The sequence below is a fragment of the Zingiber officinale genome, chromosome 3A (genome assembly GCF_018446385.1).
Source record: "Zingiber officinale cultivar Zhangliang chromosome 3A, Zo_v1.1, whole genome shotgun sequence".
In the NCBI taxonomy this organism is placed as follows: domain Eukaryota; kingdom Viridiplantae; phylum Streptophyta; class Magnoliopsida; order Zingiberales; family Zingiberaceae; genus Zingiber; species Zingiber officinale.
The window spans coordinates 11,661,669-11,733,757 of record NC_055990.1 but is presented as its reverse complement, the minus strand read 5'-3'; the positions used below and the strand labels follow the sequence as shown (position 1 = coordinate 11,733,757).

Genomic DNA, 72,089 nt, shown 5'->3' with positions numbered 1-72,089 from the left:
GAAATAATCGGTGACTTCTTACAAATACATTACAATTGAGGATAAGGATTGGTAGATTATATTACATTGATGAGTATCACAAAGAAACCAAAACTCCTAAAACTTTCACAAAACTAAGTTTCTGCATTTAACCTTTTGCTTCTATTCTTTAGTTGTTTCTTAGATCATATAATCTCTTGTTTGATTGTTTAGCTAATTCACTTTGAGACATCTTTAGTGGTTATAACCAGTCCCTGTGGATTCGATATTCTTTTATTACTAACGACGTAACCGTACACTTACGGTGCGTAACAAGTTTTTGGCACCACTGTCGGAGACTGCGTCTATAACATTAGAGATAATCATTTGAGTTAAACTAAACTTTTCTTTTCTATTCTTTTCGTACATCTAACTTGTAACTAGTTTTCTAGTTCTGTTATGAAATTCTTTCTTTGCATTCGTTATTCTTTAATTCTTTTTGTAAATCAAATTCTTTCCATTCTTTATTTTTCTTTGAGAATCAAATCCTTTAATCTGATTCTTATATGCGAAGATCTAACCTTGCAGGATATTTACTTCCTCTTGATCCTGAAATAGATAGAACATTTCATAAAACGAAAATCTTGCAAAGACATCAAGAAGAACAAGAGCATTCAAATATAACGAATAGACGACTTAAGGATTATGCAACACCTTATGCCAGAGGGTTCCATTCAAGCATTACAAGACCCTCTATTAAAGCAAATAATTTTGAGATCAAGCCTACAATAATCAATATGGTTCAACCAAATCAATTTGGAGGTGGACCGCATGAAGATCCTAATCAGCATTTGGAAGTCTTTTATGAAATCTACGGTACCATAAAAATGAATGGTGTTCCTTCAGAAGTAGTAAGACTATTATTGTTTGAGTTTTCTTTACGAGATAGAGCTAAACAATGGCTGAATTCTTTACCTCCTAATAGCATTACCACTTGGGTGATTTGTTCCTTCAGAAGCAGTAATCCTATTTGTTTAGTACTTAGTTTCCATGGTGATTTTTCAAACTTCATTTTGGTTACTGGATGAGGCTCGAATCTTGTAAGCTCATTTGGAAAAATCAAAATATCTCAACTTTTGTGCTTATGAACTTATGTGTTTAAGTGTTGCACAATGCAATCACTTAATGTAAAAAAAAGTGAATGAAAAAAAAATGGAATAAAAAAAGGTGTTGAAAAAGGATATAAAAAATAGTTGTAGTGAGTGGAAACTAGCAAGTCACCCCTTTGAGACCGAGTTAGGTTACTGAGGAAATGACTGCTATGGTTCTCTTGATATCGAGCACGCCTTGGAGACCTTGGGTTGATTGAGAAATATGAGCCAAGTGTGTGGCAGGTAAGCGCCTATCACCGGAAACATTAGGAACTCAATTAGATGACGGCTTGACTAGGACGAAGATTGAAACTTGAAGGGTTTGGGTCACTCGTTTGCACTATGCACAAGAGACTTATGCTTAAGCTATACTTGGGTTATTTCTATGATCGTGCTTATTAATGAAACTTGTAGATAGAGTTAAGAAGGTGCATTAAGGATTATGATGCATTATTAAATACATGAATCTAGATCGCGACATTTTGCTTGAGGACAAGCAAAAGTTTAAGTTTGGGGGGTGTGACATGCGTAGATTTTATACACTTATTTAGCATGTTTTGACGCACATTCTTATATTTTATACATGCTTTATCTATGCACTTTCATGCTTCTTGCTTTACTTTTAGCATAATTACTCTTCTTTGTTCAGAGATATGCTCTTGTTCATTTTCTACTTTCAGGAGTCAAATTTGGAGAAGAATTGATGCTCGTAGCCAATTCTACAATCAAACGAAGGAAAATGGCCTGGCCGTGTGGAGATGACAGGGTCGTGCAGCATTAGCAGTAAAGGAGAATGCCTTGGCCGTGTGGAGATGACACGACCGTGCCACTTTTTAAGCCAGCCAGTACATGGCCGTGTAGGGTTACATGGTCATGCAACCTTTCCAGAGCCAAAGAATGACATGGTTGTGTGTTACACACAGCCATGTGACACTTCCAGAGATGAAGACTGGCTAGGACGTGTGGATCTTCATGGCCGTGCAAGCTAGCCAAGGATAAAGCATGACACAACCGTGTGAGAGTCACACGGCTGTGTGACCTTGGCCGAGAAGGAAATTGGCAAGGTCGTGTGAGATTCACACAGCTGTGCCCTAGGTCGTGTGGTGCCCAAATACCCTCTTCTATATAAAGGACTTCTTCCTCTTTGAAAGGGGGAGGCTCTCCCTTTGGGGAGATCCATTCTTGAGGCTTCTTTCTACATCTTGGGCGTGGTTTCCAGGGATCAAGATGTGTTTCCGTCCAAGATTCGACTCTGATATCATTGGATTGGCTCCAAAGATCACTCGTCAAATTTAGATAAGCATTCCCATTCTATCTTCTTGATTTAGATCAGAGTGTTTACGATCTTCTTGTCTTCGGTTATTTTCTTGTGTTCTATGGAGTAGATCTTATTGTTCTAGGATGGAGGGAGTATTTGTGATATAAATTGATGTAAGATTCAAGGATTTGCCATCTTCTTGATTCAATGATGTTGTTATGTTTTGTATCAATTCAATTTTATATGGATTGTTGTGTTTTGTAAGTAATTACCATTCTTGATTGGTTGTTTGTATTTCTTGTAGAATCCATACAAGATTACAATTCTCTAAATTGTATGACCGAGGGGCGTTGTGATAGGGCTGCCCCGCTAATGGACATTTAGGGGATCACCTTGAGGGATAAAGCAAGAACCTACAAAGAAGTAGGATGAATTAATGTGCTAAATTCTATATCTTAATGTGAATTGATTAGTGATACGTTTCTATGTTGTATGACTGAGGGACGTCGTGACAGGGATACTCTGCAAACGAACTTCATAGGGATCATAACTATTTGATTGTTTAAGATTTAGATGAGAGTCCTTAACCGGTGTTTTCTGCAGGAAATAACCGGTGACTTCTTACAAATACATTATAATTGAGGATAAGGATTGGTAGATTGTATTACATTAATGAGTATCACAAAGAAACCAAAACTTCTAGAACCTTCACAAAACTAAGTTTTTGCATTTAACCTTTTACTTCTATTCTTTAGTTGTTTTTTAAATCATATAATCTCTTATTTGATTGTTTAGCTAATTCGCTTTGAGGCATCTTTAGTGGTTATAACCAGTCCCTGTGGATTCGATATTCTTTTATACTGATGACGTAATTGTACACTTGCGGTGCGTAACATTATATCGCATGGTTACCAATTTTGTAAGAAGTGTGGTAGTCTCGACCTTTTCATTTGAGGTGAATTGGTCTACTAATTGGTCCACGAAACTCCTAGCATCTCCTCCCTCTGTTATTGAGCCTTTTATTGGTGCTGGTATGGAAAGCTTCATAATACTTAAACACATGCGATTTGATTTCTCCTACAGCTGAAATTCAGCCCTTTGCTCTCTATAGTGCTAGCACTAATCAGAGGTGTGGAACGATTATTTCTTAATGCATAGTCTAAGTCCATGCAACCTAAGACTACGGTCACGTATTCTTTCCATTCAGTAAAATTCAAACCAGTTAGTGTTGGAATGTTATTAATGTTGGCAGTTACAGATTGCACTGAAATTAAAGAGAGAAATTTATTTAAGCTCACAATTTAACTAAAGCTAAGAACATATAAGTAATATAAAATTATGCAAATAAAATAAAATTTTTAATGCATATAAATGAGCTCTTTATGAGATACCAAGTACAACATAATGTACTTTCCTTTGGACCGACACATTTGTTAGTGATATTCTCTAATATAACTTAAACTTTAATTGACCATAAAATGTACTTTCCTTTGGGCTGACCCATTGTGCACATAATATGATACTTTATATGAGTTATATTTTGATCCATAGCTCACAACAACCTTAATCGGCCACATAATATGTCGTCCTTTGTGCTGATATATTTTGTGCTTGATTTAAATAAAATAATATTTTGTTTCATAGTTGTAAGCTACTTTATGTATATATCTCGCATAAAAGTAACCTTCCTTTGGACCGATTACTTTTAGCATAGATATGCGCCTACCCACACAACATGTACTAAACCTACCTAAGATGTCTTCCTTTGGGCCGACATATTAGTTCAATTTAGTAGCAAGTTGTATGGATAGACTTAAGAAAATTTTTGGAACTTAATTCGAACATATTACATAATCAATCTTAACAATATAAAATTAGGCTTATTAATCGATTGATACCTTATGGTAGTCGATTGGTATGATCCAATCGATTATCCTAATCAATTCGAAAATCTACTATATGCGACTACATAATTATATATAAAATTCTATAAAATATCCTTTGAATTCTAATAATTATAATTAAATAATATTAAATTATTTAATACTATTTAATTTCTTAGTTATTCGTGCATTAAAAAATTTAATGCATTTGTTTTTTTATAACTTAAACTTTCGTTTTTTTCTTTTCTTTATTTTTTCTCTATAGTATTTCAACGAAACAGAGTATATATATAATTTTTTTTAATGTATTACACTGTTTCAACAAAAACAATATATAGAAAAAAAATTATAAAACACTAATCTTAATCGATTAAAAATTAAACTTAATCGATTAAAATGACATAGTCACGAGTTTAAGGCGGGAAATTATTTTTAAAAAATTCTTAGGGGGTGTTTAGTTTAGGGGAATAAGAGAGGGGAATGGGAATAGAAATCAGTGATTGTCATTGTTAATGTTTGGATTATAGGAATAGAATGCAAATAAGGGAATGAATCCTTGAAATTGGGTAATAACTCATTCCCATGTACCTCCCCTTCAATGAGCCATTATCCTATTTTCATCAATCAAAATATTCTCTTATTCTAAAAATACCCTAAAAATACCCTTGACCTAAAATTAACATTTTCTCCCTTAATACCAAATATCAAAATATATTTATTTATTTTTTCATATCACTTCTCTCTCCTTGTTCTCTCTCATCATATTTTCTCTCTCATCATTTTATCACACACTTTCTCTCTCCTTAATCTCTCCTATCACACTCTCTTTCCTCTTTTTCCTCATTACACTCTCTCTCCTCAATCTCTTCCATCGCACTCTCTTCCTTCTTTTTCTCTCATCATACTTTATTTCTCATCATACTTTCTCTCTCCTCAATCTCTCTCATCACACTCTTTTTTCTCTTTTTTTCTTATCACACTTTCTCTATCATCACACTTTCGCTCTCCTCAATCTCTCTTGTCACACTCCCTCATTTTTTTTCCTCAACACACTTTCTCTCTCATCATATTTTCTCTTTCATCATACTTTCTCTCTCCTCAATCTCTCCCATCACACTCACTGCTCTCTTTTTTTCATCACACTTTCTCTCTCATCATACTTTCTCTCTCATCCTACTTTCTCTCTCCTCAATCTCTCTCATCACATTCTCTCCCCTCATTTTTCTCATTACATTTTCTCTCTCTTCATCCTCTCCCATCATACTTTCTCTCACATCATATTTTCTCTCTCATCTTCTCTCATCATGCTTTCTCCTATCACACTCTCTTTTCTCATTTTCTCTCATCACACTTTCTCTCTGTTCATTCTTTCTCTTCACACTTTCTCTCTCATCAAACTTTCTCTCTCATCATTCTCTTTCATCATATTTTTCTCCCACATTCATCTTTATCTCACATCTAATTTTTTCTCTTATTTTCCTTTAAGGGTAAAAATGGAAATTTTGATTTATTCCGATAGAAAATATGTAACTAACCAAACATTACGTTTAAGAGTGATATCCATGCTCATACTCATTCTCATTCCACAATATAATGATTCTCATTCTGATTCCTATTCCTAGGAAAGAACCAAACACCCCCTTAATCGATTTCTATCGATTCTATTCAATATTTTAGTCTTGATAATCTATTAGTCGACCAAACTAATCTATTAAACCATTGCTACATAGAAGATCGAGCCTTTCCTAGAATTTCTATACAAAAGATTTTGACGATCAAATAATTGTATTATACTAGGAAACTTAATCTAGCATACAAACAATAAATCGACGAAAAAACTTAAAATTTTAATTTAAACCATGAAATCGATGAAAATAGAGTCATGGCTCTTATACCAATTGACGATTCTTGTAAAACCTAAGCTGCATGAATTCTAAAATATAAAGAACTCACATATAGGAAACACAAGAATAAGAAGATCTAGTTTCATCGAGAACATGACATAAGAAAATAAATATATAAACATAATAGACAAGGAATCTAATTGAAGAGTCGTATCCTTGTCTTTAGCGTCGTCAGTTTGATCTTGTGGAAGAAGATGCAGTGGAAAGGAAGGTCTTCCAAGGGACATAGGGGATAATGGCGTCGTAAAGCTTCTTATCAATGGGGAACAAGAAACTATGTCAAGATTATTCCCTAAGCCCATTGGAGACCAACCCTATATATAGTGAACATCTATTATCAGTCCATCGATAATAATAGATATGGGACTATAAGTCCATATATATACTGAATATCTATTATCAACAAATAGATGATAATAGATGCGGGACTATAGGTTCTACACATATGAGATCCACATTCAATTACCCGAAATCCACTAGACATAAGTTAGATCATTTTAAAGAGTTCGGATCGTATTCACATGTATAACTTACAAATAAACTCACCTAATAGGGATAATTATAGCCAGCAGAGATCTAAAGCAACCAGTAGGATGCAAACTAGATCTAAAGCAAACAAAGGGGAGGAGGCCATAGCAAGGAAGAACAGAGATATGCATAAGCAGATTGCAATTCAAGAGTATCAGTATCTACAACAAGAAAGTATGTGCAAACCAATTATTGTAGGCCTCCCAGCTGCACATTGGCCCTATGGCATGGTTTCAAATGAATTCCACCAGGAGGACCAGGAGGGCAATTAGGCTATGGATATAAAAATGACTGAGAGAAGATCTGATGTAGAAATAGGTACAGACAGAGGATGAAACAATCAATACAAAAAAAAGAAGCTATAGGACCGGTTTATTTGACTTGTAGGAGCGGCTTTCCACCGCTGCTATAAATATTGCAATGGTTTGGCAAGCGCAGTGTTGCCACCGTTTCTAGGCCTAGTTAGAGCGGAAGATAAAAGTGGTGGTAAATGTTGTCCCAACCGCTCTAAAATGTTAGTTTTTCCACCGGTTAAAAACCACTCTAATATATCCTCAATTAAAGTGGTTTCTGAAACCGATCTGAAATCTATATTTAGGTACGATTGTTAACCGATTTTGCAAGTGAGGATGTTGAATCAGTTGACCAACCGATTGTGAAACATGGATATTGCCGTGGTTTTTAAACCGTTGTAGAAGGTGAAAACTAGGAGTAGTTTACGAAACCGCTTTTGTTTGCACATATCAGGAGCACATAATAACCGCTCCTAAATGTGGGTTGTAAGAGCACTTCTATTCACTGCTTATATATGTGTTCATGTGGAACGATTTCGTAACTGCTCTTGAAAGTCATATTTCGAAATGGTTTTTTGTAATTTTGGAATGATTTAACATCAATTTTTTTTACTTTTTTGAACGGTCTTTTGTAGATGGCAGATTTTTTTAATTTTTAAAAAAACCATTTATGTTTCTTTATAAATCATTCCATAACTCAACATAATAAATAGATGAAAAAAATAATGGCATTACATATGAAAAATCAGTACATAATCCTTACGAGCAATCATTGTCAATCAAAATAGCATATTATTCATCTAAAAATATATTATTTATTTCCAACCCTAATATAAATCAAAATATCTTTTTCTCAAATTCTAGCTACTACCATTTGATTTCTCTCATGGAGGAGGTCTACGGATATTTTCTTAAGCGTTTGATGGAATACTCAAATATTGTTGCATGATTTCTACCATCACACTTGCCATCTACAAAAGAAAGCGGATTTTGCATTTATACAAGTAATTGTTAATAACTCATTTGTTAACATCAAACATGCTAATACCTATCCCGGTAACGTTTCGGGTCCTTGAGATCCCCCAGCAGTTCCAACCATCATACTTTGCATAATACGGATAAAATTTTGGAATTGTTGTTCCTGCATCGCCTCATCGATTGCTCCATCTCGGTTTTCCTTTGTGCTTCACGTGCTTCCATTTCTGCTTGTAGTCGTGCTTCTCGCTTTGCCTCCCTAGCTTCCATTTCCTTTATTTTTTCTTTCATTTCCTTGAAGTTTTCTATGGCATCCGAAGTAGTGTCATATCCTTGGCAATGGCTACGCTTATATGGGTTAGGAAAAACTTGGCTAGGCAGTGCATCAACTCCTAAACATCGAACTCGCCCAGAATGCTCAGGCCCGAACACCTCACTGCATAAAAAATAATTAGTATCATAAAAGTTATAACTTTAGCAAAAATTAAATGTGCTCATTACCGACATGCTTGTTCATGCATTTGTCTTGGATTTGTTCCCTCTGGCATGTCTTGGAGATGGCGTTTCACAGCCTCATTCATTAAAGCCTGACATAAAAATTGTGAATAACATTACAAAAATATTGACAAGTCATTTTAAAAAATTGAAATAGAATTCTTACCACATGTTGTATAGCTTCATCAGCAATAGGAGACCTTCCTTTCTTTTTACTATGACAACTTAATTCTAATATCTCAATACGAGTATGTTTTGCACCATTTTCCTGAAACTAATCAACAAATTGCGCCATCAAACTTAACTAACACCAACTATATTCTATTCACTTTAATCAATACCTTAAATCCTGGTCCTAAAAATATAGAATTTGTGAATTAAAAATCATATAGAACTTATAAAAACAATCATTATATATAATTCTTACAATTTATCTTCCAATGTTGGAATATTTATGCGTCCTTGTGCATGAATTCTTCATTTTTTTATGAGCATTTTCTCTATAAATTTTTGACATTCTCTGCAATAGGTTAACAAAAATGCATGATACACCCATCTATATGTACAAAATAATAAATTTATTATTACTACCTCATTCTTCTTCCAATAGTCACATAAAGTTTCCCAAACCTCGAGTGTCAACTTATGAGGGATAGGACGAATTTGCAAGAGCTCATCTAAAGGAATATTTGGGTCATAAGACGTTGCCTTGACTTCGGCCCTCCATCGCTTCCATGCAACTCCTATCATTTGCATCACAATTTTTTTGTGGCAAGTAGGGGTACCAAAATGTTCTTACGAATATTAAACAAATTATATTAATTTCTAATTGAAATTTGGAACTAAAAGATTCTCAACTTACAGTTACATATCCCCATGCAAGATCCAAATGATTTTTAGGTATCTTCCTCCAGAAAACTAAGGGGTAACAAGTTTCCATTTCGAGCAATCGTTCCCACAAATTTTGAAAGCGTGGGTTGCATTTCTCCATAAGGTTGACCCCTTTCATTAAATCTTACAACTAGTAAGTCATTGGGACCTAATGAATGAACATCCCTCATCACTGTCCTGCCCCGTGTACTTTGGCTCCTTTAGATGAACCTAAAAAAGTATTTAAAGCATAATATTAATTCATTAAAAAACATAATGTTACTTCATTGTAAATTCAATTAGCTATTCATATCCCCCAAAAAAATTCTAACCTTCCTTGTTATGCTCAACATTGTGTTGTAAGTCCAATTCAGCATTTTGTGTTTCTGATGGAGAGTGCGGCAGTGGTACATCTTGTGGTTCATTTTCACCATTTAATCCTCTATTATTTGATTCTTCTCTTCTAGATCATCCTTTGGTATTTTGAAGCAACTTTTGAATTCTTTTGTTCACCATTTTCAAAGTGAAGTAATTCCTACAAGAAATAGACAACAAGTGTGTGACATTTTTCAAAAGATGATTACATACTCATATTTACGATGCAAATTCAAACTCTTATCTAGAATTTATATCTTTAAATTTTGACAATTCCAAAAAAGCCAGAAAATTAAGATCAGACAATTTTATCTGCAAAATGGTGACAATAAATAAAAGCTAACAAAAGGTAGTCAAAAGCATAATGACATATCAACATCTTTAAACCATGAAAATAAAAATTAATCACGCCTAAAATGATATGATAGTCTGGGACAGTCACCCAAAATTCTAGAAACTAGATTCTATATATATATATATATATATATATATAGCATGATTTATGATTTTTATTTTATTAAGCTTAAAATTCTATTAAGCTTAAAATGTAAATATTAGCATGATTTATTAGCATGATAAATTTATTTATTTATGTTTGAAATTTTATTAGCATGATTTATTATTTTTATTCACGAATATTCATGAATATGTTTATAGATATTATTTATAAATATTAATGAGTCAAATAGATATATATATTGAAGTTTTTAACGAGTTATTTGAATTTATATATTTAATCTATTTATTCAAGTTTATTTATTTAATTTAATGAATTATTTGAATTTATTTATTTAATTGATTAAGTGCAAACTTAAATAAATTTTAACTAAATTAAATACTAACATTAGGGGTGAGAATTCGGTTAATTCAATTATTTTGATTTTAATTTTATATTAAATTTTTGTATTATTATTTTAAACAAATTTAGTTAATTCAGTATTAATATAAATAATTAATTTGGTTAATTCGATTTCAGTAAAATTTTAATTTGATTCGGTTAGTGAATACTAAATCGATTTTTGATTAATTCGGTTAATTTATCGACCGAATTAATTAAATACTCACCCCTATCTAACATAAAAATTATTTTAAATTAATTTATATATAAAAATAATATAAGTCAGAATATTACAGATGTGTCACGGTTAAGAATTAATAATTATAATTAATAAAAATTTATGAAATTAATACATGTGAATGAAATAGAAAATAATATTTTTAAAAGATTAATTTAAACTTACTAGAGCTTTGATTATCACTTCAAACACTTGTGATAACACCACTAATGCTCCAGCAAGTGATCCGTATATCTGCCACATTTTAGCATTTCTGCAAGCAAAAGTGCTAAAATAACATAGTAGAATATTGCGTTTCAAAGTATCCTTCACAGCGCGTTTGACACTTGAAAAAAATAATTATAATATATTTATAAAAAAAATATAAATAAACTAAAATTAATTAACTTAACCTGTCATAGGAGTTTCCTTCCGAGCATTTTCATCCCTGAGGAGAATCTGTTGCCCAAGTTATTCTATTCTAGTGAGATGTTGCACTTGTCGTGCCATGGCCGACTCTATGCGGACAAAAATCTCTGGATTCCCTTCTGTGCGGATGATGTGTCGTCTATGTTAGTCAATGTGTTGAGCATGTTGCTCCTCAGGGCCTCTATGTGGAGTAAAATTTCTCCGATAATTTGTTGAATCCGAGGAGCCTCTGTTCTCTGTGTCAATTCCGCCTCCATATGAATAAGAATTTCTTCGATCGGTGCAGTGGCAATGGCAAACAAACTCCTACTCGATATTCAAGACAACCATGGGGATAGGCCATCCAAGCCTTCTCCATTCATACCTATTAAATTATTTTTACTAATTCAAATATATATATATATATATATATATATATATATATATATATATATATATATATAAAATAATGAATGCAGCAAACATTAAATGATATAACAAAGTAAAATCATACAAAGAATTTTAAATATCGAGACTAAACTAATAGAGTACAATAATATTTAAACTTTATTGAATGCAATATAATTCTACTCAAATCAATTAATATCACATTATATATTCTTTCTAAACTAATGAAACTTTTCCCAACATTGTCCATAAAAATCTATTTCTCGTTTAATAAATATGTTTGAGGTCTACAATAAGTTTTAAATAGAACATAGATACTCTACTATATATGTTCTATAAAATAGATTTCTCAACCTCGACTAATTTTATACGTTTAATTTCATAAACTTGGAAACTATCAATTAGGGATTAACTTACGATCTCGGCGCAAGGCGGCCTAATTCAGTGGAAGAAAAAGAACAAAGAGAAGAAGTAGAGGAGGAAGGCTTACGATGAGGAATCGCTGGTCGACTGTCGCTTGCTCTGCTCTCTTTTGAATTGTGTTGCCCGCATAAAGGCTGCAGTCGCACATAACTTTGCCCACTTGCAAGAGAATAGCCAACCTATTTCATAAAAAAAAAAAAAAGAGAATAATGTATCTCGATCGAAATGTTGGATTTTTAAGGAGTAAGGAGAATGATTCACGATTTGTTGTGTGTATGTGGAGCGTAGAGTTAAAAATTGAGGAAATTTAAAAAGTCTAATAAACCGCTGTCAAACAAAAAATTGAATCGGTTTATATATAAAACCGCTCTTAAATTTCATGACATTCAAAACGATTTTAAATAACTGATGTTGTAATTAATCGGCTGAATCGATTTTCCAACCGCTCCTATTACTCTTACCTTTTACAAGCGGTTTCATTTAACCACTCTTGTTGCTACACATATTTAGAGTGGTTAATCAAACGCTCTTAGAAGACCGGTCCTAAAACATTGGTTTTTTTGTAGTGAATGCAAACGGATCAAGATCAGTTATAGGAGGAGAAATGGTAGCAAGAAAGGAGGAAAAGGAAAACCAATGTTAGACAACATTTGCCGCCTAAATCCACTGAAACAAAAGTTAAGTGCCCTATGCATTTTGGAAACCAAGCTGACAATGCAACAATATTTGAAAACAAGAAGATTCCAATAATTGGACTTAGAACATCAGTTAGGTGCCAACTCCAGAAGCAGAATGTTATTGTTATGGGATCCCCCACTCATCACACATCACACTAGAAATTAATACAACCAAGGAGGATTATATATATATATATATAATTGCCTAGGCGATCGAGGCGGGTGGTCACTGACTATCCTGCCACCGTCTAATGTTATTTATAACACTGATTGCATCTAGGATTGTAAAAGAGCCAAGTCAGAGTCAAATTTTGTAATGTTTAAGTTTATTTGATAATATAATCATCAAGTTAAATCTAAAATTAACTAAGCCATTAAAATGACCATTCAAGTTTGCTTTCTTCTTTTTGTAGTGTTGTTCAAGTTTGAGATTGGTTTTAGAATATTATCGAGGTCTTAATTCAAGTTTATTTGATTGTTTGAAATATTTACATTTTAAGCTTAATAAAATAAATTTATTTATTTATTTTGAAAGTTTATTTATTTAATATGATTTATTAAAATGTGAATAAAATAAATTTATTTATTTATGTTTGAAATTTTATTAGCATGATTTATGATTTTTATTCACGAATATTTATGAATATGTTTATAGATATTATTTATAAATATTAATGAGTCAAATAGATATATATTCAAGTTTTTAATGAGTTATTTGAATTTATTTAATCTATTTATTCAAGTTTATTTATTTAATTTAATGAATTATTTGAATTTATTTATTTAATTGATTAAGTGCGAACTTAAATAAATTTTAACTAAATTAAATACTTAACATTAGGGGTGAGAATTCGGTTATTTTGATTTTAATTTTGTATTAAATTTTATTATTATTATTTTAAACAAATTTAGTTAATTCAGTGTTAATATAAATAATTAATTTGGTTTCAGTAAAATTTTGATTTGATTCGGTTAGCTAATACTAAATCGATTTTCGATTAATTCGATTAATTTATGGACCGAATTAACTAAATACTCACCCCTACCTAACATAAAAATTATTTTAAATTAATTTATATATAAAAATAATATAAGTCAGAATAATACAGATGTGTGCTCAATTTCTTACTTCTGTTAAGAATTAATAATTATAATTAATAAAAATTTATGAAATTAATACATGTGAATGAAATAGAAAATAATATTTTTAAAATATTAATTTAAACTTACTAGAGCTTTGATTATCACTTCAAACACTTGTGAGAACACCACTAATGCTACAGCAAGTGATCCATATATCTGCCACATTTTAGCATTTCCACAAGCAAAAGTGCTAAAATAACATAGTAGAATATTGCATTTCAAAGTATCATTCACATCGCGTTTGACACTTGAAAAAAAATAATTATAATATATTTATAAAAAAATTATAAATAAACTAAAATTAATTAACTTAACCTGTCATAGGAGTTTCCTTCCGAGCATTTTCATCCCTGAGGAGAATCTGCTGCCCAAGTTATTATATTCTGGTGAGATGTTGCGCTTGTCGTGCCATGGCCGACTCTATGCGGATAAAAATCTCTGGATTCCCTTCTGTGCGGATGATGTATCGCCTATGTTACTCAATGTGTTGAGCATGTTGCTCCTCAAGGCCTCTATGTGGAGTAAAATTTCTCCGACAATTTGTTGAATCCGAGAAGCCTCTGTTCTCCGTGCCAATTCCGTCTCCATACGAATAAGAATTTCTTCGATCAGTGCAGTGGCAGTGGCAGATGAACTGTCAATGGAAACAATAACGGCTCTTTCTTTGGCGCTGGAAGTGACAGATGGAGCCAGCTCCTGATGAGTCAGCATTGACCGATCCTCCTCCTCCGGTATTGACGTCTGCTCCTTCAACATTGATTGAGGAGTCGGCAATGAAGGAGGAGTTGTACTCATCTCCTCCTGCATTGAAGGAGGAGTCGGCAGTGAAGGAGGAGCGTTACGAGATGGAAGTAAACCCTTTGGCAGTGACCGAGTCTTCAGATGACGTTCCTCCACCCGCGCCGAAAGCAACGATCAGAGTCCCTCCATCAACAATATATGATGAATCTGATGAGTCGGCGGCACCATTGGGGAATAGAGGTTCTTCGCTTTTGCTCCATTGTCGCCACAATAAAAATAGGTTAAAAGTTTTGTAGTTAACCTCTATCTATATATAATGTATTATATTTTTTTTTAGAATTTAAAATAAATTTAGAGATATTTTAATAAATTGAATCGGATTTAAAAAGTCTTTTTCTAAAATATGTTTATCAAAGTCTAAGTTTTGATTAAACATCATATTTCCTTCACCCAAGCACCGCCGCCTCCTCTCTAGTGAATATGTCAAGACATATCCATATATATGTTATTTTTTGTTGTCCAACTTTAAACATCCTCTATAATAGAGAAGTTGCAAATTTATTTAGCTTATTGCCTAACTTTATCTACAATTATAAACTTAGTCTTTATAGTATGATGAGCTAGTAAAGTCTATTTCAAGGACTTTATCTGATGTACCATTCATAATTTGAAGTCTTTTATGTAACATATCTATTTGTCATTGTTGTATCCCTCTAATATAGCAAAATATTTTAAATAGTTAATCTATTGCACACTATATATTTGAGATACTCTCATTAATATTTTTCAATGATCAATATTATTGATACGGTGAGTAAGGTGGATCCCTCAACAATGGCGGAACCAGGATTTGTAGCCCGCCCGGACTACAAATGTCCTCCAAATGGATACCCGGGCTGAGACCCCCTTGCTCTATTTAGGAATGGAAAAAACAAGGCAATCAAAGGGTAAAATTAACACAACTTTAGCAAGGTCCCCCGGGCTATAGCCCGGGTAGCCTAAAGCCTAGCTCCGCCATTGTCCCTCAAAGCTAGATTTGAGATTAAGAAAGTTGATTAATATGACGGTTAAAATTAAGAAGAGATCAACTCTCAAGTTGTATCGATGTCATGTCAAAATAAGTCAAGTATCATCACCATGTATTCTGGTCGATCGAACAAAGGGTTGATCAAACACGCTAGACACATCGCTCGACTGGACCGGACTATATTTAAATGTAGCAGTCAAGTGTAAGATGAATCCTCAACATAAAGTCTGATTGGACATCTTGTCCGATTAGATGCTGAATCCCCAATATAAATCCGGACAGACTTAGCTCCGGTCAAACCTACGGGGTTTAGCTCTCCACTACGCAATGGTATGACCCCCAATTTACATCTGGTCAACCCAAGAGCCGATGGACTTACGGGGCCCGACTCCCTACTTCTCCAAATGCAAAGCTCTCAACTTATATCCGTTCGGTCCTAGAGTCGGTTGGACCTCCAGGACTCAGCTCCTCATTCATGGGCCTAACTCCCAGGTTACATCCGTCCGTCCCTAGATTCGATCTAACTTACAGGGCTTAGTTCCCTACACATGAGCATGACTCCTAGTATTGCTGGTCGATCCTAGAACCGGGCGGACTCCTTCTAGGAGAAAATATTGTCACAGAATCGTAACAACCTGTCAGAGACATATATATGCAATGAAACCTTCCTTCGCCTAGAGAAAGGTTGTCGTACATTCTCTATTATCCGACATATTCTGATACCAGACATTCTCTGCTACCTCATTTTTATAGAGGTCATAAGAGACAGTATAAAAAGGAGTTACTCCGTTGGCCAGGTACACGCATGAAGATATACATATCCGCATACTTACATATTCACACTATTGTTCTACTATTTATCTTATTCATTTTGCTCGGCTACTATTTTGACTTGAATGTTGGAATGTCTATGTCAGAGACCCCTTTCTTGACCTGGTGAGTAACATTTCCTTCTCTTAATTCCTATTATTATTGCACGGAACTTCCTTCTCTTAATTCCTATTATTATTGCACAGATCTACTCAGTATTATTTACTTTAGCTCATAATCTTCACACGGCCAGCATCTAAACCATCTTGATACCACCTCATAGCCAACGTATCATCTCTCTGCTTTCCCAGATGATCAATTATGATTACTCATATTACCTTTCTTAGATTATAAGTTCTTCTATTTAAACTTGTCTCTATGTTTTTCAACGATCAATATTAGCATTTTTGTTAAAGAACTATTTGAAAAATATCTCATTTCTTTACTTGATAATTGTATCTTCATAGTGGTAAAAGATGAATACATTCGCCCCCAGCGCCTCCGTTAATCCATCCCAAGACCAACACGGAGGAGGTAAATCACGGACAGTTACTAACCTTTAGAATAGTGACTAGCACATAAGGGAGACATTTTATCTCGGTTTTGCCGAGATTTAAACCCCAGACCTCATGATGATAACACCTCATGTGCTAGCTACTAGACCGTCCTAAAGGGACGATAATTGTACCTTCATGCCAGTACTTATGATGTGTTACTAATATTAATTTGTGCAAAAGAACCATTTGAAAAAATTGAAAATGATACTACATCCTATTATTTATTTTTTTTTTTTTGATAAATATGCAAGTAAATGTTCCAAGGACAAATTTTAATCCGTTTGATTTAGGCACTTTTACCTTAATCAATCATCAAAAAGTGTGGGGATGTAGGTCTATTCACCCCTACTTAAATAGTTTACCAAAGATAAAAAAAAAGAGAAATTATTGGTACAATTACGTTTCTGCATATACTTAATATAACAATGCTCATAATTGATTAGATTTGCATACGGAGATTTATTTGCATTGAGTTTACGAAGATGTGATAAGTTTCACATAGATTTTAAAAAAATATTAATGAGGTGAATCACTCTTTTGAAAATGATATTCTCTCTTAAGAAAAGGTAATAACTTTTACTTATCTTTTTAAAATAATAATAATTAAAGAGTTAAAAGGTAGATTCATATTAAAACAAAAACACACCTAAATCCAAACAAAAAATTAAGTTGTCTAAAATCTAAATAAGTTAAAAAATAGAAAATACATTATAATTTATTTTTCAAAAAAATGTCATATCATCGTACAACCTGTATCCGGTTTTTTAAAACCAGAATTTCTTCCCAATGTTATAATTTTTAAATTTGTTATTATAAATGGAAAATCCAGTTTATAATTTATTTTGTATTTTTCTCAACTAAATTTATTAGATTTAGTTAGGAGGATTAATCAAACTATAACAAACTTACCCAAATTTTGCATTAATAATTTATAATAAAAAAACTATATCGCTATTAAGTCCAAGAAGACTTTGAAATAAATTGATTTACCACTTCATAATCAAAGATTAAATTTATAATGAATTTTTTCTCCGCAATCATCCGTGCGATCTTTCACTGAAAAAGGAAAAAGAAAACAAACAATTAAAATTGCGCATACGAGGATTTACATTACATCCAAAATTATTAATTTCAAACCTGTTTTGTGTCATAGATCAATTGCAGACACAGGATTACACAGAAAATTAAACGAAACTCAACTAGCTACAAGTTAAGAATTTGAGGTTCAAACCTCAAATTAGGTGGGACAGTGCAACAGCAGTAATCAAGCTGCAATTTTCATATTATTATTTTTTTTTTTTTTTGCAAGAGAAAGAAAGTTAAGAAGAAAGAGTTCCATGAAAGGGCTAAAGTCTCATCCAACAATTGTACTCAAAATATATCATCCGAATTTAACTGAGATAAAGAGAGGCATCTCAATAAATTATGAAGCTCTATCATTAACTCATTATCATCCTCACAGAAGAGATCTCTGCTCAAGCCCTGCAGAAGAGCATCAAAACAAGCTCAGTAATGAATGAATCAAAGGGTGAACCGAGCAATAAAGATAGAAACACGACACAAAAGTTGATTAGGATACGTGCACCTCTTTCAAGAGCACCATTCGCGAGCATTCTGAAACATCTGTAGCCATGGACTAGGCCCTCTCTTGTCGACATCCCATTCCTTCGGATACCATGGGAACTGCCACATCATAAAGCACCTTTCAGGATGCGGCATCATGGCAAGGTGCCTTCCGTCAGGAGAACAAATCGCAGCAATTCCGAGTGGAGATCCATTTGGATTGAAAGGATAAGCCTCTGATATGCTGCCGTCGTCATCGCAATAACGTAGAGGAGCCAGGTCAGACTTCAGAACGTGATCTAGAACACCGTCATCAGGGAAGTATGCTCTTCCCTCACCATGAGCTGCCCAGACACCCAATGTACCACCCTCCATACCTTCAAACATCATGGCGGGGGACTTTCCAATCCGGACACTTGTAAAGCGACATTCAAAGCGGCCGGATTCATTGTGAATGAACCTTGGTTGCAATATGTCTCCACCATAACCAAGGGATCCTCCCACATCAGCGCCCGGCACCCATCCAAGAAGGGCCATGAGCTGACACCCATTGCATACACCTAGGCTAAACGTGTCTGGACGGTGGTAAAAATCTTGAAATTGTTGCAGTAGAGGCTGGTTAAATCTAATTGATGCAGACCAACCTTTTGCTGAATCAAGTACATCAGCATAACTAAAGCCACCAACAAATGCGACACCACGAAACTTGTTCAGAGAGACTTGTCCAAGCAGAAGGTCTGACATTGTTACATCCCAAGGTTCAAATCCAGCAGCATGGAATGCTGCCGACATTTCTCTATCACCGTTGCTACCTTCCTCTCGAATGATAGCAACTCTGGGTTTTGAAGTAGCAAGGATCAGCTTTTCATCAGTGAACTTTGGAGTGAACGACAATGACCAGAAAGGTGCATGTCTATGCTTTAGACCTTCCTTCTCCAATTCAACACAAGAAGCTAGCCTTTGCAATCCTTCGAGTTGAAAACTTGTCTCCTCCCACAAGTCCCTAAGGAAAGTTGTTTCTTCTTTCAGTAGTTTGATTCCATCGACAGACAATTCTACAGTTGGCGTAGTAGTAACATTTCCAATAATCTCACCAGAAACTCCAACCGCTTTGAGTTTTTGCATAACCTTGTCAGCATTTAGTGAATTGACCTCAAGAACAAGACCGAGCTCTTCAGCAAATAACACTTGAAGAAGGCCATGGCCTTTGGAAGTCAAGTTCAATTGCACACCACAATTACCAGCAAATGCCATCTCAAGAATACAAACAATAATCCCACCATCACTAATGTCATGACCAGCAGAAATTAATTGCTCACTCAGGAGTTCCTGAACAGCCTCAAACACCTTTTTCAGGTATAGTACATCATCAAGATCAGGGCACTCATCGCCAACTTGGTCAAATGCTTGTGCAAGTGCAGAACCACCCAGTCGCCGATGTCCTTTCGCTAAATCAATGTGTAAAAGAATACCATTATCTCCAAATTTTAGGTCAGGAGTTACAGTCTTCGTTATATCAGGGCAAGTTACATATGTGCTAATAACCAGGTTACCAGGAGCCTTGACAACCTCACCAGCTGCATTTGCTGCCATAGAAAGACTATCCTTTCCTCCGTCGATGGCTATACCCAGTTGTATCATGGATTCTGAGAGAGACATAGCTGCATCATACATGGCTGCTCCTTCTCCATCAAGTTTGGCGGCATACATCCAATTACCACTGGCCTTTACATCCCCAAGAGATGTAACCTTTGCCCAAACTAAATTGGTCAATGCTTCACCAATAGCCAATCTTGCCATAGCTTTTGGATTCAACAAACCTTTCAGTGGTTGCTCTCCTATAGCACAAGCACCACCACTCAAATCTGTATAAGACTGGGCAATAACAGCAACATCAGAAAGTGGTAACTGGAGGGGACCCACAGTTTGTTGTTGTGCTACAAGTCCTGTTACACACCTGTCAACTTTTGTTGTTAAAAAACGTTTAGAACAAACTGAAGGTAGTTTCAAGACCCTCTTCAAACAGTCCATTAATGTAGTGGCGGGTGCAATATCTAACGGCTCCACCATTGTAGGTACTCGTTTGAACTCAAAGATTTTTTGTGGCATATCTCCAAGCACCTTTTCAAGTTCAAGATTCTCAACCGGCGGTGGTGGAGGAAGCCCATTTGTTTTGCAATGGTCAATAGCCAAGCTATCTACTAACACAATTCGCCCACTACCATTGATCGTACCAATAACAGCCATAGAAACTCTTTCCCTATCACATATAGACTGCAACAAACTCCGGCTCTCTGATTTAACTAACAAAGCATCCTGTTCTTGGTATTCTGCACCCCAAATCTCTAGAACTGACATGGTATGATCACCAACAACTATAGAACGGATATCAATTTCAGCTCCTTCAGGATAGATAATTTCTTTTACAACATTGCAATTTCCCCCGGCCCCTTGATCATGGATGCTAACAATAGGATTTTTATCCCCCATTTCAACACAAGCACGGACTACACGATATAGTTTCTGAGCCATCTCAGCATCTCCTCGCTGCACTGCATTAAAATCTAGTTCCGCATCATTTTGCCCACTGACCATGCTTGAAGCAGCACCACCTCCCATTCCAATTCGATAAGCTGGACCCCCAATCTTGACAACAAGCATTCCAACTTCTGGCTCTCCCTTTGATACATGTGCATGGTCAATTTGTCCAATACCTCCACTAAACATTATAGGTTTTAGCCATTCACGTCGTTCGCCATTGGGAAGTCTCATACCAAATGTTCTTGTGTAACCTTGAATTAGAGGCTCTCCAAATTTGTTGCCATAGTCAGATGCTCCGTCACTTGCAGAAATTAGAATTTGTAAAGGAGATGCTAAATTTGAAGGATATGCGAAAGATCGGTCTTCCCATGGTGCATAGGCCCCCTCAATATGAAGATTACCAACACAATAGCCTCCTGTCGAAGCTACAACAAAAGATCCCCGTCCAGTAGCATGTGTGTCTCTTATGCGGCCTCCAGCTCCTGTTTCTGCTCCAGGGTAGGGAGCTACAGCACAAGGAAAATTATGTGTCTCTGCAGTAAATAATACATCTAGTTCACGGATCATATTGTGAAGGGAAGATGTCACTCCAGGTGATGCTGGGCGCAACTGGGATACCGTGAACCCCTTGATGGCACTTGAGTTGTCCTTGAATCCAATCACAGAATTATTTGGGTTTGCCTTTAAAGTGCCCTTCACTATTTGCATAAGTGTTTTGCCCATTGTCTCACCATCTATAATGAGTTTCCCATTGAAGAACCAGTGTCTGCTATGCTCGCTGTTTGACTGTGCAATATCAAATAGTTCAACTGATGTAGGATTCCTCTTAATGTCATCTCTAAAGAGCCTGGTGTAGTATTGAATATCTTGTTCATCAAAAGCAAGACCCATCTTTAGATTAATCTCTTCCAATGCTTGTCTTCCCCTCTCGATGACAGGAATCACTATAACCGGATCAGGAGCAGCACTAGTGTGAAATGTAGTAAGCTTTACTGGATAAACACATTCTGTCATCCTATCATGAACAATTGATGCAAATTCTCTGATTTGGCGCTCCTCCAGTGGCTTGCTTCCTTTCCTAATATACAAAAGATATCTTCTTGACCGCTCCATGCGAGTCACTTCTGTTAAGGAACATGCTTGACAAATTGATACAGCATTAGTTGACCATGCTGTAGTAAAGGACATGCGAGGTCCAACTTCAACAATTATGGTAGCAGCATCTACAGCAACTTCTGTTTCAAGGAAGCTCTCTGCCTGAAAATTCTCAGGCTCAAATGTCTCCTGCAGAAGCCACTTAAGTGTTCCAAGTTTCTCCGCTGACAGCACACCATCAAGACCTATGTTGAAACAAATTTCAGTTTTTATCTCAACAATGTCACCTGAAACCTTTACTTGGACCTGCCTCAGCAGCTCTGCAATAGCACTGTCATGAAGCAGTGGACGACGGAAGAAATGTATGATTTCTGGGTACACTGCTAGTGCATCAGATTCCTCTACTAATGAACCCTGTGGGCCTTTCGAAACAGCATCTCTTCGACTCAACAATAGCGGGAACTTTGGCGTCAAAACTCTTCCAACTGACAATCCATGCCCATGCCAACGATTCAAGCCACCTCGAATAAGGTGGCACCTACTAGGTTGGCACTGCTTATGCCTGAAAAGGCAATACCTTTCCCTTCCCTGAATGAAGAAAAGCTAAAGTTTTTTTCAAAATGCAAACACACGGAAAGATCCTCAAGGAAAGAAGCGATGGAATCCAGGAGAATCGAAATCAAGGATGCTCACCGTACAATCGCAGAAAGCATGGAGGCGCGAGAAACCAGTTGCAGCCGTATCCCCGAGAACAACCATTTAGACCACTGAAGTAGCCAAGAAAATAGATTTACCGATCGACAAAATAAACCTTGATAAAAGGGAAATAACACGGGCAATAAGGATCATAAATCCTCGAATCAGAAGAAAAATCGCAATCCACTAGTTAAAAAGAGTTTTGCAAAAAAGTCGATAAGAAGAAGACATAAGGCGTACCTTAGGTTTTAGGGTTTAGTTGAAACCGACCCAAGGGTTACCGATTGAGGCGATGGAGGACGAGGGAGTGAGGAACAAGTGATCGCCGGCGCCGGTCGTTTTGGAGCAGGTCGGCGAGGAAAGAGGGCAGGGGTCGGAGGCGGTGAGGGAGTTGAAAAGATGTGTGCGGCTGGGCGTAGGCAAATTATTTACGGGGTGATCAGAAAAAGGAAATCTGGGGTTCCGACCCTTTCTATTTAAAAATTTAGATTTATTTAATTTTCAATTTCATTGAGAGATATTTGAGACGTCGGTTTATAATTTAAATTAACAAGTAATTTAATCTCACATAAATTATTAATATAAAATTATAATTTATTCAAATTTTAATTTTATTTATGGTACCTATTAATCATCCCATCACTAATTTATTCCATTAATTTTTTTTATAATGTTAATAGTAACCATAAAATATCTTAGAAATAAATAAAATCTTTTTAAGAATAAATCTAATTATAGTTAATATAGTTATAACTGTTTCTCTTGCTCATATTATATTGTGTTTTTATTTAACTATAATTTCATGCCTTTATTACACTAATATTGCTTCTTTTTTTTTACATATTTCATCTTGGATAATCGTAATGGGCTACCTTTATTCCTTATAATTGTTATATCCTAAAGCAAAATTATTCTAAATTAATCAAAATTACTATATAGAAGGTTAATATAATAAAATATTATTATTTAACTCATAAAAATTACTTAAAATTGATTAAAATCCATTCAATTTAATCAAAACTACTTCATATTATATTAATTATGACTAAAACTACTACAAAATTGTAGTAGGCATGATCATAGGTGTTACAATATTAATATAATATGAAGTAATTTGACTTAAATTGTTTTAGTAGTTATAGTTAAAAGTGTTAGAATAAGAATATTTTTAATATATATATATATATATATATATATATATATATATATATATATATATATATATATATATATATAGAGAGAGAGAGAGAGAGAGAGAGAGAGAGAGAAAATTTATATGCTGCGGTGCTTATGTTGCGGTGAAAATGCGATGTCGTCCACGTCAGCTGCGTGCTGTGAAAGTGAACCAAAGAAAGCAGCGCGTGAGAAAAAAAAAAGGAAAAAGCATCGCAGCGAGAGAGAAAACAAAGTGAACCCTAGCGCCGCAAGATCTGCTATGCTCTCTCCCTCGCTCTACTCGCCGGGCCTCTGATCTCCCTTGCCGCGCCTCTCGCCCTCGCCGTGCGATCTGCTGCAGCTCTGAGATCTGCTACAGCTCTCCCTTTCCGCGCCTCTCGCCCTCGCCGTGCCTCTGAGATCTGCTGCATCTCTCCCTCTCCGCGCCTCTCGCCCTCGCCGTGCCTCTGAGATCTGCTGCAGCTCTCCCTCTCCGTGCCTCTCGCCCTCGCCGTGCCTCTAAGATCTGCTGCAGCTCTCCCTCTCCGCGCCTCTCGCCCTCGCCGCGCCTCTGAGATCTGCTGCAACTCTCCCTCTCCGCGCCTCTCGCCCTCGCCGCGCCTCTGAGATCTGCTGCAACTCTCCCTCTCCGCGCCTCTCGCCCTCGCCGTGCCTCTCGCTCTCTCCCCTCTCCTGCCGCCGTGAGTCCCCTCTAGCAGAAGCGCCGAGCTATCCCTCTCTTCGGCGACAGGTTCTATTCTGCCGCGAGCCCTAGCAGAAGTGGCGACAGGTCCTCTCTTCTTTTCCTTGAACAAGGTCCATTAATTACCAGATAAGAAACTCTTTCCACATAGTTGTTGACATCCATATTAACTAACATTAGCCTCCACTTCAATGGATAGTATCAAACAAGGTTCATTACACACATTACAAGTTTCACCTTCACAATCAGTTTCATTAAAATATCATCTCTTACCAAGCATATATTTTGGCAATGGTTATGCAGAAACAGGATAAATAAAAATTCAACTCCATGTTCTTCCAAGGATTTGGTTCACCATTATTGACACTTAGTTAATATTTTGAATAATAATTTTTCAAAATTGGTATAGATACAATCCTTATACTACTCAAGGAAGATTATACATGTTGGTGCAATTGTTCCCTAAGTGGTCGAGTTCGATCAATTAAGAAATTAGGATGATCTTTGATACAATCACACACAAGTGGTCGAGTTCAACTAACTAGTCTTGATGTTTGGTTAAAAATTTAAGACTAACTATATTGTGTGGTTACTAATATGATTTCTCAAGTGTGCATGTGTTGGTTACTTGACAAAGTTATTACAAGTGCAATGAATAATGTTCAAGTAGGTTAAGATAGATGGAACACTTAACAGAATCAGATGAAAATTATATTTGGATTATGTAATTCTCTATTGCTTGCAATATGTTTGATTCAACATATTTTAACTTTTATATTGAATTAAATAGGTTGATGTCGTAGGTGGATTTCATTACTCAAATGGTTAGCCATTTGATTTGATTTTTGCTTCCTATTTGAATTTCAAAATCTGTATTATAAGATTAGCATTTATTTTTGAAATGTTTATTTATTGTAATGTAGGGAAAAACATATGTAGTTTTTGTTGGACGGAATCCCGGTGTTTATGATAGTTGGGAAGAAACTCATACTCAAGTTAACAAATATAGCGGTGCATTGCATAGATCATATCTCAGTAAAGAGGAAGCATTAAGAGATTTTAGTTCATACAAGGAGAGACAACATGGTTTCTTTGCCCCTACTGTCCAAAAATGTTCAAGCTCAACTTTGGGTTCAACTTCAACTCCATCCTCAAGTTCTGGTGAAAAAATGAAGCAGACTGAAGAACTAGCGAAGTTGATAAAAAACCAGCTAGATTTAGCTGATGAATATCATCGTAATACAGCTAAGATCGCCGAGATGTGTGAAGAGATTAAAAAAAAATTTGACTCTATTAATATTAGTGATTAATCGGTAGACTTCTTTATTTAGTTGGATGAATGTATTTTATGGTAGACTTTTTTATTTAATTGGATGAATGTATTTGACAGTAGACTTTTTTATTAGTTGAATCAATGTATTTTACAGAGTTGAATCAATGTCTTTGACATACTTCTACATGGTAATTTAACATTTAATCTTGTACAATTAGAGTCCCTCTTGTTGCAGGTTTGGAACCCATTACATTTGTTGGAAAGACTGAGGTGATCAGTTCTTTCCTACTTCGACATCATTTATCTTACCTTCTACTTGTAGTTTGTTACTTCTCTTTCTTAGTGTACAGGTATTTGGCACTAAAAAGTGATGGGAGTAAGTATGACGAAAGTAAAAACTACTGTATTCTAGTCAATGCACAGATGGTGAATTAGTGAAAGCAGGAATTAGTTGTTCTTCATTCATAACCAATGCACAGATGGTGCAATTTAGCAACTCTTGTCCTCTATTGATGAAAAGGATGCAACTGTTGGATTTCTTGTAAGCTCGTTGAAGTTTTTCACATGTTGCAAGGGTTAGCAATGTTTCAGTGCCCAATTTCCATGAAATGGCTCAGACCAAGCACGCAAACTGGCAAAAACTTGGGCCCATGATCTAGTTTTCTTTCTGGAAAATCAATGGTAATTCACTCTTTTTCTTAACAGAGAAAATCAGTAACAAAAAATGTTTTCTTTCCTTGAACATTAGAGAAACAATTTCTAGCATTGACACACCGCCAGAGATTCAGTTAACATTTTGTAAAACATTCAAAATATGATGAGCCTTTTCGAAGACTAGCATCATTGGTCATTGGCCATTGAATAGCATCATTTTAAGTCCCTTTCGACCAAATAAAAAGAGAAAAAATAAAAATAAAAAAAGCTTTGATGACTCACCTGACAACAGCTTCACGTTCTAAAAATGTTGTTCATTTTTGTCCAATGGCCTAGCAATGCAAATGGAGAAGGAAAAATTTGATCTTTACACATTTACACTGTTTGAGTCATGTTTGGTGCAATATTACTCGAAATCTATACAACATGTGAGTTTTGAAATCAGTAATCTTATAACAAAACAAAAGTATCTTCCCATCAATCTTAATTTAGAATTACTTGTCTTCACTAAACAAACGGAATTTACCAGACACCAAATTAGTACAGCAAAAAGTCTGAACAACTGTAATACAATACATGGCCTAACTAGGAATAACACATCATCTAGTACGATAACTAAGTGCAGGAGACTAGAGCTATGGAATGCAACATGAATCCTTTGCTACATTAGTAAACTTTGCTTGTGAAATTTAGCTCCTGTCAGTTGCATCCGGATCAAGTAGCTTTCAACCACAACCAAGGCAAGCTACATTTGAAGAATATTATTAGTGCATCCATAATGAGAGGACATGAGTGATGCATCCTTTCCATCCTTGCAGTAACCATTGTCAACCTACATCCATTAGAAAATACTTAAGACTAAATAAGACTAAGCAATTACTAGACATGAATATAGCAATATGCATATGCCGTTAGATAAAACTATGCCACAATAAACTCAATGAAAAAGTTCAAAATAATCAATACAAAAAATCTTTTTGAAGTGCAATGGAGAACCAGATTTGAAAATGTGGATGTTGCTGACATTTGACACCTTGTTCACTATATATTGATGATCTGGCAGTCCTTCAATATCAATTAGCACAGATTTGAAGTGAAATAGAGAACCAATAAAATTAGATGATGGTTCTAATTCATTTGATCAAATCAATTACATCATATCGTCCAAGTAACAGTTCAAGTAAAAAACATGGTATCATATCGTCCAGTTGAAACTTTGTTGTCCAAGTAACAGTTCAATATTCATAATTGTTGTTGTCCAACATGAGTTTTCTGGTTATAGTTACACTGGCAATCAAAACATGAGATTTGGCAGCAGTATGTAAAAATATGTACATCAAGAAACAACATAAAAAAAAGATAGTATGTAAACCAAGTGGACCATTATCTCAATAAATTACCAACCATGGATAATTACAACATCCTATCTCATGTTGTTTGAACTTGCAAAATAAAGATAATTTATTAATTTCATTATCTCAATAAACAATAAACCACTATAATTTAACAAATTAAAACTTTGATAGTACCGGCTATAGATCCCAAATCCAGTTCATATGTGTCGTCAAGACTGATATGATTATTATCTTCAATTGATCTAATAATTGGCATATTGTCATATACAATAATCAAATAAGTTTGTTTGTAAGAAAAAATATAATAAAAATGAAAAATTGAATCGACACATACCCTCGTTGCAAATTAGGACAGTTATGCTTGTCATGTGACACTCCTCGATGTCCGCATCCACGACAAAGCCTAGAATTTGATGTTGATTTCTCCTTTGATGATTTTAATCTCTTCCCACATCCCTTAGTTCGTACTACAGAAGGATCAATAATACCAAGTGTCTCATCCATGGATTTTTTTCTTTGACTTCTATCACTGCATGTTGTATTAATGGACATCTCTTGAATTTTGTTGTAGATACAATCAAATTGTTCTTCCAAGAAGGTTGTTCTCTCATTACTCAAAGATGTATTATCAACTAACACTGAAGCTTTATAGGATAACCTCGAGTGCCTTGACATCAAATATCTTTCTGAATCTGGTTCATCAATGGCATTTTGCTCTCCTAAAGCATATATTGCTCCAACTTTGGCATATCGTGTCCATCGTTTGAGTATATACATATCAGGCAAATGAAACACTTGGTTGATACAAAAAAAAGCTAACATATGTCTACATGGAATGCCCTCAAACTCAAATTTGGTGCAGCTACACGATATGTAATCCCTTTGTTTGTCATGCGTGACACTCTTGATTTTGAAGAAGAGGAACTTTGAAATTTCATCACGTGGTAAACTACTGGGGCAACTCCTGTATATGTCTGTTGCACATAATAACTATGACTCTCGATCATTTCACTTTAAAATTCGAGCCATTTCTTTTTTGTGTACAACTTAACCATTTGACTTTCCATTGGCCAGGTTGTATTAACTTTGGGATTCTCATTCATATCGATATGGTCCGCAACTAACTCATTGTGTCTTTGGTGTCTCAGTGCTCTATTAAAACGTATGATAAAATCCATTAATGAGTTTTTATTTGAGACATATTTCTTGAAAAATGCATGTGACCCTTCAGATCTTTGGCTACTTGACATTCCTGCAGAAAATACATGACTAAAATATGCTGGCACCCATCTGTGTCGTAATTCATACATCAAGGACAATCAATCATTTTTTTCTAAGTTAGCTTCCTTGATAGTCTCTTCCCATGAATTTTCAAAATCATCAGGTGTTGAAGAATTTGCAATGACGTTCTTTATGCTGTGATAATAGTTTTGAAAAGTCAAAGGGTCTAATTTTTCTGGGAATTTGTTCAATATGTGCCACAAACAATAGCGATGCACTGTTTGAGGTAAAACCTGTGCAATAGCTTTTGTCATTGCAGGATCCTGATCAGTAATGATAATGTTTGGTGCACCTTAGGCATGACTTCTAAGAACTTTGTAAGCAACCAAACAAAAGACTCAGTTTTCTCATCACTAAGAAACCCACAACCAAAAAGAATTGTCTGATGATGATGATTAACTCCTACAAATGGTGCCAAAATCAAACCATATTTGTTGGTGTTATAAGTTATATCAAATACAACAGCATCACCAAATACACTATATGCCCTTTTTGATACATGATCAGCCCAAAAGTACCTACTAAATCTGTTATCAGAATCAGTCTCGTAGGCAAAGAAAAAAGATGAATTCCTCTCTTGCTCGGATGTAAAAAACTCGATAAGTGTTTCAGCATCAATACCCTTTTGTTCATCCCTTAGATTTCTCTCAAAGTTTCTAATATCAGTTTCTGTATAACCTACCCATTCAGGGCCTCCATACTCTATCTCTAATAAACGCATTTGTTGACAAGTTGGTACATTGGCCTCTGAAAAATGTTTTGTCAATGCTTTTTTGGCTGCCGAAACACTACGATGTGAGCGTAGCAAATGCACCTTTGATGGAATCGAGAGAGGATGATTATGAGTTTCTATAAAGTTACAGATAACCCAATCCGGTCCCATCTGTTTCTTGACAAATGCAATATTTGCCTTACAACCCATTCTAACTGTGCCACGTGCTCTTTCCCTTATTTGTTGATCAGGGTTTGGATGTTTCTTGTGTCACATTAGATCTGTATGTCCTTCTTTGAAGCATACAATTTGTTTCCATGTCACTTCATTTGTCATTTTATTTTTCCTACTCGTGCTATTCCTTGAACTAAATCCACCTTCTCGTGCATATTGGCTATAGAACGAATATGCATCCTCTAGAGATGAGAATTCTATTCCAATTTTTGGCTTTCGATCATCTGTAACTTGGGGAATGAATTCCTGATCATCAACTCTATTTTCTTCCATTTCTGAACGCCCTCGTATTTTATTTGACAATAGATAAATAAATCATAAACATGATATAAATAAAAACTCTTCCAATAAAAGTGATTATGATATAGATGCATCAAATTCTAACAGAACATCTAAGTTAAACATGAAATTAAAGGTCTTTCCATAGGCATAGGCATAAGCATAGATAGTGACAAATCAAGTATACGATGCTCAGGAGAGAAAACATTATTAGGATGAAAAGTGATGCACTATGTAGCCTTACATTTTTAATATTTAGAAGTCACTATATCATCACTGGTAAGTAAAACACTTTTTATATGATATATTAGTCTCAACTCTATATATTTTTATAATTGAATAAAAAAGACAAAACAAATGTCAATTGATCAAGTTAATGACTAGGAATGGAACTCCTAATCCAAGTATCTCACAGTAGGTCAATTACATTATAAATCTAATTTTATCAACTAGCAATTATCAACCCTAGAACATGATTATAATTTTAGCATACATCATAGTAAAATAAACTAGGAATGGAAACAAGCTGAGCCAAGACAAGCATGGTTGTATTCAAAAGCATTCTAACTTTAACCAATGATTTCCATGTGTAAGAGATCAGAATGTTGAATTGGCAAATTCAATAGACCTGCTCATAGGAATGGAAACCAAGCTGAGCCAAGAGAAGCATGGTTGTATTCAAAAGCAATATAACCTTAACCAAGGATAAATGATACGAAGTACAACTGAAACTTTAACCAAGGATAACTTCAATAGACCTCGCTTAGGCAGGAGGGGACTTGCTGCGCCGGCAGGAGAGGGAAGAGAGCAGCACTCGGCAATGGAGAGAACAGAGCTCGGCGATGGAGAAAGCTGAGCTTCGCGAGGGAGAGAGCAGCGCTCGGCAATGGAGAGAACAGAGCTCGGTGATGGAGAAAGCTGAGCTTCGCGAGGGCGAGAGGCGCGGAGAGGGAGAGCTGCAGCAGATCTCAGAGGCACGGCGAAGGCGAGAGGCGCGGAGAGGGAGAGCTGCAGCAGATCTTAGAGGCACGGCGAGGGCGAGAGGCGCGGAGAGGGAGAGCTGCAGCAGATCTCAGAGGCACGGCGAGGGCGAGAGGCGCAGCGAGAGAGAGTTGCAGCAGATCGCACGGCGAGGGCAAGAGGCGCAGCGAGGGAGATCAGAGGCGCGGCGAGGTAGAGCGAGGGAGAGAGCAGAGCAGATCTTGCGACGCTAGAATTCACTTTGTTTTCTCTCTCGCTGCGATGCTTTTTCCTTTTTTTTTTCTCACGCGCTGCTTTCTTTGGTTCACTTTCACGGCACCACAGCTGACGTGGACGGCACCGCATTTTCGCCTCAGCATAATCACCGCAGCATATAAATTCTATATATATATATATATATATATATTAAAACAGGTAATAATGATTGACATAGAAACAATCAGGCATGAGGGTGGGCAATTTGTCAAAGGCCTATTTAAAAATGTGGTTTGTCTAGGAAATATAAGTGACATATTAGTGATCCTTAAAGAAAAATTCAATAGAACATCACTCGTAATTAAAGCTGTCAATTTAGATTGTAGTCGTCAGATTGATCTATTTCGTTAAATAATTTAAGTAGATTATATTAAAATTTTATCAATTTATTTAAAGATTGATCTAGATGAGCTGACCTGTCTAGACCTGTGACCTGCACAAGTTGATTCATGATGAACTTGGATTAATCTATAGGTTGAGGATAAAAAAAATATTTCCTAAAATGTTAAAATTAAAATAAAAAATCCAAGAACTTCTAAGACGAGATTTTAACTTGAATTAGATATGTCTCGAATAATTGTGAAAAGATAGAAAAGCAAACGTTTGGAAAGAAAGACTCTCAAATAATAAATGTAAAGTTCACACCCCCAATTGAACTTTGGATATAGAGATACTTAAGATCATCACATATGAATGCTAAATTATGAGTTTGACCTATTTAATTCATAACAAAATTTAAAATTTTTTATATATAATTTCATTTTTATATTTTATGTTGGGCATGTGGTTGGCCTGTATAATCCATAGCCTACTTTATATTGAATTGGATTGGAAATTTTTCGATCCATTAAGATGATGGATTAGTCCGTCTCATCTACCAAATGAGTTCAGATCCTTTGGTCCGTAATTCCTGATCATTTTTACAATTTGCATATCGGATCGTGATTGGAATTCAGTTAAAATTGACTGCGACCTTCCCTGTGTTCACATTCCTACCTAGGTTATAGTTTGGGTTGAGCCAAGCGGTCAGAGTCCGTCGACGGTTGGGTGGATTGTACGCGCCGACTGAAGGGGGTGGTCCGCCCACTGTTAATGATCTCTGGTTATCTAGCTCGATCCAAACTATAATTTAAATGGGAAGATAAATTTAAGGAAGATTATAGTTAATTTTTAATGGATTCTAATTCTGATCCGAGGTATAAATTTTTGAAAAGGCCAAATTGGATCGGAAAATCTGATCTACCCACCAAATGGTTGGTCACGAATTAGCCTACCCTACCCTCGTCTTTCCTGTCCAGTATTAACCGTGATTTACTCATTTTGAAATCTTGTGGGGTGAGGGGTCAGGGGACCGTTAGGGTGACGATTCCACCTTTTTACCAACGAATTAGCCTACCCTGTCATGAATTGACATGACAACTCCACCCGTAATACACTTCAAAGACAAAGATAACTACTCCAACAGTTGCATTGTTGGGTTTTATCAAGAAAGTTAGAGACGGACTAGAAGTTTCAAATTTTCTATAGTAATTTTAAAAAACTTATTAGATTAAAAAATATGAACAAGAGAAATTTAAGCATAAATTTATCTAATTAGTATATTCCAAAATCACAACTCTATTGGTGCAATCGGTCGAAGTTGATAAGCTCAAGTTAATTCAAATTGGATCTTCATATTTGGTTAATATATTAATTAGTTGAATGAAATATTAAATAGGTTAAAATTGATCAGAGATATTTTATAGTAGATTAATATATTAAGTTGGTTAAGTGAAAAGTTAAGTAGATCAAGATTGATCGGATACTTGATAAAATATAAAAAGTCTAAGTAGATCATGATTGACAAGACATTTGGTAGTTGAAAATCCAACAAAGAATTGACATGAGATAGAAAGTCTTTGCATCGTGGGGTGGCGATAAATTCTCTAAGGACAGTCGACACGACGACGCTTCAACCCTGGATAACTATTTTCTAACTCTCTGCTCTTTTATTTATTTGTTTATTACATGCTAGCTATTTTTGTGCAAATACATTACTGTATTATTGCTTATAGAATACAACAGATCAGATGTTAGACAACGAGAAAATCCCAATAGATTAAAGTTGACTAAATGCTAGGCAACATAAAGTATCGGTAGGTCAAGATTGATCGAATGTTGGATAAAAAAAGTTATGGTAGGTTAAGATCAATTAGATATCGGACAAGATGAAAATTTAGCTTTAATAAGATTAAAATAAGAGTATTAGTGGATTTATAGGATGTATTGATGGACTAATTGATATAATAAAACTTTTAAAAATGGTATAATATTACTACAGTAAATTAAAATACCTCTTAAATTTAATCATCAATAAATTTAAAAACCTTAAAAAATTATCTAGCAACTTATCAGTATCTTTTAAATACCTCTATACGATTCTAATTAGGAGTGTAATCGAGCCGAGTCGAGTCAAGTCAAACTCTTGAATATTTAAATTTGACTCGTTTATAATCGAGCCGAGTTCGAATTTTATTTAACGAATATATATTCATGGTTCACGAGCTTATTCAAGCTACTATCGAGCCTAAATGGGTTTAATAAATATAAATTATAAATTTAAATATTCATTAAAAATAAAATTATATATTTAGAGAAAATTATAATATTTTTATTAAAATTTATAATTTTATTTTAATAAATAAATTTAATATATTTATCTATATGTTTACTAAGTAGAGTGTAAAATCTATAAATTAAATATCAAAATTATTATTTTTTATTTAAAAGTTAATTCTTGAGCTTAACAAACATGTTCACAAGCTAACGAGCCGAATATTGTGAAGCTTGAGCTTGATTTGTTTATCTTAACAAGCCTCATTAAACGAGCTTACACAAACTTTTATTGAATCGAGATTCGAATAGCTCATGAACGACTTAATTTATTTACCGCCCTAATTCTAATAAATTTTATTATTTCTAATTATTTATAATAATAATATTTTTCTAAACACGCAAACATTTATTTTATTATAAATGACATATTCTCTTTCTTTGATGCTAATATTTTTCAAACATACTGTTGCTAACTAACAAATATTTACATTAATAAAACATATTAATTTACAATATAAATACATAGACCGTGAAATCACATGACTTGGCTTAAGACGGGTTCAATTGATAAGTATATAGGATAATAATTATAATGTTCGGAGGTTAAAATTCGATAAAAAATTTCATATCAATTTGGATTCCCATTAAATTTTAATTTCTCTTGATAACATACGACAATCGTGAGAGGGCACTAATAAGATGGCACCACGTCTTAAAATCACATGGACTTCTTAGAGAAAATTAATAGATATTGAATTTAGAAGTCAATTATGCATTAGTTCTAAATAATTTAAAATAATAAATGCATAACAATTTTATAATACATTATTATAATAAATTTATATTTATTGCATATTGAAAAGATTTTAAATTTTTAGAATATCATATTGTCGTGCAATCAAAGATTTCTTAAAATGATTGATTGAATCTCAACAAAATATATAGTGACAGATAATTGCTTAATTTTTTATTTAAAAATATTATTAAATCCTCTTTTATTCTTTTTAAGAAGTTGAATTTTGAATTGTCGTAATAATTTCTAAATATCATTTTTTTCTAAAAAAACATTTATTAATCACACAATATATTAAAAAATTACAGCTATTTTAGTTTCAGTTTTAGACGAGGAGAACATATATTATCTGTAATTAAAAACAAAAAAAAAAGTTGCTGCCATACAGAGGGTTATGTCAAGTTCAATTAAACTTTGATAATTTAGTCAATTATTCAATTATCCTTTTATTCGATCTCTTACATCCTATTTGGAAACAACTTAAATGAAGAAATTGAATTGAATTCCATTAGAAATTAAATTCTGGTCAGAATTAAATTCAATTCCTATGTTTAGAATGGATTGCTGAACAATATAATTGAATTGAATTCCTTAATTTAGAATCTATTTGAATTGAATTCCATTCTTATACATTTACCATTTTATCCTCATAACTAACCATTTAATAATCAAAGTTAAGTATTAGAGAATAAGAAGAAAATGGCGCACGGGAAGAAGGTGGCTGACAGCAGTATGAAGAAGATGGTGCACGGGAGAAACGGACGGTGCAAGGAGAAGTTTTCGGTGCAAGGAGAAATGACGCACAGGAGAAAGGCAGGAAAAAACAAAAGAGTCGGTAGATGGAAAAAAAGGGTTTTAAGTTAAAAGGATAATTAAGTAATTTTAGTTGTTCATGGTAATTTCCTATCTAAATCTGACTATTTGAAGTCTGATTTACTGTTCATGTTTTGAATGGAATTGGAATTGAATTTCATATCAAATCCATCTCAAAAATTCATTCCAAACTATGGAATTGAATTTCAATTACCATAGAAATTCAATTCTATAGGATTCCAAACAGGATGTTAAATGACTTATAAGATCTCGATACCTGATATAAAAAAAAATAAATTCAGGTCATAAAATTAAATGAAAATATTTATATAGGATGGTTATTTTCATTAGCCCTAAAAAATAAAAAAAAAAAATCTTCTAAATATCTATCTAGAATATGAGGAGTCTTTTATTATATTGATTTCCAATAATTAAAAAAATAGAATTGGAAGAGTTTGCTTAATTTCATTCTGAAGAAATGGAAATTTGAAAATGTAATCAAAATACTTTGTGTCGGCAGCAATCAATAACAAGATATATACACACACACAATGATCTCTCAGACGTTATATCACCACTTGATGTATAATATCATGTTGTCAGAATTAATTGCCTTCATTAATTAGCCTTTTAATTTTTTAGAAAAAATTATTATATATTTTCTGTAAATACTGATTGGACTTTTATTCTATGTTTCATATATTACTTCATTTTCTCAAAACTACTAAGAAAATTCCTCTCAAAGAGATATTGGCATCCTAAATTTCTTATATAAAATCGTAAAAATAATATAGAATGATAAAAAAAACAACAGTGATGAGTAAGTTATATAACAAAAATAAAAAAATAATAATAAAAATTTATACATTATTAGAAGAGGGAGATTACTTTATAGTCAGGAAGAAGGAAAAAAAAATGCTAGAATACAATATCATAAAATGGGTAAATGATAGCAAAATAGTTACAATTATCATGTAGTTTAAAAGTAAGTAAATATGGATGGTAAAAGTATTTGTTTCAAAGTAATTATATTTCGCAAAATGCCAAATTATTGGAACAAATTAATGGTAGATTAATAGTAACTATATTTAGTAGATTATTTCTACTAAGACCATCCGCATCAGCTTTCCTATCCAAAATGCATAATTTAGGGTAAAAAAGTTACTTTATTAAATTTGGATATCCATTTTTTAATATATCATATATCAGCTTCCTTATTTCTTCTCTCTCCTCTGTAATGTTTAGGGAATAGAATCCATTCCCTAAATTTAGAGAAGTACTATTCATAAATGCATAATTTAGGAAATCAATAGGGTAGCTGATGCAGAGATTTTTTAACTACCTTATCCAAAATTTAAGGAAAATTCTTTAAATAGGGTATCTGATATGGATGCTCTAACTCATATAAGAAAATTGGAAAAATATTATTACAATTACTTTTTAAAAATAAAAGTGCCAATTTTTTTTGCATCATAAAAAAAATCCATTAGAACGTATGAAAACGTAAAATAGAATTATCCTTTTAAAATTGGTTTTTTCCTTTTGTTAGCAAACAAACAACACTCAATTATTAAACCAAGATAATGCCACATGTGTAGTCCATCTTACTTTCTCTACTTTATATCAATAACTTAACGTAATTTACCAAAACATGTTCTTTTATAATGCTCTTTTGTCGAATAGCACTCCAAGTATATTAAAATTAGCAAATGGCGCCTCTCATCAAATTAATTTCATTTCCTATTCCACTCTTCAATTCCAAAATTAATTTTCATCTTTTTCTTTCTACAAGTTATTTTTTGAATTAATACACATTAATAGTTTTACAATACTAATAGGTGAATATTCATGCAAGCTGATTTAGCCAGCGTGAGCGAGAGGAAGGAGAGATAGGAAAACATGCGTTTGAATAGTTGGGTTCAAGTACAACCAGTCTCTAAAACTACGAGTAACCTTGTACTAGATTTTCCAAATCTTTCTCAGAGATTGCCCAAGAAAGCAAATGCCTTGGAATCTAAATAAAAAATAAAAAAAAATCTTCTCTCTCTTATACAACTCTCACCCCCAGTTAGAATTGCTTTATTGGACAAGAGGTTTATTCTCTGGGGAATTAAATGTCCTCCAATTTAGGAGGTCGTTTAATATTATAATTTATTTCCTTTCATCTCTCGTTGTTGTGGAGTCGGCGATGGAAAACACTCAAGGTGAGCAAAATCATGTTTTTACTTTTTTGCTTCAATGTGTGATACAACTCTCAGATGTCACTTTCTTCACAGCACTCACATGAACCAACCTCTCAAATTTTACCCCATTTGTTGATGCTATCAACTTTGCGCTTTCACAACTTGTTTGCCTCTACAATCGAACTGTGCATCACTATAATTCCAGACAGACACACCATACACACATTCTATACAGGCACAATGTTCACACATTAATTATTAATTCAACCTAAAGTACATCTCTCTCTCTCTCTCTCTCATGCATTATTAACGGGGAAGGAGCCTGATCTGAGTTGGTAAGTAAATTTGTATCAATGGGAAGTGTTCGAATCTTGACTGGGCGCCGCTCACTACATGATTTACCTTCCTTTGTTTCATCGTGGGACCGGTGAAGTGCTTAGCTGAACTTTATCAGGTTTTGCATCAATTATTAACGGAGGAGGAGGAGGAGAAGAAAGAAAGAAAGAAAGAAGTAGAGCTCACAGTAGACCAAATTAATGGAGTTCTTTTCTCCTCGTCCAGATCTTTCACTTCAAATCAGCCCCCCAAACGCCTCCATATCAGGTTGGAGGAAGCATGATGACACCATGGAATTAGGGTTTACGAGGAAGCTCCCTCTCGACTCCACCACCGCCGCCGTCGCCACCACCACCATCGGTGCCTCTAACCTTAACGCCGTCGGCACCACCGTGAGCCATATTTCTAACACCTCGCACCACCGCCATCACTACCTTTACTTCCACCACCCCCAGCCACACGTTACTTGTGAGATGGCGGTGCCTCTGATGGGGATTCCAATCTATCACCACCCGCCTTCTTCTTCTTCTTCTTCTTCTTCTTCTTCCTCTTCCTTGATCGGTAATTTTACTTTGTCGGTGCTTCAGCGATCTCTTTGCCTTCGTCGTCCTCCTCTGACCGACCGCAGTTTTGTAGGGCTCGCGGCGAACCAAGGACAGCTGCGGCCGAGATACTCGAGGTTGGCGTCGAGGCGGAGCATGAGAGCACCGAGGATGCGGTGGACTTCGACGCTGCACGCACGGTTCGTCCACGCGGTGGAGCTTCTGGGAGGCCACGAGAGTATGATCGACAAACTTGTGAATTCTGCTGTGTGAAGATAGATAGTTTCTAAACAACTAATATATTTATCTATCTATCTATCTAAATTAGGGTTTAGATTTCTCTTTTTATGTTTGTTTGTTTGTTTGACGCTGATTTTTGTGCTCAGGGGCCACTCCCAAGTCGGTTCTTGAGCTCATGGACGTGAAGGATCTCACTTTGGCTCATGTGAAATCTCACTTGCAGGTATCAGGAACTTCCACTTGAATCATGTGCCTTCCTTTTGTTTTTTTCCTCAGCTTCCTGTTTTTGTTTTCTACTTGTTGTTGTTGCCGAGTTCTGATCAGTTGTCAGCAGCTTTTTGCTTATCATGCAATTATAACACTGAATAAATGACACACAGACACAGTTTACTTTTACTTATAATAAATATGGTTTATTAAATGCCTTTTCATTCCTTCTGGTTTCTTTCCTCCCTCTTTTATCTGTAGCTCAAATATTTTTGACAGCTTTTGTGCACAGACCAAAGATGATTCTACCATTAGATAAAGGGTGGAGAAAATAAGTGTACAGGAAATCATTCAAGTTTGAAGCTTTAGGAAAAGCAAAGATGAACTGCAATCTTTTTTTTTTACCAAGAAAAAACAACTAAAATATTGTAGATTTGGCTTTGATGTCTATATTTTTAATTGCAGATGTACAGAACTGTGAAGAACACTGACAAGCCAGAAGCTCCTTCAGGTTGAGATTTTCTTTCTACTTTTTTAAATTTCCCAATCAATCACATCAGTATAATTTGTAAGTAAACAGTACTGTAACAAAAAATATCTGTTACAGTTCCATCTGATGGATCATCTGAAATTTTATCAATAGGAGAGAATTCTGATGATAACGATCATGCTGGTGACATGTGGAGCAATGCTGTTCCTCCAAGGTAATTATGAATGATTAATTTATATATTTTCGTGTGGGAGATGTTCTTTGATCATTGCTTTTATGTTTAGAAGTAAAAAAATAGGAACAGGTATACAAGCATTTTAACTCCTTTTTTTCTCCCACAAAATCATACAAGTCTTTAATCAATTGCTCCAAGTGTCCATGAATCATGATTGATTTAGATATCCTTGATGATTATGTGATCCTCAAAAGGAGATTAAAATGGGGAACTCTGGCTCATTTTGTGATCCCCTTATCTGCCTTTCAAAGAACAGCATATATTCACCATGTCTGAAATGTATCATATAAGATTGATTGCTTTCTGCAACTTCTTTGCTGCTTCACCTGGGAAATACTTAAAATATGAACTGTTGGGTCATAGAATCGAATTATTTTCTGAATATATTCATCTGTAAAAATGACATTATTCTCTGCATTATGAGCAACAGGAAAAGCTGCTGCAATGGCATGACAAGTAGTTCCACTGCAGGGAAGAACATGAAGTCTTATATGGTATCTAAACTATTGGCCTTTCACTCATATCCTATCATATTTAGAAAGCATTAAGTATATATTTTATAGTCAATATTCATTGCCTTAATTGCATATAACTTAATTGGAGGATCAATATTAGATAAAATTATATTAGTTTTTATTTTTATCGCTACAACCATTATTAACAATGATTAAGAATAGCTTATGTAAAATCTTCAATAATAAAGTACTAGTGGTGTTTAAGTTTCTTAAAAAAGAAAAAGTTTCATGTGGAATGATTAATTAATTGAGATATATACTTTAATAATTGTACCTTGAAGCAAAGATATTGTTGATGCATCATTGTTTCATAACTCTGGCATGATCAGGATCACATGGAAACGACGAAAAAGTTGGAAATGCTTTCAGAATTGGATTCATCAAGCCTTTCGCAGACAATGAACCTAAACAAGCTGAACCTTGAGATCACATTGGGGAGGCCACACTGAACACACACACACATATATATAGGGCCTTGCTTGAAGAGGAGACGAAGGAGGAAGAAGTTATCTAGAAAAGATTTTAGATTCATGCACGCATCTATTTGTTAGAAAACCTAGCTAGGATGATCTCTAAAGATTATATTTCTATTTCAAAACCATTTAATACTCGCATGTGTTATTAATTATTTCCTTTCTCTATATAGGTCCATGTAACTATAGCTGTTTTGATTGTCATCAGGATGTATATCAACATCTAATTAGTGATACATGAATTTAAATTTAATTTTGCAATTGTGGAAATTCTGAATTCATAGTGATTTTAATATTGAATTGCTTTTATCACTGAGTGGAGAATATGTTAAATTTATTAATCATACTGTATAATATAATTCTAAAGCTGAATGCCTCAAACATGAATACAAATACAATGTAATTAAGTCCTTAACAACAAGAAAAGTATTTTAATGCATTGAAAGGAGTCACAAACTTGGTTTTGATATTTCATTATATCATGAAAATTTTCTTTTGCATTATCAAAAAAGGATTATATTTCATGTGTAAATACTTTATGCTACAAACTTGATGTTTATCCTAAAAAGACATATAAACTCTAATAGACTTTCATAAAGTAAGACTATATCTATTTCACTAATTGTATGATCTTAAAATAATATTCTCACTAGTTAATATATTATCGGCAGCATACAAACTAAGGAGAGTATAACAAATGAACAAGGGAGAAATCAAATCATGCAAGCCCAATTATTTAGGAAAACAAAATATGCACAATTAATCTTGTTAAAGTTGGGTTAATTTGGCTTTAATTGATGTGCTTGCCATTCAAAACCCTTAATATGTTCCATGCATTTGTCAGTGACCTTAATGATCTAGTAAAGTATAAGTCAATGTAATATTAATCATATTTTTCTTATGGATACATGTTAATTGAATCCAATTCACCGATTTTCAAATGATACAAATTCAAATAAATAAATAAATAAATAAATAAATTTGACCCAGAGATTAAAGCAGGTGCATTTGAAACATGACTTGTCCACTGTTAATCAAGTGTTGAGATGTGTGCATGCAATGCATCCCTCTGACATTGACTATCAGTAGTTGGCTAAAAGCCTAAAAACCATATGCCATGTTTTAATATTTTTAAAAAATAAGAATAAACATTGGTAAAATATTTTACTGGAGATAAAATATAATATTAATAGACATTACATAGAAGTCTATTTGATTTTTGGTCTTTAGTATTATGAATAATAGTATAAGTTATTGAAATTGTATATTGTAAAATTAATTAGGTCACTGATATATGAAAAGATGCAAAAGCATACGTCCATAATAAAACAAATAATGAGTTTTAATTCACAAAGTAAATTTTAAAATATTTTTTTTCTTAATTTAAAAGCCTAGCTGTGTTAATTAACTTCATGGGGAAAAGCGATTTTAATAAAGTTGGAAAGTAAAATATGCTTTAAACAAATTTAAAGTGTGGAAGGATAAATATATATATAAAAAAAGGGAAAAGCAACATTTACTCTCAAAGAAAGATAACTCTCAGCTTTCAAAACTTTTGGATGAGGACATGAAAAAATTGAAAAACTTTAGCAGCAAAGTAAGTTTTTTTTGAACTCTTATCTTTTCACTTTATAGAAAGATATACTATTATTTTTCTATCCGAATAATAGTATGACAAGTATAACTTGTTCTTGTTTATAAGTAAAAGTACTAATAAAGAAGAGGTAAAAATTAGAAGGGTTTGAAAATATTAAAGAAATTTGGATGATTCAAAATTTGGAAATTTTAAAAAAGAAAGGAAATTAAGGGTTAGTTGGCAACATATATCCAATTTACACTGACTAATTTTATGATTATCAGTTTGGTTCCATCAAAGTTTTCTATGTGCTACTAGAATAAATCAAGAAGTACTCACAACGGGTGACCCATTAACCCAGCATTCTTAGGTCAAATGCTCATTAAAGAAAATTCATCTGTTAATTCACCGAAGTTGAGACTCGATCCTTAGATATATGGGAAACTAAGAAGGCGCTATGCCACTGCACCATTGCCCTACCGCTACACCAAAACTTTTAGCATGAAAATTTTAAAAAATAAAGGAAATTATGTGTTAGTGGCAAAAAGACGAATATGCTCGTCTCTAGCGCCCCAGCCAGCTCGCCCCAAGATCAACACAGAGGAAGTAAATCACAGTGACTAAGAAGACGAGTGATAGGTGGGGTGAATCTACACGGGTTGCAGGGATTTATGCTCGCCAGCCTCGAGATTCGACCCCAAGACCTTATGTGGCAATCATCCTACCACTTACCTTATGTGTTAGTGCAATCATAAGAGGTGTACTATGTCGGTTATCTAGTAAAGGATGATGATATATGGAACGAATCAAGGCATTAGTGTTGGTGCAATTAACCTCTGATAAGGTTGAACAAACTCAAGTTATGTTTCGATGTTTCGATATTTCGATATTTGATCAATATGTTTAAAATTGAACTTACACTAAGTAGATCAACGTTGACTATATACTTGATAGTTGAATAATATACTTGATGGTTGAGTAAGATGTCAAGTGAAAGGAGAATTTGTAGATGAGAGAGATCGTTGGTCCAATTGACCTCGGGTCAAGGTTGACCAAGATTGTTCCATGATTGATGGTTGAGTGAAAAGTCAAGGTTGACCGGATACTTAATAATGGAAAAGTCCAATATCATGATTAACCAAACACTTAACGGTTAAAAGTCTAACATGGAATTGATAAAGGCAAAGTGCAAGTGAGTCATGAAAGACTGAACACTTGGCATGACAAGTGAAGTTCAAGTATAACAAGTTGAATTGTCACTTGGGAATAGTAGAAGTACAAACAGACTAAGGAGGACCGAATGTTTGACAATTAAGAAGTATTGATAGGTCAAGGCTAACTGGATGTTAGGCATAAGATAAAAAATCCTATAAGATCAAGGTTAATCAGATGTCAGAAACTGTGAAGTCCCAATAGGTTAATGTTAACTGAATGCTAGACAAATGATGAAGCCCCAGCAAGTTAAAGTTGGCCAAATGTTAGACAATGGCGAAGTCTTGATAAGTCAAGGTTGATCAGATGTTAACAAAGGAAGTCTTTGTTGGTGAAATTGATCTTGATCAAGGTTGACCAAGTTTGAGTTGGCTTAAGTTAAGTTTCGATGTTTACTCAATATGTTTGAAGTGAGAGTGAAAAGTTAAGTAGGTTAAGGTTGATCAAATACTTAATAATAGAAAAGTCCAAGTGGATCATTGTTGGGACACTTGGCATTTGAAAATTTTCAATAAGGAGTTGGCAAAGATGAAGTTCAAGTGGACTATGGAGGACCAAATACTTAGCATGAAATATGAAGTCCAAGGGGTCAAGGTTGACTGAACACTTGATAATGATGGAAGTTAAAACAAGTAAAAAAGAACCAGATGTTTGACAATGGAAAAAATCATCAAGGTTGATCAGATGTTTTCTCGACAAGTCAAAATTGACGGGATGCTAGGCAATGGTGAAGTCTTGACAGATTAAGCTTTGTTAGTTGTTAGATAATGGTGAAGTCTCAATAGGTCAAGACTGATCGGATGCTAGGAAAAATAATTCAAAGTTGATCAGTGAAAGAAGTCCTAATAGGTTGAGGTCAATCAGATACTAGCTAAAGTGATAATTCAACCTTGGTAAGGCTGAAATAAAGGTATCGATCGATTGTTATAGACTAGCAATTATTGATGAACCCCTAAACCTCGAGTTCAGGGTTTGAGGGGGTTTAAGGGAATTTATTATATATTAATCGACTGTTGGGTATGAGCAATTGACTGATGACACTATTACATTGAACAAAATTTTTGAACTCGGTTGAGGCATTGGATTGATGCAGAAACAATCAACTAATGGTGGATTGTGATCGTCTGTTGTGATTGATGTTAAGTTGAAAAGAGTAGTTTTGATAGATGCAACATTCAAATTTAGTCAAAGCAATTGATTGATGGTGTTAGCAGTCAATTGTTGGGAGAAAAGTACTAACAACTGTTGTGGAAGATTTAGACATCGATTCTTGGGGTTTTTAGAGGAAAGTGTCGTTGCATTTCTAGATCTTAAAGAGACAATCCAAATAATCAACAACGAGTAAAGTAAAGATTTTTCTATGTAAAAGTATTTATTGACATTGTATTTCATTTTTGCATTTATCTTTGTATTTGACTTGTATTGCTTTGTAAGAATAGGAATTGTAAGAGGTTTCTCCACCTTCGAAAGATGTATAAGAAGGAGAAAGTTAGTAGTGAAACCGCTAGGACATTAAGCCACACTACAACAAAAATGTTAAACGACAACACCACAAAGACAACGGTTTTAGATGAAACTGTTGTAAATTTAGTAAAAGACAACGGTTTTTGATAAAACCGTTGTCTTTGAGATCCCATAAAATACAAAAGACAACAGTTTTGTGAAAACCGTTGTCTTTGAGATCCCATAAAATATAAAAGACAACAGTTTTGTGAAAACCGTTGTAATTGAGTAATTTTTTTTTAAATCAACAACGCATTTTACAACGGTCATTTAAAACCGTTGTCTTTAAGTGCTTTTTTAGGGGCTACAACAACGGTTTTGATAAAACCGTTATCTTTGACTTTATTTGTTTCGTCATTTCTCCCTCACAGTTTTGCTTTCCCTCTCTCCGTAAATTTTTTCGGCGCCTTGTTTTCCCCTTCACGCTCCCAAACCTAAGTTATTTTTCTTTCCCTCTCCTCATACAATCTCTTCATACCATCCTGTCTACCGCTGGATCTTCCTCCACGACGAAGCGAGCACCTCCCATGGCTCGCATTCTTTTTCCTGTCGGAATCGAATGGTTGCATCCGACCAAACAAATCACATCCACCGCAAGGTCAAGGTACAGGTACAGGTTGTTTTCCCTCTCTCTTGAAGCAAAAGTCCATTTACGACCAACCACACCGATTTCTTTTCATTTAATTACCTCCTCTTTAGTTGCTGCTCAGCTTCCAGGTCCCCAATTCCAGGCCTCCGGGAACCAACCACCCCCTGCCCTTTCCCACCCTCTGCCCAGAGGAATCTTCCCTTCTTGTCGTGTAAAGGTTGCTCCTTTCTTCGATCTTGCTGCCCTTCTCTCTGCAAAAGTAGATTTGAGGGGGTTATGGACGGCGACTTTCGATCGAGTTCTACCGTTGCTGATCCTTTGCTCTCTCTTCCAGGGGATTCTTGGAGAGGAGCACCAACCCAATCGCCCCACAGAGAGGATTTCAGGTGAGCTTTGAATTAAAATTTTTATCTTTTTTTTTGTTTCTGTTTATTTTGGGGATAATAGCTCTTGTTTGAGATTAGATCTGAACTTGGAGGCATTCGATTTAAGGGATGCCTTTCTCCTTGTTTATCTACTTTTTTTTTCCTTCGTCCGTAAAACCAAGTTGGTTACTTCTACTCTTTCTGTGAGATGTGACTTCATGATGATTGTTCTTTTTCTTTTGTTTTATGGGAAGTTGAGACCGTAGAGACAATTTTTTTATTGATTAGCTTGATCTCAAATTAGAGTCTTTAGAGCTATTTCATCATCAAGTTGGTAGAACTATAAAGTTTTTTTCTTACTGATGTCAACTTAGTTATACCTTTCCTTTCCTTACGAGAAACGAATTTGGTTATTTGTTTTTTGTTTGACTCGAGTTCTACTCTTTGTATAAGGTGTGGAGGATTGGTTGTGACCAAGGCAGCAAGCTTAAAGAACATTCTAAGGGCATTGAAGGAGAAAAGAGGCAAAATTTGTTTGGAATACTTGCGAAGCTTGTCTGTGGACGAGATCAAAGCTGAGCTATCCAAGTTCAAGGGAATAGGACCAAAAACGGTACCACTTTTTGCTAATTCTTATTCAATTTTAAGTCTGGGAATCTAAAGGGGAGTGAAGTGAAACCGATTTTAGTTTGATTTCTACTAAGTAATTCCTTTTCTACTCGAAAGTTAAAATTTTAGAGGATGAACTGTTGGATGAGTCTCCTTGATTACCATGTTTTGGTTACCTTGTTGGCTACATTTGATTCTCGATATCTAGGGTGAAGAATTGAAGATTTACTATGCGATGTGTTTCCATTGAGTTTTGAGCTTATCTTAGGCTTTAAATCACGGGCATCGTGAGGTAGGTTCGATTCAAGTCTGGGTCTTAAAGGGGAAAAGAAAACCATTACTTTAGCAACAAGTCTGCTATTTTTTTAGCTTTCTTTATAATTAATAATGATCTAATTCAAGTATATATTTTTACAGGTTTTTCTTGTTGTTGTCTGTCAAATTGTTGTGTAGATTAGCATGTTGATCACCTACCAATGTTCCTTACACCTACAACATGCTTTTTGTGTCTTATTGGCTTCGAATCGTACCTATTTGCATATTCATAGTAACAAGATGTCCAACTATAGCTTACTTTATGTTGAGAGTTCCACTCTTTTTTCTCAAAATGGATAATAGAAGCTGTGAATGTACAGCAAATTTTTGTGTTATGCGATTGAATGCTTATACTAACCATCATCTCATTTTGAATATCAGGGGAAAAAGAATACTACGAGAAACAATTTGCAACCCTGAGATCCTTTGAGGAAGTTGACTCCTTGCATACAAAAACCATTGATGAGGATAAAGATCTTGAAGAACAAGCACAGAGTGAATTTTCCATAAAGATATCTAACTATGCAAACATTGCTCTCTTGGCACTAAAGGTGTTGATCTTTGTAGTCTGAATCTTTGCTGTTGTTGAACTTGTAGAAAAAGGAAAGTTATATTTTCGTCTTACCAGGGTTATAAGTTAGTATTACCAGGACCCATTGACTAAGAAAATTTTCAATGGTAGCGTATATTGGTCAGTTTCATATACCTAAGTTAAAATTGAGGTGGGTTTTGACTGTAGATTTATGCTTACTATGCGAAGTGGTTCAATAGCTATTGCTGCATCAACACATGATTCGTTACTGGATCTTATGGCTGGTGGAATCCTCTTGTTTACATATTTGTCAATGAAAAGCATAAACATATACAAGTATCCTATTGGCAAGTTGCATGTTCAGCCAGTTGGAATTATCATATTTGCTGCTGTTATGGCTACTCTAGGTACATATTTTCTGAAATATTGCTTGTGTTGTGACTTCGTAACATTCTTGTGCTTTAAACTTGTTTAAAGGTTTAATTTGACTGGTGGATTTGATTTCCTTGCATGCTTCCGTTGCAATGAAATATATTTTCAAATCTTATTTGGTTGCTATTTGCTACAAGCTGAAGACAAGTTATCATCCTTTTTTTCTGTATAATTTCACAGTGTCATATTCACACATATACTCTTTTCATCAGGATTTCAGGTTTTTGTTCAAGCTCTTGAGCGTTTGATTGAAAATACACCCTCTAAAAAGATGACCTCAACACAATTGATATGGCTTTACTCAAGCATGTTGACAGCCACATTCACAAAGCTAGCTTTATGGCTTTACTGCAGAACCTCAGGAAACAATATTGTTCGTGCCTATGGTAAGGTTCTACTTCTGATTATGTAAACTTCATGGTTTCACATTTGATTCCGTTGACATCATACATTAACATTATGCTGATTCTGGTGACTTGTTGAATGATATCCAGGACCATTATTTTGATGTCATCACCAATGTTCTTGGCTTGACTGCTGCTATTCTTGGTGATAAATACTACTGGTGGATTGACCCTGCTGGAGTTATCATTCTTGCAATATATACAATTACGAATTGGTCAGGAACTGTGGGAGAATGAATTCTATTGGCTATAGCACTAGTAATATTCAAATTAGTTAACTTTTTATTGCATTGGATAATTGATTAAATATTTTCTTTGATCTTCCTCTACACTTTTACCTTCCACTCAAATTGTTAACTCTTCTAACTTAAAAGGAATAATGATTACACGAGACTCTACATTCTCCTAATTATTTAATTCGTTAGCATAATTATTTAGGTTGCTTTATTTGTCTTTCATTCTGGTCTTGCTTGACTATTGGTTTGCACATCATATGTTTTTCACAAACTGATGAAGGTGTAAAAATAATATTTTTTTGGTGGAGAATGGTAGGAACTCTGGGAATTAAGGGGAAAAATGGTTCATATCTCAATTTCTTGACTCTTGTGTATGCATTATCTTATGTATGTGAAGCACTACGTTTTGTAAGCAGTAAGAATTGAACCTTCTATGATATGTTCAACTTGTTAGCAAAAATTGATGACTTAATGTACTTGCATAGATGCATTCCATTGAGGTGGAAAATTTTTCTTTACAACCCTTGAAGAAGTAGAGAGGAGACTGGAGAAGAAGATTTTCTGATACTGATAAGAGAACTACTATACATAACTTGGCTTTCACTGTATGCATTTGCCACTTCTTGACATGTGTATGTCCTTGTAGATGAGGCAACAGGGTGATCTGCAATACTTTAGATCAGCTCTTTGTGTAGTATGCAAACCAAACGTCAAAGATGCTACAACTCTTTGTGGGAGAGTGAATAGCTGGATATGTATCAATTTTGCAAAGAATGTGCAAGATAATTTGGCTAGGGGATTTTGTCATGAGCTTGCTCAGATGTGCCAGATATCAGAAATGGTATGACTTCAACATTTTTACTACAGCATATGATTTACTACATGCAACTTAATTCTTAATTATCTTATTTGAAGAAGAGCCACATAAATCATTATTTTTATCTACATGTTTTATATGAATTTTCTCTAGATCCTGTGCTTCATCCTCTAACTGCTCGGCCTGATCATGTTGAAAGAGCGCTTTATATATCATTCAGGTAGAACATCTCTATTTTATTATTATTCTTATTCTGGAATGCATGAAGTGATTTCCAACATCTTAAGATTTTGAGATGTTTAAACATATATATCATTTTCTGGTAAACATATTTTTGTAGGACTAACACACTTGTCAGATTATCAGTTAAGTTTGTAGTGATTGTAAGTTTTGATGGTAGTGATTATCAGTTTAGAAAATCATATTCTATATTACATATAGTGATTAACAGTTTAGATGGTTTAATGGATTAGTTTGTTTTTGCTTTTTTATAGAAATAATGTTGAAACTAGTTTTGTATACTACTTTGTGGTTTTTATGCAAACTGCACATCCTCAAGCTTTGAGATCTTACTAGAGTGTTGTTGCTGTTATGTTGAGACATAAGGTACATGACTTCCTCTATGATTCCTTCTTTCTGTTGCTGCTGTTAGCTATTCTTGCTGATTTCACATAATATATGGTTTAAGATATAACGCCAAGTTTATATTGTAAGAACAAATCGCATTCCCTTTTTCCACTTTCCAGTTCGTCGATTAGAATTTGTTTGATCCCAAATACATCTCTTTTTTCCCCTCTTCATCATGTTTCTATCCTCCTGCATTAATGGCCTACTTCTCTCCTTATTCTTTGCCTTACCCAATCGCCAATGAATTATTCATCTAAAAAAATGTTTAGTTGAATTTTTTTCTGGTAAAACATTTTATACCTGCATCATGGAAAGCATTTGGATGTGGTAGTCTTTTCAGTTGACAGGGTTTCCCATGACTATGTATGATGATATGATTGACCTATTGATTTAGTAGAATTGAAACATGTAACCAAAATGTTTAAGCTAAAGTTAATGGCAGTTAACCCATTTTTGCTAAGTTAATGGCAGTTAAACCATTTTTGCTATATACGCCCGTATAGTTATTCCAATTTCCGGTGGATTACTATATGTACTACCTTAAAGGCTTGATGTCTTCTTCGAATCCCTAACTCAACTCTTGCTTGTATCAAGATCTTGTTTAGTAGTAGCTCCATAATGTAATGTGACAGGAAATCAAGGTAGCCGCATTCAATTTGAGAATAAACCAATGACGGGTTAAGCTCAAGTATGAAATAGTTTTGCTTAGACATATTAGTTGGATGTTTTTATGGATGTTTTAGTATAAATTATTGTGTCGGTGCTGAGATAATTTGTACTAGCGCTACGTGAAAGTAATGGATTGGTATTTATGTTGTATATTGATTCTCGAGTTAATATCATGATGTGACCACTGGTTGAATCCTTCTGTTGATTCAGATACAAACATTTCATAATATAGCATGCGTTTCAGTATTTTGACATCATTTCCGTTGCAATATGCTGAAAAGTAAAAAAGAAAAAGAAAAAAAGACAGGACAACGGAAAACTCACATGTTTTGAACGACATGTATCTTGACCACATACGTTCCTAACAATTTCATAGCTGTGAGAAGGAAATCCATGCTATTTGTAGTTCAATTATTGAAATCCTGGAGAAGAGGATCAAATGCTTTATTATGAACTGGAATTTGAGCAATACAAATAATCTATCCTTTGATTTCTATTTTGCGACAACGACCTCATCTCCCAGTTTATCCAATTCCTTTGCAGCTTTGGTGCAAGAATTTTGGCAATAAAGCATACTAGTTTGATGCATTTCAAATATAAATAATATTTGGAGTTGTCCATATTTATGTACTTTACAATTTGGTTTCTACTGTGCAAAAGATGCAAAGCTGCAAGAAGTTTATAATTGTTTATACATGTTGATAAGTTTTCTACTTTTGGGGCTTGTTTGTTTCAATTATCACTGTAGTTTGTAGTGATTTATTAGATTATCCGTTTCAATTATCAGTTTGTAATGACTATCAGTTTATACATGCATGTTTCTACTTTTTTCTATGACTTTAACTATATTTTTTTTCCAGAAAAGGGAGAAAGCTGGGTTTGTAGAAAAAGGACCGGTACATGAAGAATGTTGCACATCGATCCTGACTTGATCTATTCAGAAAAAGGACAAGTTAATTTGCATGGTTGTGGTCTGATAAACTTAATTTTATGGTCTCATTTTTTGTGGTTGCTGTCATGATTGGATACTACTTGTGGTCATGTTTGGATAGCTTGTAGTAATTGTAGAAGTTTATAAACTTAACTTAAGTGAATGTACATATTTGTTGTACCAGTTTTTGGTTAAGACAAGATGTATAAAAGACAAATGAATGTATATATATTGAAAATAGTTTTTATGATTAATGTATATATGTTGTACCAGTTCATGTGCAAAAAAAAATTATTTTATCTATTCGTGATGCATTTTCTAATCAACATAGACAACGATTTTTTAACTGTTGTGAAAAGTATTCAAAGACAATGGATTTGAACTAAATTTTGAAGAAAGACAACAGTGTATTTGTTGTCAAAAGCATATCTGCGATCAAAATTATTGCAAAACTCGCAATTACAACGGTTTTATATTGTTACAGAACTGTTGTCTTTGGTATTAAAAGACGACACTTTAAATCCGTTGCATGACTGTTGTCTAATGTGGTCAAAGACAACAGTTTTAAACCGTTGTCTTTTACTGCACATTTAACAACACTGCTAATTACAACGGTTTTAAAGGGCCTACGACAATAGTTTTTAACCGTTGTCTTTTAATATTTTTGTTGTAGTGCCAATGAGTAGGAACTAGGGGTTTGGACCACATAAAGTCGAAATGTTCCTTGCTTATGTTATTCTATTTGATGTTTTTATTTTTATTGCGTACTCATCTTTTGTAGACAAGCACTACGAATGATGAATCAAGAATTACTATTCAGCCTCTCTAGTGACGCCAATTGTTTCAATAGCTCTGATAAGTCAAGATTAACTAAATGTTAGAAAAAGGAATTTCTGATAGGTTAGGGTCAATCGGATACTAGGCAAAGTAAGAATTTAGCCTTAGTAAGGCTGAAATAGAGGTATCAACCGACTACTATAGACTAATAATCTAGTGATCGACTAATGAGCCCATAAACCCTGAGTTCAAAGTTTGAGAGGATTTAAGGGTATATTAGTCGATTGTTGAGTATAAGCAATCAACTGATGACACTTTTACAGCAAATAAAAAGTTTCTGAGTCATTTCAAAAACTTGACAACTAATCCAATAGTCGATTGATAGATGTAGTAGTTGACTATTATTGTGGTTAATACTGAGCTGGAAGAGTTATGCAAGTGTGACATTCAAATTTTAGAAGAACAATTAACTGATGGAAGTTTGGGCAGTTTGCTGTCATGATTTGAATCTTATAAAAGAGGATTTCATGATCCATCAGATGTTAAGGTGGCGGATCTACCTTTGGAGACTTTGAGGATTAGTGTTGTTATATTTTAGACCTTTAGAAGCAATCTTAAGCAAAGAGAAAGCTAGCAAAGCAATATTCATTTGTAAAGTTATTCACTTTCATTACATTTGTATTCTTGTTGTATTGCTTATAGGAACATGTCTTGTAAGTAGTTTCTCTGCCTTTAGAAGGTCTACTACAAGGAGAAAGATAGTAGTATTACTGCTAGGACTTTAGGTCGTCGAATAAAAACCGAGAATTTTGAACCACATAAGATCGAGGTGTCTCTTGTGCTTATTCTATTTGGTGTGTGTTATTCATATTTTCCATTATACATTAACCTTTTGTAGATGAGCACACAATCGACAAATAAGAATGAAGTGAATCGCTATTCACTCCCTTGACTGACGTTAATGATCCCAACAATTAGTGTGTTCGAGGGAATGTAGATTTAAAGGAGGTGTACTTATAGACAACATAAAACTACCACAACTTGAAGATATGTTGATATGTGAGATGTGAGAGATTATGAGAAAACTTATAATTTTAGGTTTTGGATAGATTTTTATCTAAGTGTGAGTTCACCCAAGAAACAGGATCTTTCTACGTTATAATCAATGATTAAGTTAACTAAATCTTAAATCCATTCAACTAAACAACCTAATAGATCAGGTAGTCAACCTAACATATTATGTTCAAAAATAAAAATTATTTCAAGTTGAGTCAACTAAAAAGGAATTTAGTTGACTGAACATGTTTTAGTTGACTAATCAGTCAATTGATCGACTGCTTGAATTTGAAATTTTAATTATTTGAAATATATCTTATCCACTTGAGTCAATTGATAAAAATTTAGTCAACTAGAATGGTGTTGAAGATAGCAATTGGCAAATAGGGCTTTAGTGACCAATGTTTCAATTAAGTAGCATGAATTTAAGGTGACTAAATAAATAGAATAGCTGGTGAAGATTATCCAAGCTTGATTTAAAGACCATCATTTGTTGGGATCAATGACATCACTAGAGGAGGGAGAATAATTATTTGTGATTTTGTTAATCGTTGTTCGCATGTGCTTGTTTACAAAAAAATTATACATAGCAAAAAATACTAATCAAATACACAACGAAACAAGCACAAAAGATAAATAATTTTTATGTGGTTCGAAACCCTGATTACTACTTCATAATTTACCATCCTAGCTATAGTACCACTATCTTTCTCTTTGTCGGATATCTTTCGGAGGTGGAGAAACTTCAAACAATTTTCTATTCCTTATAAACAAATGCAAAGCAAAAATAATTGTATAAATGATATCAAAGGAAATTGAAACAAAATAATTAACACTACGAATTACTTTGAATGTTATATGTAGCTCTTAGATTGCCTCTTTGAGATCTAAAAATCCAATAACACTCTCTTCTAAAGTCCATAAGAATCAACATCGAAAGCCTCCACAAAATATTTCTTTTATAGCCTTCAAGGCAGGGCTGATTCTACTAATAGTCGTCTGATAGCATCCATCAATCAATTACTCCATTAAATTTGAAAGTTGTGCTTGCAAAATAACTCTTTCCAACTCAATTTTGATCACAATAGTTGATTGCTAATGACCATCAATTGATTATTGCCCAACCAAACGAGTCACATAGGTGGGTTCAGAATATTTTGTTCATTGCAACAATAATAATAGCTAACTGCTCCACACTATCAATCAAATTATGGTCAAATAGTTGAGTTTCCAATTGAGTTTTAAATTTTCTATTTTCTTGAACAGAGACAATAGTCGACTGTTATTCTTCAACAATCATCTAATGATGATTAATCAAGTTGATTAGCTAAGTTTCAGACATTTTGTTTACTGCAATAGTGTCATTAGTCAATTGCTCTTACCTAACAATTGATTAATCCACTACAATAAGGTAGTGGAAGGTTAAAATTAAATGTATATTAATAAACCCCTAGCCCATGAAGATATGCCCCTATGCCAGCACTAATATACTGATACCTCTATTTCAATCTTATCAATATTGAATTCTTATCTTACCTTGTATCTGATTTCCTCTATTAGGACATTGCGATCTAGAGGGGGGAGTGAATAACTCTAATCGCTTCGTCATTAAGAATGAAATAGAAACCTTGAAGGGGAACTAATACAACACACACAATGCTAATAAGTTAATTTTACTTGGTTCATGACCACCTCCCCAAGACAACTACGTCAAAAGCTAACCTAGAGTTCTACCATCTCTACTGATTTTCTCTATTTTAGACAAAATTCGAAGACAGAGAAACCTTCTACAATAGTATTACAACACACAATAGAAAAATAAAGCAAGAAGTTACAATGAGTTACTTGAGGGATTTAACATCTTCTTCAAATGCTTGTACCAAGGATGTAGGTTGAGCTCAAAGACTTCTAAGCCAGAACTTTGCACAAAAACTTTGTCTTGAGATTGGAGCTTTACCTTCAAACTAATTTCTTTTTAGTTTTATATGAATGCTTGACTCGAATTGAACTACAATGTTCATTTCAAACTTTAGTCGATTGATGCACAGTATTAGTTAATTGAAATGGTCTCCCACAACTGTTCTGCCATTGAACGACCTTTGAACTTTCTGAAATTTGTATGATTTTATTAATTATTTGAACATCAGTCGACTATTGAATCTGATCAATTGACTGATATCAATCAATAGAGTCTCATAGTCGAATTGACTTGCTTCTGTTGGATTGCTAATCGACATCAGTCGACTAGTATCCAACTATCCATTAATAGTCGACAGATGACATCAGTCGAATCAAGCGATTGAGTCAATATGCTTTTGTTTGATTCTTGATCGATATCAGTTGACTGATATACATTGACAGTTGACAGATGTCATTAGTTGAATCAAGTAGTTGGCTCCATGTTCTTCTATTCGATTCCTGATCAACACCAATCTAATCGAGCAACTAAGTCGATATGCTTATGTTCGATTCCTGATTAATAGCAATCGATTGATGCAAAGTATCAGTCGATTGATACTTGGATCGGAACCAAAACAAAAGCCTTCTATTTTTTAGAGTATCATGTACTACAACAAATTTGTCGATTAACAATGCGCTATTATGTTATCCGCAACGCGCATCACACGTTGCACAATTGCAAACTATTGAGAGTCAAAAGATATTGACAACACCAATGCACGTTGCAATTAAGATTATTCGTAGTGCGCAATACGTACTGTAATTAAGATTATTTACGACACACCATGTGTGCTGCAATTAAGATTATTTATTGTGTACAAAGTGTGTTGTTAACGCTATGTATTACTATTATTAATCAAGATTGAAAAAAAAAACAAAATCAAAACTTAAACAATTATCATATCACATTCAACCATCAACACCACACTTAAGCAAAACAATAAGAATCTCCATTATCTAATAAGAAAAAAAATAATAAAGTAATAAGAAATTCACTTAGTAATATAATTTCTTTTCTACAAAAATGTATATGAGTTTTGTATCTGTTTGTGATATAGATCCTCCATCGAGTGGATTTTCTCCTCACACAGTGACCACTTCTTTTTATACTCCTGAACTTGCTCAAGCAATGGAACGTTCTCCTCTTTTTGTCTCAATTCTTCCTTTACAGAGGCAGCCAACTTTTCAAGCTCTTCTAACCTTGGAAGTGTCATCCACTAAAGCCTGTCATATCTATAGACTATCTCTTGCATAAATTTATTTAAAATGAGCAAACTAATCCATGCTTTGCAAAATATATCTGTTGGAACCCCAAAGTTATTTTGATATGATCAAACAAATTAAGTTAGATCCTATTGGTTTTGATCCCCGTGTCTAAATGTGCAGGAACTTAGGAGCACAGGAAGTTGAGCGAAAGACGCGGCTAGCGAGAAGGACGACACGAAAGAGAGCCGATGGGCTCGGTGTATCTGAGGGACAAGGTGCCACGGAAGATTACACCGGTGAACGAGAAGGGAGCATGCAGTGTTTCCGAGGGACGAGAAGTCGGAGCGGAAGATTGCTTGAGGAGCAAGAGACGTAGCTAGCGAGAAGGTCGACACGGGAGAGAGCCGACGGGCTCGGTACGTTCGAGGGACGAAGAGCCGCCAATGAGTACGCCGACGGATGAGAAGGAAGCACGCGACAATTCCGAGGGACGAGAAGCCGGAGCAGAAGCCGACTCGAGAAGATCGAAAGTTGGGTTCGGGTGAGCCTTATTTCGGATGACCCAAATCACCAAAGCAAGAGGAGCCGGAGTAGAAGACCAGGACTGAGGCGAGCAGAACCGAAGCAGAGGGCACGGACCAACAAGGGCGCCCGGAACCCCATATTTATCTTGTTCGACGTGGACGTTGACTGACATGTCGGGGACATAATTCTATCCCCTTCCGGGCGCCTATAACCCTTCTAGACGCCTCGACCAAGGCTATAAATACAGCCTTGGTCCAAGAAGCTAATATGAACAAGCAATTTGAGTTTCAACGCTTGTGTGCTTCACTTTGTTAGTTTACCTTCATCTTTTTGTGCTTTCACTGCTGTAAGAGACTTTTCCACATGAAGAAGATACTTAGTGTGATTCATTTCCTTGGATTAACAACCTCCCTGGTTGTAACCAAGTAAAATCTATGAGCCTCGTCTTTTAGTTTATTTCTTTATTTTCTTTTATGCAAGTGTTCTTTTAAGTCCGAGAAAGGTTTTTTTTTTTTTAATTGTGCAGGGCTATTCAACCCCCCTTCTAGCCGGCCACCGGTTCCCAACAAGTGGTATCAGAGCAAGAACGCCTCAGAAGGACTAACCACCGACTGAAGCAACGAGATGGCCGGAGCTAACATCTACCACCAATGTTGGAGGGGGAGTTCCCGTTTTAGAAGTGACGAATGGAGGTATTTCTTAAAATAGATTTTAATATTTTATTAATAATGAAATATGGTTATGAAGCACCGAAGAATACGAACGGAGAAGAAATCAAAAAATACCTCTGGACCAAAAAGTAATGCGACAATTTTACATCAAAGGGTAAGGATGAATTTCATCTTTTAAGTGTATTACCGGTTGAAGATCTCAGTAAAATGGGTGACTACCAAAGTGCAAAAGAACTTTGGGAAAAGTTGTTGAAGCTTCATGAAGAACCAATTGAAGTCGATTCCAACTCCTCGATGGACACCAAGTCATCATCAGAAGCTAAAAACAAGGAAATTGCCGGAACATCTCTCATAGACGAGTACCTACCAGAAGACGAAATCATCTCTTCCTCCATGAGCATCGAGAGCATCGATGAAGGGGGAGCAACGCCGGAGGTAAGCAGCTCTACAGGGGGAGGAGCAGAAATCGACAAGGTAAGTCAGGTACGGTCTCTACCTCCTAACCAATTGTTTAAATTTCTAAAAACATTGTCGAAAGAGTCTTGCAAATTATAGATAGAAAATAAAAAGTTATTAAAAGAAAATAAGGAATTAAAAGGTACTCTAACAACAGTCTCTCAATTAAAATATTTTGACAAATTCAAAATAGAAAATGACAAATTGAGATTAGAAAATAATAATTTGAAAATACATGTAGATATTTTAAAATATCATGCATGCTCAGATAATCAACATATTAGAAATTCTGTGGATTAAATTGGTATCTTAGATATCATAAGGGACAAATTAGAAAAACTTCAAAGAAATATGTCCTTAAGAAATTCCTAATTAGCCCAGTTCGAATGAACCTTTACTGAGTTCCAAAGTCCCGTCTTAATTAAAAATTTAATTAGACTTGGAGCTTTCAGAGAGTACATTAAATATTTAATTTTTTTATGAGGCTTTGTCTAGAAAGTGATTGTTGCTCCAATAACCAAGAAAGCCTAATGCCTCGTCATGACCTGGAAGCTAAATATTGAAATAAAATGCTTAATTGACTAACTGATCAAGCATTAAATTGAAATTGAAATTAGATAATACTTTAAAATAGTTACTCAATTTTTTTAAAAAAAAATCTTAAATTTTTCTTTACAAATTTGTTTAACTTAGAAAATTTTCTTATTTTTTTAATCTGTTTAACTTAAAGTTTTTAAGTTATTGTATAAACTTTACTTTACCAAAATTTAATTTATAAGTTGCACAAAATTTTTTATCTTTAAACTTAGAAAAATTTTCTACTTGAAATTTTCTTACTTAGAAATTTTTCTGCAAACTTAAAGCTTCTAAAACTAGTGCAAAATTATTTTTAGAATTTTCAAAACTTGATAAGTTTTTTTTCAAAATTATTTGAAAATCAGAATTACCCTTAGATTTTTCTTGGTACCCCATTTTTATATGATCAAAGGGGGAGAAGAAAAATATTAAGTCTAGGGGGAGGTAGCTTAAAATTAAATTTTCTACTTTTGTGCTTTATTGCAATTTTTTTTTTCTTTAGCTTTATTTGTTTACCCTAGCTTAACTTGGGTTGCTCACATCAAAAATGGGGAGATTGTTGGAACCCCAAGATTGTTTTGATGTGATCAAACAAGTTAAGTTAGATCCTGTTGGTTTTTATCTCTGTGTCTAAGTGTGCAGGAGCTTAGGAGCACAGGAAGTCAAGCAGAAGAAGCGGCTAGCTAGAACGATGACACGGGAGAAAGCCGACGGGCTCGGTGCGTCTGAGAGACGAGGTGCCGCGGAAGAGTACACCAGTAGACGAAAAGGGAGCGTGTGGTGTTTTCGAGGGACGAGAAGCCGAAGCGGAAGATTGCTTGAGGAGCAAGAGACGCAGCTAGCGAGAAGGTCGGCACGGGAGAGAACCAACGAGATCGGTGCGTCTGAGGGACGAAAAGCTGTAGATGAGTACGCTGGCGAACGAAAAGGAAGCATGTGACGATTTTGAGGAATGAGAAACCGGAGCGGAAGCCTGCTCGAGAAGGCCGAAAGTTGGTTCGAGTGAGCCCTATTCCGGATGGCACAAATCACCCAAACGAGCGGAGCCAGAGCAGAAGACCCGGACTATGGCGAGTAGAACCGGAGCAGAGTGTCCGAACTGAAAAAGTCAACTCGGTTGACTTTAAGGGTCCGGGCGCCCGGAACCCCATATTTATCTTGTTCGACGTAGACGTTGACTGTCACGTTGGGGATTGAATTCTATCCCCTTCCAGGTGTCTAGAACCCTTCCAGGTGCCCCGACCAAGGTTATAAATACAGCTTTGGTTTAAGAAGTTAATATGAATAAACAATTTGAGTTTAAACATTTGTGCGCTTCACTTTGTTAGTTTAGCTTCATCTTTTTGTGCTTTCATTGCTGTAAGAGGCTTCTGCGCCTGAAGGAGATACTTAATGTGATTCATTTCCTTGAATTAACAACCTCCCTGGTTGTAACCAAGTAAAATTTGAGTCTCGTCTTAGTTTATTTCTTTATTTTATTTTATACAAGTATTCTTTTAAGTCGGAGAAATGTTCATTATTTTTTTTATTATGCAAGGCAATTCAACTCCTCTTCTAACTGGCCACTGGATCTTAACAATATCAATGCTCAAACTATATGAGTTGCAAAAACAAATAGTACCTTGGTTCCATTTGTCGAGGGGAAAAGGAAAATAGCCTAATCTTTAGAATATCAAACAGTTGTATATCTTAGGTAATACTATTAATAGATGAAGACATGATATACAAAGATTATATGAGAAGATAACTTACACAATAATAATGTCTCCTTTCTTGCCCATTACTAGAATGACATTGAAAATGGTTAAGATGCCATAAGAGTAGAGTATTGAATCTAGAGTACCCATGAACTTTGCAATTGTCATCTGAATCAAGATCGGCATCTATAGTCAGGGCTGACTTTACGAGAAGGTAACCTAGGCAGCTGCCTAGGGTCTTCTTATTCTAAGGGCCTCCATATTATTAAGATTTTATATTTATATTTGAAGATTTTATTAAATTTGATAATAGATCAATTTTATTGACAGACTAGAAAATATTTATTTTTAACCGGTCTCGCAAAAAAAAAAAATCTTAAACTTTTTATTATTAATATCTCTTTTTATTAATTTTAATCAATTCATGATTTGAAATGGTTCAAATTTATCCTCATTTTTGAACATAATATTTTTACTTCGTGTCTTATATTTATCCTTATATTATTATTTATAACATTCCACCTATTTTATAATTAAGCATGGACCATGAGACACATCTTGACTAAACCTTTTGCATCCACAATTCATTATATTCGACCATTAAAAATTAATTTGAGTGAAAAAAAATCGATTCATTTTTTCCTTTTCAATTCTTTGATTTTCTCTCATACAACTCTATCTCTAATTTTCTACCCTATCTTTCACCTCATCACTACGCCGACTTCAAATCACAATAGAGAAACTATCCAGAAAAATTGACGACAGCCCGATCATTTTTGATCTTCGACTCCAAATCTCCAATCTCGAATCTCATTAGTCCATTAGTTCGACATTGATAGTCTCCAATTAACATAGGGCTTCAATTTTATGGAGACAGCCCTGTCTATAGTGTGTGACTTGTTAGTTCAGAACTAATTGTTTAGTATATTGTTTTAAAGAATAAGTGAAAGTGAAGTATCATTAGTATAAAGTTTGAATGAAATGATAAAACTGACCAATTATTTCATAGAAACCACGAGGACCACGAGGACCGACGCCATACTTTTCAGTGAAGCAACACATGAATCCTGAAATATATACTTGTATGACATATTTCTATGAAGTAATAAAAATAAATTACATGGAGAAAAATTAGGATTGATTCTCACAATTATCTTATCATTGCCTGTAAGTCCTATAGATAGTTTGCAAAAGCAAAATTCACCAGTTCCTTTCCATCAATTACCGTACGTGGCCCTACAGCACTAGCACTGCATCAAACATTTCTTAGGTGGGAGGAAAATATGAGTGGATGTATTATGAAGTTTCATCATTTAAAACTTTATCTCAACAAGGAGACAAATAAAAACTTGTATGTATAAAATCATTTCACAAATAAGTTGTAATTAACTATTCTTTTCACTGGATGTACACACACAATAAAATGACAATAATAATAATAATAATAAATAAATTAATTAATATATGAAATCACATCATGTTGTCAAATCAAATAGATGGAGAGAACCTTTTATTTATGTAGTCAACAACGTCTAATATACCTTTATCAATGTTATGTAAAATTTTTTACCTATTTGAACTAAGCTACATAGTAGACTAGAAAGGTTAAAAACAACCAACTTTAGGAGCCTAAGTTTATGAAGTAACATTAAAACAATGTTTTTAGTAGGGATTGACGCTGAGGATCAGTGTCTTGATACTTTAATTCAAATAGAAAAATGAAATGTTATGCAAGTTGTAGGAAAATCATTGACTATACTTTCTCCTCTAACCTCTCTGAACTTCATGAAAATCCAAAATGACTAAAAAGATCATAAGTTTCCCAATATGAGTTCTACTACAGTAAATATAGAATTGCCAAAGGATTTTCAAGGATTACCAACCACCCCAACTTCTTAATTAACCTCATATATTTCCAAATTAACAAAGATTAATATGTTATAATAGTTTTTTACTCAACTATGTGAACATCATAAAATAATTCTAAATTCTCTCTACCTTTTTAAGGTTGGAGGCTCAACTTTTTTTTAAAGGTATATATATATATATATATATATATATATATATATATATCAAAATGATATACAATAAATGAAGTTCCATAAATTGGTAGACATGTTTGTAGAACATCCTATCAAAATTAGGTACATCACTCTCAAAACGATATCTATTGTGACATTCCCACAAAAGATAAATCATACATGAAACTGTCAAGTATCGCACTTTTATTATGCGTCAATTGCCTCTATAGTGTTGCTGAAAAATCTGCAGTAGTCCTCCAATTGTTTATATCGTTGGTGCAATTTTTCCTGAGTCAAAGTTGACCAGGTTGACTAAACTTGAGTTGGTTCAAACTTGAGTCTTGATGGTTAAGTTTTGATGTTTGACAAGATATGTAAATTGACGGTTAAAGGTTGACCAGAAGAGTCAAGTATATCAAAGTTGACCGGATACTTAATTGGAAAGTCCTAGCTATAGGTTAGGTAAAGGCAAGACTAATGAGAAGATTGACAAATGAAGAAAATCCAAGTGGGTCAATGTTAACCAGACACCTGGTGTAGAAAGTCCAGGTCAGTGAAATCAGACAGTCGGAAAAATCCTGGTGAGTGGAGCCAGGTAATGAGAAAAATCCTGGTGAGTGAAGCCAGACAATTGAAAAGTCCTAGTGAGTGAAGCCAGACAATTGAAAATTCTAGTAAGTGAGGCTAGATAGATGGAAATCCTAGTGAGTGAACTCAGGTAAAATGCTCTAGTGAGTGAAGCAAGGTAGATGTAAAAGTGTTGGTGAGTGAAGCCAAGTGAAAAACCCTAGTGAGTGAAGCTAGGCAGATGTGAAAGTTCTAGTGAGTGAAGCAGGACATGGATGGTCCAAGTGGGTTAAGATTGACCAGACATCTGGTGAGTGGATGCCCAAGTGGATCATGGAGGACCGAATAATTAGCATGAGATGGTAAGTCCAAGTGGGTCAAAGGATTGACCGGACACTTGGCGACAGAGTTCTAGCAGGTCAAGGTTGACCATATGCTAGGCAATGAGGGAGTCCCAACAGGTCATGGTTGACCGGATGTTAGGCAAGATAACCCTAGACTTAAGTTAGGGTTTGGACCGATTGATTAGTGGATCGATTGTGTGTGTCATCACAAAGAGGCATGATGAATCAATCGACTAATTAATTCAGTTAGAACTCAATCGATTGAGCTGTGCTAATTGATCAGCTGATTAGTTAAGCGTCTTTGCGAAGATGCACGTTCCCAATTGATCAGTTAATCGATTAGACACGATTTCTTCGTGAGTCATAGTGCTTTGTAATCGATCATTTGATCGATTACGGTTGGTTTTGCATGAAAGTATAGAGAGCTGAATTGATCAGGCTAATCGATTCAGCATGGCTTAAACGATTAAGGTCTTTTCTGTGAAAAAAAGGGTGGTAAGCAATTAAGCAAGGTTGCTTAATCGCTTACGACCTTTTAGCAATTGAACAAAAAGGGGTGTAATCGATAATGTCCTGCTTAAGCGATTTGGGTAATTACTTAAAGTTCGAAAATATAGCCATTTTGAGTAGGTTATTGACGTGGTAATCACTTAAGAGATTCTTAAGCGATTAATGCGCCCGAAGAGCTCTAGAAAAAGGGTTGACGCACACTGTTTTAGAAGATATACACACCTCTCATCTTCGCTTTTGCTTGCTAGTTCTTAAAATGTCATTGCATTTCCCACCTTCAAGAGGCATTGAAAGCAAGAAAGGCTCAAGGGATTCAAGGTTCAGAGTGTTAAGTCATTTTTTGATTTGTATTTACATTTATTTCCTTGTTTTAAGTTGTATTTCTTATTCTTGAGTTATACGAGGTTTCTTCACCTCCGGATTGTTCCGAGAAGGAGTGTTTACATAGTAGAGAGTATGCTAGAGTGTGAATCCTTGGATTAGTCACCTCTTCTTAAGATATATACCAAGTAAATCCTTGTGTTAGTATTGGTGGAGCTTCGCTTCATGTTTTCCTTTTTAAATCATCATCGACGAAGCGAGATGTGCTATTCACCCCCCTCGATCTAGCTCCTGGAGTATCCCAACATGCACCTCATATAGGATGTCAAGCCATCTTCTTACCTTGTTCCATAGGCGATGAGTGATGGAGCACTCAAAGAAAATGTGTTCCATAGGATACTTGCTCATCCACCTATTGACACAATGCACAACTCTTGTAAGACTCATATGCAAATCTGTCTGTTGTCCGTAGCTTTCCATGAGCAAGTAGCCAAACACTAAACCAATGTTGGGTAGTATTCATCGTTCCAAATCATTGATGCACTAGTTATCGTTGTTCCCTTTGGTCAGGAGGACTCATATACATTGGTTGTCCCATTTTTCTCCCTAGCAAATCATTCTAGTATCTTTATGTTTGTTGTTTCTTGTCCATTCAACTCCTAAACCAACTAATCTTGAATATCAATAAGTCACTTAGCCAAAGGGAATTTGAGGCTTTGGAATGCCATTGTCAAAAATTACCATGATGTATTGATGATGGACCCATCACACTCATAATGAATTTGTCTTGCATTGTATATTTCATAGTGTCCTTCATAATAAGGCATTATTCCATGCTTCTAAGTCCCGAAGTCCACCCTCTCTCTTGCTTGGAAAGATATATCATAGCCTAAGAATTGGTGGATGTTTAGAAGACCAAACAAAAGTCCTACAAATTTCATATATTTTATCTATTATCCCATATAATATTGGGAGAATGAAGAGCTAATAACATTCTATACTTTGGAGGACTAATCTGACCAACTCTAACCACCCAGCCGCTCAACATATGATAATGTGTGTTTTGGCCATGCAACTATCTTCTTTGTTATCGTATCAAGCAAGGGCCTATAGTTGACAATTCATATTTTCTCCGTAGCAAGTGGAATATCCAAATACTGGAAAGGAAAAGTGCCCTCTTGAAAACTGATAATCTGTGGTAATATATTCACTGATCCAATTTTGGAATTATTGGGAAAAATTAAAACCAACAAGTGCCTAGATGAGAAAATCATAATCCACTGTATCAAATGTTTTTCCTAAGTCAACTTTATCTTGCATCTAGGGGATATCATTTTGGAAGCATACTTCTGGAGCAATTCTTGTACTAGATTGATGTTGTCTCCTATGGAACGCTCCTGCACAAAAGTTACTTATGCCGAATCAACAAGTTGCCCATATTGCAGTTAACCAACTGGCCAAGACATTGGCAATAACCTTGTAGAAAATATTACACTAGGATATGGGTCTATAATCCACTACCCTCGGAGCATGATTCGCCTTAGAAACTAAGACAATCTGAGTATGATTCCATTGCTTAAGAAGTTTGCCAAACCAAAAGAATTCTTGAACCGCAATGATGGAATCCGAACCAATCATTTCCCATGTGGTGGTGAAGAATTTTACCTCATAAACATCTAGCCCTGGAGCCTATAGAATCGAACAAGTACGATAAGGGGGGGTGAATATCGTGCTTTTAAAAACTTTTCTTTACTTGTTTAAAAACAAAGTCGTGCAGTGGAAAAGTAGAGAACAGGTTCGGTTACTTAGTTCGGAGCCTAGGTTGATTTCTACTCCAAGGCCCGCAATCATTGATCGCATCGATGGGCAAATAACTAAAACTCTTCTTTCCGAAAAATCTCGGAAAGAAGCAGTGTGTACAAGAAAATAAGTAAGATAATAACAACCTATTATCTTACTTGAGTTAAGTATAATGCAAGCAATAAAATAAAAGTATACTGACAGTATGTTAAAGTTGAAGCTCGGTCGACACTTGAATGATGTAGTTATTTGCGAGTTTCAGTAGCAGTAACACGAGCAGCTTTCACAGAGATGATCTTCGAATCAACTAGAATGCATATATTAGCCTCGGATCTCGAGCTCACTTTTATAAGAGTCGTCAATGTTTGGTCGACCGATCTCCAGGTTCCATCGACCGATCTCCAGGTTCAGTCAACCAAACCAGATCCCTTCCATCTTCGCTGAGATTTGATGCTGATTCGATCTTCGACATTTACTATCATTAAAGTGTTCGGTCGACCGATCACCTTTTTCGATCGATCGAACAGAGAGTTTCCTTGTTCGTCAAGATTCGCACTTAATGCTGCATTGATAAGGTATCGTTCGGTCAACCGATCTGTTGGTTCAATCGACCGATCAGCTTAGCTTCCTTCTCTGCTTCTGACTAAATTGATCTGTGCCACATCGTCAGGGTTCAGTCGACCGATCCTTTGGTTCGGTTGACCAATCAATCTCTGATCGAATTTGATCTAAACTTGTGTCTATTCTGAGTTAGTCTCGTTCGATTGACCGATCCTCCTGTTCGATCGATCGATCAGGCCGAACCTGCAAAATAGAGTTAAACAGTATATTCCTGCAAAAACATAGATTAGCACAGTAATACATAAAATGCATGAGTAATAATAATAGACAGTTCAACTGTCTTGATCTCAACTTGGAAACCTTCCCAATTTCTTTAGTTGGATCAGTGACCTTAGGTTGTTCCCTTCAGGAACACGAGCTCATTTTCGCTCCTCCAGTTGTTTAACTCAATCTACCTACCAAACTTTGATCCTCTAGATCTGTTTGGACTTTTTATTTAGCCTTGATCGGCTCGCCAGGACTTTCTCTCGATCTTTGGTCCTCCAGACCTCTCGATCTCACTGCCAAGTATCAGTTCCTCTCGACTTACTTGGTCTTTCCACCTGGGTTTCACGATCTGTTAAGCTTTTTCTGTCTAGCTTCCAACTAGGTTTTTCTCGGTTGAGTAAACAGCTTGCACACTTAATCAACTTGTTAGATCACAACAAGACTTAACTTGACTTTTGACAATATCAAAACTTAGGTTTGATTCTGGTGTAACTTGCACCAACAGAGCCTTGTCCACACTTATATCAAATAAAGCATTCCCGATTTCATCCACCGTGAATGGCTTAATAAGGTCTGTTGCTTGGGTAGGGTTTAACCATGGGCTTGGAAGTAATTTATTGTCCATTTCTTTGCATTGTGCCAATTTACTCAATAAGCCATGAAAATACTCTACAAATTCACTAGCCACCTCCCATAGACTTATTGTTTGTTCCCTTGCTTGTATTGTGAGTATGACAATGTTATTCATTTTGTTGTTCCTCTTCACTAGATCATGAAAAATCCTTGTGCACCCGTCAGAATTTTTGAGGTATACATTCTTCACTTTTTGTTGATAGGATAATTTTTTTGCTTCTCCAAGTAGTGTGGCCTTCTTCGTTAAGTGTCCATAGTCATCCAGTGCCTCTCCCTGATAGTATGATGTGTTGGGCAGCTTCTAATTCATTTTTTACTCTTTGAACCTTTTCTAAAATATACTCAAAATGTTTCTTTTCCAATCCCCTCAATAGGCCTTGAGCCTAGATGATTTTTCATGTAGTGCCCATATGTTGAAAAACTTAAAAGGTCGGTTAGGAGCACGATCCTGAATAAGAGTATGCACTATACCTCAAAAGCGATCCGGTAGACATCCCGGAGCTATGAACTCTGCATAATTATCATTATCCGCTGATAACCATTGTGAATTTACTATAGCTCTATTCAAGTCACAAGAAACCGAACTATTTGTCCCAGTTAAATGACACCCAATTGAACGAAGGCCCACAATGCCACAAGCTTAAACAAAATGCTGAAGATCCCTCATTTCATTATTTATAATTGATAACCCCTCTTCTTTTTTATGAATAGATAATAATATGTTGAAGTTCCCTATAAGCAGCCAAGGTTCATTTATGTTCTCTCCAAGTTAGGTGAGACCCTCCTACAGTGGTCTTCAAGTGACAATAACATGAAGTCCATAAACAAATTTAACTAAGAAACTTCTACTTGTAATTCGGCACTTGATATGACAATGCATGAATTGATTCGTTGCCATAATATGTCCAAGTCAACTCACTGTATATCCCAAAGAAGTAATATGCGTTCATGGTTAGAATAACTTAAATTATTTGCAATATCCATACCTGTAAATTTTCGTCGTAGTATTGGATCAAGGGAGATTTCATTGAGTTTAGTTTCTAGAAGCTCCAATACTTACAAAAGTTTGTGTTTGACTTGACCTAAGGTCGATTGCATCGACAATCTCCCTCTCCGACAATCTCTTTTTTCTATTTGACGTCTCGCTTTGGTCAACATACATATTAGTTAATATTAAAACTTAATTTGAACCAACTCGAGCTTAGTCAATCGAGCTTGGTCAACATTGACAAGAAGTTGATTGTACCAGCATCATTAAGCTATCATTTTGTAAAAATTATTTAACTTCACTTTATCTTTTATTATTATTTTATTTTTAGGGCTTAAGATTTATACAATTCTCTTGGTTCTCTTATTTTTATCTTTATTGCCTTAAAAAAAAATACTTTTATACAAGGTTTCTCCATCTTTAATAACAGAAAAAGATTAGTGGAATTTTTTAGAGATGAATTAATTAGATTATGAGTTAGTAGATTAGTATTTGACGGTCCAAAACATGTTAAAATGCTTTGTGATAATATTACCTTATTTGATTATAGTTTATCTTATTTTCACTGCATTTAATGAGTTTTATTTGTCCTTATATATATAAGAACAAGGTCAAGGTGCTATTCGCTCTCCCTCTCCCAAGCACTCTCGTCAATTTCATCGATCCTCAAGGTATGATTAAGTTTCACGTACGGTACCCTAGCTACAGCTGAAGTAAAAAGTGCAAATTTCAAAACTCTTGAGCCAAAGTGTAATTTTAATGGTGAAGTTGATGACTAAAACATAAATAAGGTCCTTATAACGGGCTTTATTAGCATTAAGGTGAATTTGAACTCTCACACATTTGACTAACAATCTTATCGATCTAACTCACTTAATTAAAATAAAGGGAGAATATCTTTTTTTTTTAAATGAAATCATATGGCTTCTTTGAAGATAAAACGGTCGTGATGATTCCAGAGAATTTGCAGCTTTTGATTCTCTCTTTGGTTCATTGTGCATCTTTTCTTCCTATATCTTCAAAAGCAGAAAATATCTATGAGATCTTCCTTTTCTCCTGTTCCACCCAACAGTACTCAGGACCCAGACCTCCAAAGAATTGAAAATCCTAACCATGTGTGTATATATATATATGGAAAATTTATCCGGGGTGCTTAGCGTGAGTGACGCTTTAAGCATCGTTCACGGTGATTTTTTTCTTTATACAGGGGCGTAGTCAGGATTTTCGATTAGAATGGACAATTTTTAAAAATTCATGAAATGAGAAAGGAATAACTTACAACTCTTGGAAGATCATTGCTTTTGAGAAAAATAGAGAAGATAAAATAGAGAGGAAGAAGTACAAAAAAAAGGAGAACTTTACTTTCTTCGTTAGCAACCTTGACTAGTTTTAGTGAGCTCGACAATAACACAAAGAGAGCAAGGTAAGACAAAACATGACTATTTTACCGTGCCAATAAAATCCTAAAAATACCAGAAGAGGAAGAAGATAGGGGGTTGATGGCTGCTTGATCTTGTTGCTAGAAGAGGGCGGCAACTGGTATTGTATTTCTTTTTTACTGGAGAAGAGAAAGGAGAAGAAAAAGGCTCTTGTGCTTTAGAATAGGAGAGGAAAAAATTGTAGGTTTGCTAACGTTAGAGAAGAGGAGAAGAAGCAAATGAGGAAGAAGAGGGAAAAAAATAAAAGAGATAAATGAGCGAAGGGGTGACATACGGTACGGTTGGGATGCAACATGTATAGGGAGAAGAAGGAGAAGAGGGAGAGAAAAAAATGAAAGGTTTCGTCAAAAATATCCTAATTGTTTTCAAATCATTCGAACTCGTTTAAACATATACTTAGTTTGGTCATAACTCAACTTCAAATCAATTCCAATTTGAACCAACATAATACTTATCTCCATATCTACTCGTTGAATTTAGTTCAAACTCGATTCAATGTTAATTTAGCTTCCTTACTTTGTGCCCTATGATTTAGTTTATCTGTTTATTACTATATATTTTATTTTTAAAATTCAATATTTAACAATTTAAATCGTGATATTTCCTCGTAGAAGTGGTACTAATGGATAACTTAGGTCATGAACTTTTCAAATATATGATCAATTTCAATTTTGAATGGTGATGAACCAACTACTCAAAGTGATGATAAGAACTTCCATATATATATATATATATATATATATATATATATATATATATATATATATATATATATATATATATATATATATATAATTTAGATGTCACAATGCGTACAGAATAAATGTACAAAATATCAAAATTATATATGTCAAATTAAATCAATGATGATAAAACGGTAATTTACCAAAGGGCGTACGTGAAAAATTTAAATTTACCAAAAGGTGTACACTACTTTGGTATTTACCAAAGAGAGTACTTTTTTAAATGCATTTCCTATTTTACCCTCCTAATAATTTAACTTTTTCTACTATTTTTCTTTTCTTCACTATATTTCTCTCTCCTCTCTCTTCTCTGTCGGCAGAAGATAGGAATAATATTAGTCAATTTTTAATCACATTTTAATACATTTGAAGAAGCTAAAATAAATAATGGACATCATATTTAGACTCCTTGTAATTTTAGAAATCCACAGGAACTGAAATGGGTGCAATCGGAGCTTTTTAGGTCGATCAGTGGGTTTCAGCCAAAACACACTGATGGACCTAGAGAGCTCCGATTGCACTCATTTCAGTTTCTATGGATTTCTAAAATTGCAAGGAGTTCAAATATGGTGTACATTATTTATTTTAGCTTTTTATAGATGTTAACAAACAAAATCAAAGAATCGGCATAAAAGTTGACGTTGGGCTTGATATGGAATCATATCAGGCCCAACGTGGGTCTGATATCATTCCATATCAGGCCCACGTTGGGCCTGATTTGAGTCCATATCATGCCCAATGTGGGCTTTTTTGCCGATTCTTTAATTTTGCTTGTTAACATCTATAAAAAGCTAAAATAAATAATGTACACCATATTTGAACTCCTTTTAAATTATGAATGAATGGTGCATCAGCTCTCAGGTCCATCGTGGTTTTGATCGAAACCCCAATCGACCTGAAAACTCCGATTGCACCCATTTCATTTTCTATAAATTTCAAAATTTTCAAGTTAAAATATTGTCTGTATTATCACAAGATGGACAGAGGTTTTGAAAATCCTAAATCTCTCTTTTTTCC

At 34.7% G+C, this 72,089-nt stretch overlaps 4 protein-coding genes across 20 annotated transcripts; 3 read left to right on the top strand and 1 right to left on the bottom strand.

The window, feature by feature from the left end:
* Window positions 1-18,049: 18,049 nt before the first annotated feature.
* Window positions 18,050-23,273, bottom strand: LOC122051158 (probable phosphoribosylformylglycinamidine synthase, chloroplastic/mitochondrial). Its single transcript, XM_042612135.1, has 4 exons — window positions 23,075-23,273; window positions 22,832-22,905; window positions 18,525-22,726; window positions 18,050-18,421 (listed from the first exon to the last, which is right to left on the bottom strand). Exons 2-3 carry the CDS (start codon window positions 22,895-22,897, stop codon window positions 18,530-18,532), a joined length of 4,263 nt encoding a protein of 1,420 aa, XP_042468069.1. The 5' UTR covers window positions 22,898-22,905; window positions 23,075-23,273; the 3' UTR covers window positions 18,050-18,421; window positions 18,525-18,529.
* An 8,049-nt stretch (window positions 23,274-31,322) lies between these two features.
* On the top strand, window positions 31,323-31,694 carry LOC122050191 (octapeptide-repeat protein T2-like). The gene has a single exon (XM_042611120.1). The coding sequence runs from the start codon at window positions 31,323-31,325 to the stop codon at window positions 31,692-31,694; it is 372 nt and encodes a 123-aa protein (XP_042467054.1).
* A 6,818-nt stretch (window positions 31,695-38,512) lies between these two features.
* LOC122051157 (probable transcription factor KAN2) lies at window positions 38,513-41,399 on the top strand. 3 transcript variants are annotated; one of them, XM_042612132.1, is made up of 7 exons: window positions 38,513-38,997; window positions 39,073-39,216; window positions 39,365-39,441; window positions 39,891-39,936; window positions 40,069-40,129; window positions 40,581-40,644; window positions 40,995-41,399. In XM_042612132.1, the coding sequence occupies exons 1-7, from the start codon at window positions 38,637-38,639 to the stop codon at window positions 41,112-41,114; spliced, it is 873 nt and encodes a 290-aa protein (XP_042468066.1). In that variant the 5' UTR covers window positions 38,513-38,636; the 3' UTR covers window positions 41,115-41,399. The 3 variants fall into 3 exon arrangements, with proteins under 3 accessions (XP_042468066.1, XP_042468065.1, XP_042468068.1); XM_042612131.1 differs by having other exon boundaries at window positions 40,033-40,129; XM_042612134.1 differs by having other exon boundaries at window positions 38,863-38,997; window positions 39,065-39,216; window positions 40,033-40,129.
* Window positions 41,400-45,883: 4,484 nt separating this feature from the next.
* On the top strand, window positions 45,884-52,209 carry LOC122051155. Of its 15 annotated transcripts, none has more exons than XR_006131366.1 (9): window positions 45,884-46,039; window positions 46,129-46,235; window positions 46,353-46,404; window positions 46,837-46,996; window positions 47,689-47,858; window positions 48,484-48,657; window positions 48,766-49,752; window positions 49,882-49,948; window positions 51,885-52,209. XR_006131366.1 is itself a non-coding variant. In XM_042612130.1 (6 exons), exons 1-4 carry the CDS (start codon window positions 45,957-45,959, stop codon window positions 47,725-47,727), a joined length of 564 nt encoding a protein of 187 aa, XP_042468064.1. In that variant the 5' UTR covers window positions 45,899-45,956; the 3' UTR covers window positions 47,728-47,858; window positions 48,484-48,657; window positions 48,766-49,239. The 15 variants fall into 15 exon arrangements, 1 of the variants encoding a protein (XP_042468064.1); XR_006131369.1 differs by having other exon boundaries at window positions 45,890-46,039; window positions 46,140-46,235; XR_006131367.1 differs by having other exon boundaries at window positions 45,890-46,045.
* The last annotated feature ends 19,880 nt before the right edge of the window (window positions 52,210-72,089 follow it).

Excerpts from the sequence above, each read along its gene's own strand:
- LOC122050191 (XM_042611120.1), top strand. The coding sequence starts at position 31,323 with ATGGAGAAAGCTGAGCTTCGCGAGGGAGAGAGCAGCGCTCGGCAATGG.
- LOC122051155 (XM_042612130.1), top strand. The coding sequence starts at position 45,957 with ATGGCTCGCATTCTTTTTCCTGTCGGAATCGAATGGTTGCATCCGACC. Across the intron at positions 46,405-46,836 it reads CCCCACAGAGAGGATTTCAG|GTGTGGAGGATTGGTTGTGA; the intron begins GTGAGCTTTGAA and ends TCTTTGTATAAG. Across the intron at positions 46,997-47,688 it reads AGGGAATAGGACCAAAAACG|GGGAAAAAGAATACTACGAG; the intron begins GTACCACTTTTT and ends TTTGAATATCAG.
- LOC122051157 (XM_042612131.1), top strand. The coding sequence starts at position 38,637 with ATGGAGTTCTTTTCTCCTCGTCCAGATCTTTCACTTCAAATCAGCCCC. Across the intron at positions 38,998-39,072 it reads TTCTTCCTCTTCCTTGATCG|GGCTCGCGGCGAACCAAGGA; the intron begins GTAATTTTACTT and ends GCAGTTTTGTAG. Across the intron at positions 40,130-40,580 it reads AGCAATGCTGTTCCTCCAAG|GAAAAGCTGCTGCAATGGCA; the intron begins GTAATTATGAAT and ends TATGAGCAACAG.
- LOC122051158 (XM_042612135.1), bottom strand. The coding sequence starts at position 22,897 with ATGGTTGTTCTCGGGGATACGGCTGCAACTGGTTTCTCGCGCCTCCAT. Across the intron at positions 22,727-22,831 it reads ATGCTTTCTGCGATTGTACG|GGAAGGGAAAGGTATTGCCT; the intron begins GTGAGCATCCTT and ends TTCTTCATTCAG.